Source organism: Pyrgilauda ruficollis, unplaced genomic scaffold (assembly GCF_017590135.1).
Source record: "Pyrgilauda ruficollis isolate IOZ18807 unplaced genomic scaffold, ASM1759013v1 scaffold110, whole genome shotgun sequence".
Taxonomy (NCBI): Eukaryota; Metazoa; Chordata; class Aves; order Passeriformes; family Passeridae; genus Pyrgilauda; species Pyrgilauda ruficollis.
Genome location: NW_024509211.1, coordinates 971,198 through 1,041,925, shown reverse-complemented (window position 1 = coordinate 1,041,925; position 70,728 = coordinate 971,198). Strand labels below are relative to the sequence as shown.

Genomic DNA, 70,728 nt, shown 5'->3' with positions numbered 1-70,728 from the left:
ATTCCCAAAACTGAGCTACCCAAGTCCAGGCCTGGACTGTTTGGTGGGACTGTAGGACAGGGAGGTGGTTTGAAAAAACACTGGGGCAGTGCCTTGTGATGAGACTCAGAAAATCCCAGAGACCCTGGATCTTTGAATTCCAGAACCCCAGAATGGTTTGGGTTGGAAAGGGACCTTAAAGTCCATAAAGTTCCAATCCCCTGCCATGGGCAGGGACACCTTCCACTATCCCAGGCTGCTCCAAACCCCACCCAACCTGGCCTTGGACACTTCCAGGGACCCAGGGGCAGCCACAGCTTCTCTGGGCACCCTCACAGGGAAGAGTTTCTTCCCAATGTCCCATCTAACCCTGTCTTTGTCAGTTTGAAGCCATTTCCTCTTGTCCGGTCCCTCCATCCCTTGTCCCCAGTCCCTCTCCAGCTCTCCTGGAGCCCCTTCAGGCCCTGCCAGGAGCTCTGAGCTCTCCCTGGAGCCTTCCCCAGCTCTCCCAGCCTGGCTCCAGAGCAGAGGGGCTCCAGCCTTTGGAGAGTGTTTGTGGCCTCCTCTGGACTCACTCCAGCATCTCCACATCCTTCTCAAGCTGGGGCCCTCACACCTGAACCCAGTACTGCAGGTAGGTTTCTAAATATTAATTTTTTTTTATTTTCTTGCTGATGGGAAACATGGCATATTTGCATTTTTGAGCCTGAATAGTTTTAATTCAGTTTTTTATTGTACAAGCTCAAGAGGAACATTTACTTTGTTTTCACTGATTAGTTATACAATTATTCCTTTCAGATACCACATGAACCATGAACCATAATATTGTATTCTTTGCTAATACATTTTGGCTGAGGTATTTACATGAAAACACAATGCATAGATGTAATGAATTTTTCAAATGAACACATCGGTAATATAAAGTAATCTTTTTTTTTTTTTCCTGTACACCAAAAATTCATTAAACTTTTCTCAATTAGCAAACTGACTTTTCTAAATAAGCTGCTGATTGAGCACGAGCCATGAGCTGGATTTGATAATGTTGGATGGTGCCTGTCACCAGGGAGGGAGAGATTATCTCTGCCAGCCCAGGGCAGGCATCTTCTGCTGGATCTGACACCTCTTGGAGGGAGTACCCCTTCCAGCTGCTCACCAGTGAGGAGTCAGGGCTTGCTAATGCCTAAATGAGAATAATCTTCTGTCCAGGAGGTGAAATGAAGTCCTGGGCTGAGTCCAACCTTCAGGCCTGTATCAGCATCCGTGCTGTGGCCGGGCAGCTCAGGGAGAGGAGAAAACTGGGAATGAGGGAGAACAAAACCTGGTTAATTTTTAGCTGGATGAAGGCACAGATGTGGCTGCTCATGTTCCTGCAGAGCTGCAAGTGTGGTGGAAGTGTTCACAGCCAGGTTGGACAGGGCTCAGGGCACCCTGGCCTATGGAAGGTGTCCCTGCCCATGGCAGGGGCTGGAACTGGATGAGCTTTAAGGTCCCTTCCATCCCAAACCATTTTGGGACTCTCTGATTATGTTCAATGATGACACAAACTGTTACAGCCTGGAGAAGTAAAGTCATCCTCCTTGTGAAGTCAGCACTGTACTCCTTCATTTATTTTTAATTTTATTTGTCTTCTTTTTATTTTCCATAGAATCCAGAGGCAGTAATTCCTTTTGTGGAGTCCTTTAAATATTCTCTGCAGAAACCAGGGACTGATGCTGAAATCTTGGTCTCACTGAAGTTAGTGGGGAGCCTGCTCCTGGCTTTGTTGGGGGGATTTGGCTCTGGCCGAGTCTTTTTGTGCAAAGTGGAATAAATCCATCAGGAGTGGAGTGTCTCAGCACAATGAACACCTCCCAGTGCCTTTCACATAGATCACACTGTTATATCATGTGCCTGACCTACTTTGCTTTAATAAGCTCATCTGTGTGCAGGGCAAGATAAGCAAAACCACTCTTCTGACACAAAAATCCATCCTGTCTATCAACACGTGTGTGCTGCTCTGGGCAGGGGCTGATCCTGGGCTGATTGGGGCTGGTTTTCCCTCTCATGGAAGTAAAACTTCCACTGGCATCCAGTGAGGCTTAGACTGGGAGGCCCTGGAAAAGTCGCCTAGGAAAGCTGTGGTTACTCCATCCCTGGAAGTGCCCAAGGCCAGGTTGGATGGGGTTTGGAGCAACCTGGGATGGTGGAAAGTGTCCCTGCCCATGGCAGGGGGCTGGAACTGGATGAGCTTTAAGGTTCCTTCCCACCAAAACCATTCTGAGGTTCTGTGACTTGATCCCAGGGCTGGGAAGGACAAGCAGTCAGCCTCAGGGCCTGGACATGGACAAAGAGCAAGGAGTGGGATCAGTGGTGGGATTCCAAAATTGTGTCAGGTTGTTCCACGTGTTGGGAGATGCAGGACTCAAGAGGGTTTGTGTCCATCTCCTCTGGATAAACCATGAGTGCTTCTCTTTGAACATTTTGTTTTCCCAGGGCCACCATGGGGCCTCCCAGGGTGCTGCTCCCATGGGACAATCCAGGCTCTTGCTCCTGCAGAGCATTTTCATGCTTGGGTTTCCCACCAGGCTGAGCACGCGCAGCCCCATCCCCAGCATCCCTGCCTCTGGATGGGCAGGATCAGAGAAACACAGAATATCCTGGATTGGGAGGGAACCACAAGGAGCATCAAGTCCAACTCCTGGCCCTGCACAGGCCCAAGAATCCCACCCTGTGCCTGAGAGCATTGTCCAAATCCTCCTTGAGCTCTGGCTGACTTGGTGCCTGGAGCACTTCCCTGGAGAGCCTGGATCTCAAGATCGATGTTCCCTTGGAAAATCCCAGCCTTTCCTGGGAAAGCTTCCCCCACCAGCTGTGCTGGCTATGTCAGGGTGGGTGTTATGGCTCTCACTGTCAGAGGCACCCCTGAGAACCCCTCTGAGTTCAAAGCATTTCAGCAGAGCACAATAGCTGGTGTGGCTCCCAAAACAGCTCCTGCACACGACGTGGCAAATGACAAAGCTCATTACCCGGGTCACATTCTGCGGCCTAGCTGGAAAATTCCTTTGTGAGGAAAAATCCTGCCTGCTATGGAATGGCCTAAACCTGCTTTTCCTGGGCTGGGAAGAGGTGGGAGCACAGACAGACCTGGCTGCGCAGCAGGGAGGTGAGCAGGAGCCTTGTCCTGTGAGCTTGAGCACAGAACCAGGACACATCTTGTGGTGCCCTCCCTCTTTCTTTTTTTTTTTTTTTTTTTTTTTTTTTTTTTTTTTTTTTTTTTTTTTTTTTTTTTTTTTTTTTTTTGGTTTTTTTTTTTTTTTTTTTTTTGCTTTGCTAGTGGATTTGGGTCAGTATTTTTATCTTTGATTCCCTCTTTATTTATTTATTTTTTATTTATCTTTTTTTTTTTTTTTAACAGTGAGAAGATGGGAAAATAAATAAACAAAGCTAACAGTGTGGAGGACAGAGATTTGCTTTTAATGTGCTCCCTGTTTTGGAGACACAGGGGTTTTCCAAGCATTGCTTTGATTGATTCAGCCTTGAGGATGAGAGGTGGAAAAAAAAGCATCATTTCAGCCACTGGAAAAACATGATGGGAGCTTTCTGCATGAGCTTCATCCCAGCTCTGACCCTGACCTACCTCTATTTATTTTCCCCACCTGAGGAACAGCACGATAACCCAGTGTTTTCAGGGGCTCAGGACCTGATCCTGGCTCTGTTGGGAACACTGGATAAATGCCTGTTCACAGTTCCTCCAGCCTGGAGAGCTTCATGGCTTGCCCTGACCCCAGCTTTCTAAAGGTCCAAGGCTCCTGCTATGAAAACACTGGTCTGTGACTAAAAGCAAAGAGCTTTCCTCTGGAGCAGGGGACAAAAGGAGCAGCAACTTCTAGGTAGAAAAGACATGGAGACATAAATAAGGTCTCTGTCAGCCTCTGATTGAAATAGCTGCTTGCAGGGTGTCATCCATGGAAAAACTGTTATTTTTCATGCTCCTGGCAACAGCAGCCATGACCTACAAGCTGCTTCTGGATCCAAGAGTCGTGTTTGGGAGGAAGGATCAGGTTTGTTCAAAGCCAGGTTGGACAGCTTGGAGCAGCCTGGCCCATGGAAGGTGTCTGGAACTGGATAAGCTTTAAGGTCCCTCCCAACCCAAACCATCCTGGGACTCTGTGATTATGGTCAATGATGGCACAAACTGTTACAGCCTGGAGAGGTGAAGTCACCCAAACCAGATGCCAAACCAGTTTAGGGCCCTGTGAAGCAAAACCCCAAAGGAGGAGCTTGAAAATTAAGCCCAAGTTTAAGTGCTTTGCTGAGTGGGGTTGGAATATCTCCCCTCACCTGCAGGCTGTGAGGAACCTCGTTTTCTCACCCAGCTATGGTGGAAGGCAGTATGTAAGACAGCCTGGACCATTTTTGGTGTCAATGTGCTGAAGCAGCTCGGAAGATGAATTTAACCCTTTGTGCTTTGCCAAGGAGATGAGAACGTGCCACGAGAACCCACAAATGTTGTTGTGAACCCTGGGAATTGGATACCAAGATCCCTTCAGGGTCAGCAGTGCCTTTGTTTGCCATTCCTGATGTTAACATTTGGTGCTGTGGGACATCTTGGGCTCCTGTTCTTTCTGGTTAATCACAGCCTTTGTGCAGTCTCCCCTTTGCTGGGGGGGAAAGGCTAATGCAGTCCTCACTGTGCTACAGCTGCTGGCTGGGAATTGTCAATAGGTCATAAATAAATCTACCACTGCACAGGAAAGACAATGAGATTATACATCCTCCTACTACTGCCAATTACAGTAAGAGCAACAATTATAAGGTAGCACTCCTACAGCTACCCCGGGGAGAAAATGAGAGGAAAATGTTCCATTAGCCTAATGAAGAGAGAGTGCTGGAGCTACAGTCAAATTTTCTCACTATTAGCCCTGACTGTGTGCCACTAACACACGAGGGAAGCAGGAGTCATAGGGTAACAATTAAAGTTGCTGGCAATTAACCCCTGCCACGTGCACGCCTCTAATCTGATGAGAAAATTAAAAAGAAGCATGGGTACATTTTCTCACCGTTAGTCCCCAGAATGCACAAAGTGGCATTTGCAGGTGACAATGAAGATTTGTCACCACCGAGGCCTGGGAAGTGCCACAGGTACTGTGGATTTGGTGTTAAAATGCTCTTGGGAGTGCTGGGGTGAGGCGAAGCCATGTGGGGATGGCTTAAACCCCTTTTATTTAACACAGAGGAAAGAGTTACTGCTGCATTTCCTCATTAGCCCGAGGAAAGGATGGAGTCACCGTGGGGAATTCTCTGGTGTCCAGCCCCTGCCATATCCCCAGAGCAGAAAAAAGGAGAAAGATCCACTTTGGGAGTAGAAATGGGAAATATAAGAAATATCTTGCTGGATTGATATTGGCAAAAGGAAAACCTGAGCCCTGGCTGACAACACCCACTGGCCACGCCAGGAGCTGCTTCATTTCTCCTGGGGTGATTTGGTCAGTGCAGTATTTACCAAGCTTTCCTGAAATATTGCTGTTTCCAGGGCTTTTTAAGGGAAGAGAAAGACTGATATCTTGAAAATCTACCCAGAGCAAGCATTAGGTATTCTGGTGTTTAATGGTGGCTCCTGAGGTGTGTTGCAAAGCCACAGATCAATTTTCAGATCAAAAGTTCTCGACTAAAATTCCAAACCTGCACTAGCATGGAGCCAGGCCTGCTCTTCAAATTCCTCTTTTCTGCTGTTGCCTCTGTGTCAAGTTAATATCAGCTTGAGGATCACAGTCAGGAGCCAGATTGGCATCTGGCTGGGGGATTTGGCCTGGGATGGGAATTGGCTTTATTTCCACACCCCATAAAATGTGAGAAGGGAAAAATCTGTTTTCGGACCTCACACAGACTCGTGGTGTTGGAGAATCTCAACACTGCTGGGGCTGTAACAGAATTATCCTCAAAAAGCTCCTCTGTAGGGGATGTCAGGATCTCCTTGGGATCACTTACAGATCCTTCCCTCAGGGGAACAACAACCTTGCTTTGCCAAGGGGCTCTTGGCCAGGAAGCTTTGTTCTGGAAGCCACATCCTGGAGCAGGAGCAGGAGCAGAAATTAACCCATGGTGTTGTCATGGGGTTATGGGGTCTTCTGCCCCTGTTCCATCTGTGCAGGATCCCAGGAGGGTTTGTGGCACATTCCCAGCAGAGGTTTTTAAGCTGGGAGGGTTATCCCAGCAGGATTATCCCACCTGTGCCATGGGAGGGGTTGTAAAGGCAGGATTCTCCTGGGAGCCCCTTGTTCTTGAGCTGGGCATGGTTCCCAAGCTGTCCTGGATCCCTGGAGAATCCCTGTGGAACCCTGGGCACAGGCTGGGGTCCCTTCAGTGCCACCCAGGCACTGGGAGGTGCAGCTCCAGCCTCTTCCTCTCCAGGGCTGAGGTACCCACCCTGAGATGCTCCTGCCTTGCCATTTTGGGGAGCAGCCATGGACTAAGCCCTGCTAATTCCCTTGTACAGCTTTGGATCATCCTCCCTCAAGCTGCACTGCACCACGCTTTTTCTAACTTGCTGCTCAGCAAAAGGGCAAAAAACAGCTTTTTGCCATGCCTACAAACACAAAAAGGCTTTCCATGCCTCTCCTTGCCTTTCTTTCCCTCTGTGAGCTCTCTGCCTTCTGAGGTGTCCATCACTGCCGCAGATTTACTTTATTTTTGGTAACTCGTTTCTGAGTCTTAAAGAGAACTTGGCATCCATTTATTTGTGTGACATTGGGAAGGAGAAGCAGGGTGGGAGTCTCAAAGCCAGCAGAGAGGTTTGGGAGCACAAAGGGATGGTGGCTAAATCCTAATTACCTGCTCAGAGAGGGTGTCCCTGCACAGCCCCTGGATGATTTGTTGCCAGAGTGATGCTGGGGCAGGAGGGAGCTGGGGGAGGAAGATGATGGCTCTGAGACCACGTTGATTCTCCAGAGAATCCTTTCCGTGAGTTAGAGGTGGTGGGGCTAAAAACTTCCCTGCTCTGAGTGATTTGTGTAGTAATTTCTGAGCTGACACGCACTACATGGCAAATCTGAATTCCACTTTTAGCCCTGTTAAGAGATAAGGAACAGTGATTATTATAATTACGATGTGGTTACTTTATTGGTTAAATTAACATTTCGTTGTTGGGGTTGCTGTGCAATATACAATATTATTTTACCTACTGTGCCTTCAAAGTCATCTTGTCACAGCAACAGCATGGCAGCATGGAAAAAACCTTTTAACAAGTAGGTAAATACATGCCTTTGGGGGAGGCAGAGCGATAATTATGTCAGCTTCAATACATTTGACAGTGGAAAAAAAAAAGCTAAAAATAAGTTGAGTCAAAAATGAGAGAAAATATTGAGTGCTTGAAATAAGGCCACTGGAATTAAAAAGATGCAAAATATTTAATACAGTGGCCTTGCTCTTTGGATCAGGTGTCAGTAGTCCAGCTACTCAGCGTGCTGGGCTGCTTTAGGTTTACAAGGGTGTGTAAAGGAATCCTACAGCCCCTCTTTGGGGATAAAGGGAGATTTATTGCAAATCCCACCTAGAATTGAGCAGGTGAAGAATCACAGAATGGTTTGGGCAGGGACAACTTCCACTACCCCAGGCTGCTCCAAGCCCTGTCCAGCGTGGCCTTGGACACTTCCAGGGATCCAGGGGCAGCCACAGCTTCTCTGGGCACCCTGTGCCAGGGCTCACCACCCTCACAGGAAGCAATTTTTTCTTCTGACTTAAGAAAAATTCTTTTCTTGTGACTTAAATTTCCTCTCTTTCAGTCTTAACCATTTCTCCTTGTCCTACCACTACAGTTCCTGGCTAGAGTCCCTCTCCAGTGAGCTCATTTTGTTCCATACATGGTCATGAATAAAAAAAAAACCAGGGGACACCTTTCCTCTCCATCCTTTCTTAGTGCATGATGATGCTCCAAGTTTTCCTGCAGAATCCAATGTAGCTGGGCAGGGACAGGGGTTGATTTTTGCTTGAGCAAATTGTTTAAGGCGGCGCTTTTGTGGAATTTGGTGGCAGCGTTGTGCCAGACACACAGCAAAGATGGGGGTGAGGTAATGTGGGAGGAAAATGACACAAAGGACGTTTTATGGAAGTTTTGGGCTTTCAGGAGGAAAAAAAAGAAACATCTCCTTGTAGGAAGGTGAGTCTTGCAGCAGAGGCTTTGCTGGCCAGAGTGGCCTCATTGCAACTCAAGCTGGTGCAGCTTTGGAGATCAAATGGACCTTGGTCATCATCCAAGGGCTGGCTGAGTGTGGCAGCAGCCCCCAGCATGGGCTGGAGTTGTTATGGCTCATTCTCTGCTTCCTGGGAAGAGCCAGAGTGAACATCCAGTGTTTGCTGCAGGGCTCACCTTCTGCATTGCCTTGGGATTCAATCTCCTGCTGCTTCTGGAGTGTGGGGCAGGAGAGATTTTGTGGCCCATGGAATGCTCCAGTGTGGGATCTACAGGCAAAAGATCACTCCCAAAAGATCACCCCCAAAAGATTATCCCCAAAAGATCACTCCCAAAAGATCACCCCCAAAAGATCATCTTTCCTTTCTAGAGAGAGGTGGCCAAGAGCAGCCAGCACACAAATCCTGCCCCTGGGACCAACACCCTCCTTGCTGATGGTCTCTCTGGTCCTTCCTTCCACACCAAGGGGAAGAGAAGGAAACCACAGGAAAATGGACAAATTCTGTCTGTGAACAAGCACTCCCTCAGCTCTTGTCTGTGGGCCAGCAGGCACGAGCAGCAGGAGAGAGTAAAGGGATTTGGGGCTTAGCTTTCCCAAATAATTGACAAGGACAGAGCTGGACTTGAGGTCGTTGCTTCAGAAAGCATCAACAGCAGCCCTGCTCTTGCCAAGGAGCAAAGGAGCAGGGTGCCAAAGGGGATTGTCCCCTTGTACCAGCTGTCCCAAGGTTTTTGGGGCAGAGCCCTGGAGTTGGTGCACCCCACTGGGACACCCCCAGACACAGGAGCCTCCAGGGACCAGCACTGCCCCAAGAGGAGCTTGGTCACTGTGATTGTTCTTCCAGTTCAAACCATTCACCGGGGTCCCAGCTGGGCATTTTCCCTTTTCTTTTCCCCAGCATTTTATCCCACAGGTACATTGGTGCTTTATTATTTATAAAATAAAGTCTGGGGCATAATGCAGAAGAAGGATGTCTCATGATGTGCTTATGATTTCTTGCTTGTGTTCATTCCCCCAGCAGAGATTCCACTCCCTCTCCACAGCTCTTTGGAAGTCAAAAAGTTTCAGTGAAATTGCAGCTGTGAACTTGGAATTACTTTTACAAACGAATGAATTTCCCATGAATATGGGGCTACACAACCACACACAATTAAACAATGCCCACACACAAGTTTGCATCTGCAAAAAGCACTGATTGGACACTTTGAATGAATTATTTGCTGTGTGCCCTGGTCTCCATGAAGGAAAGCAGCAGGACTTTTGCATGAAATACATGGCACGTCAGACATATACATAAAGTGACATTATTTTTGAAGAGAACTTTATTTGGAATCAGAAAAAATTCCCCATAATGTCCTTTTTTGGTTTTTTTTTGGTTTTTTTTTTCCTTAAAAGGAGTCCTTGGGGACAAAAGGAGTCCTTGGGGACAAAAATCTTTCTCCTGAGATTAATCTTCAAAATCTGACTACCCTTTCCTTAGGCTGGGAGCAGGAAATATGATTTTATTGTTTTTTCCCCCACAATAAAATGCTTGTTCCCACTACTCTCCTCTCCAAACGGTGCAGCCCATCCTGAGCGGCCGAAGATGAGACTAATCTACCTCCAACACTCCAATAAATAAAATGTAAATGTTTGTCATAAGAATGCCTCCATTGTCAGCACCATCCCAGGATTTTTCAACCTTTGACTCCCAGCAGTGACCGGCTGAGTAGCAACAGCCGAGTGCTGAAAGAATTTTTCAACAGCAATTTGCTTGTTCCAATTTGCTTTTCAGGGCTGCTGCTCAGGATTGTTGGCCAGGGCTGTAAAAGGATCTCATCCTATTAATTTGGCCCAGCTTCCCCTCTTGTTCTCGTCATATTCAGTTTCTCTGGGAGTTCCAGTGAGTAAGTTAATTGAATTGGAAGTGCCACCAGGCGCTGCCCGGCGGAGCTACGGTTTCATGTCGGAAAAGCGGCTCCCGCCGGCCGCAGAAACGGATACGGGCACCTGGTGAGGAGGTGAAGAAATGTCTGGAGATGGTTTATTCCCGAGGCAATAGCCCCCAGTTCTGCTCTCAGACTGGTCAGACAATGCAGCTCCCTTCATTCCATCATTCCTTCTCCAGCCAGACCCCTGGGTGAGCACAGGGGAGGCTGAGGAGCAGGGTGGATGTCTTGGAGCAGGGATTGGGAGAGTACAGTGAAAGCAGGGTGCCCCCGACTGTCACTGGGATATTTTATGGAAATCCTTTGCTAGGATTTTTCTCCTATTCTAGCTGAGAAGCCTCAGAAAAGAAATGTAAACAATAACTATCTGATGGCTGTGGAATGTGGTCTGGAGGTTGTTTACCAACAGGAGCATCTTTGATTGGTGCATGTAAGATGTTTCTACTTAAATTTATTATACTATATTGTTCAATACCACATTACACTCTGTTACATTACATCTAAACTGAATTTGCACAAGCACCCAGCTCAACTCCACTGCACAGAATCTTGTGATTGTCTCCTGACCGACAGTCTGGACACGTGCTTGGGCCTGACAGAGCAAGGAAACAAAACCCCATCACTTTGGGTAAACAATCTCCATATTCCACTCTGCTTTGGCACAAACACAGGAGCAGCAAATGAGACAAGAATTGTTTTGCTCATTCTTTTCTCTGCTTCTCTCACTGCTTCTCTCAGGTTCAGAGCACGTGAATCCCACAGCAGAGCAGTGGTTTTGTAGGAATGGGCTGATGTTCCCTTCATTCTGCTTGCTCTCCCTGTGGCCCCAAGCCAAATGTGTTTGTTTTAGCAATACAAAGTGTTATTTCTCCTAATTGCCCAGTCTGCAATCCCAGCTCACCCTCTGGTGTCAATAAATGCAACAAGCCTGACCATGGCACTCAGTAAAGCTCAGGGGTAAGTGTGGCCACACCTTTTCTGCCAGGAAAATGGAAGCAAAAATCTATTCATGATTGCTATTGAATTTTTTGTGAAGTTTTGGGGTGAAAGGTGCATAATATTGCACTCCGGAGTCTTTAAACTGGGAAAATTCTTCTGAAAATGGGAAGAAACCTCGGAGAAGTCCTGCCAGTGGCAAAGTGATTCTGCAGAAATTTGTGAATATAATCCCATTTCTAAGCTTTCTTCAGATTGTTGTAGCCACCAGATGTTTTCCCAGAGTGAGGCACCTCTGCTCACCTGGGCCATCCCAGGGAGCTGCCATGGCCTGGGATGAGGCTGGATCTTCTCCAGGCTCCGAGGGGCAGGAGGCTGAGAATCACCCTAAATGCTTGCAAAGGCTGTGATAAACAAAGTCATTCCCAACCTTCTCCCACCCTCAGAATGAAGCCAGACTCTGAGGAAATGCCTGCCTGGATGAGAAATACATGTCAGAATAATAAAATAAAATGGGGTGGCTGAGTTGAAGGGGCAGAGTGAAGATGTTTGCAGTGCTCACACCAGGAAGGCTGCAGCAAACCAATGGATCAGGGAATCATAGGAAGGGACATTAAAGATCCAGTTCCACCCCCTGCCATGGCAGGGACACCTCCCCTATCCCAGGTTGCTCCAAGCCCTGTCCAACCTGGCCTGGAACGCTTCAGGGATGGGGCAGCCACAGCTTCTGCGCCTTACCACCCTCACAGGGAGGAATTCCTTCCCAGTATCCCATCTAACCTTCCCTCCGCCAGTCTGAACCCACCCTCTCTTATCCCGTCACTCTGTAAAACGTAAAATGACATTTGTAAAATGTCCTTCCCCCCAAAATCAAGTGTGCCAGTGTCCCTCAGACGGCCCAGACCCCAGAGAAATAAATGAGAGTCCCGGCTCCATCCCTCGCTCCTGGTCTGGTGCCACCACAGGGGGGCAGGAACGGCCTTTGGAGAGCATCAGCCTTCCCAGGAAATCGGCAGCCGCGAGGGAAGTTCTGCCTTTATTGAAATATCCCTGCCCTTTATTGAAATTGGGAGCTTGACCTACTGCACGCTGCATTTAAAGCAGAGCTCTGAGAGGTGGTTTGGGGGGTTTCTCCTCTAGAAATACTGCTGAGGGCTGAAAAATAGAAATTATTCATGTTTCAGAGTTGTTGGAGATGCCTTCTGGTTTTGAACAAACCCTGTTTATTAAGCAATTAACCATCAGATTGCTATAAATAATTAACAAGTAGTTTTTAATGTAATTAGCATAGAATATCACCCTATATTATTTATTTGATGAAAATTTTTTATTGCTCAATTTGGGAAAAACAACCAACAAAAATGATAAAAACCATTCCATTTTGCCATATTTCCCATCTTATTTATGTACTTATATAATGTATTTATTGTATAAACATGAGCACAGACTCACACAAATATCACAAAGCAGCAACACCCCCTCCCCACATTTCTTTTTGCTCAAAACAGGAGTTGACATTTTCTGAATCTCATACAGATACAAACCAATTTTCTAAATAATTTAATGTAAATCAAAATTAACTAAAATTATTTTCCAAATAATTTGATTTAGCTAAACCAAGTCATCAATTATCTGTCACTGATGAGACACTTTAGAGACCAGCATGGGGTTTGTGGCTCTTTGCTTCGACTGCTTGCAGTCCCTCTGTATTTATTATGCAGACAACAATTTGGGCTTATTTTCAAATATAAATTTCTCTCCCTCTCTGGCTCATTGCAGAGTTCATATAGTCAATAAAGCAAATACAGAAAATATTTTAAAACCCTCCCATCTTATTTTTTCCTGACTTGTAAGTGGGCAAACTTCCCTTGGAAAGCACGTGTAACATTATATTTGCTAGAAAGACCCTAAAGCCTCACGGACTATCACGTTACTCCAGAGTCTGGCATTTCTTAAAAGGGATTTCTTTCTTAAAGCCACTACACTGTAATGGCTCTTGAGAAGCTGTTACTGTCTCGAGTGCAAATCCTTCTTAGTTTGTGTATTATTGACCTGATCAAGTGTGATGGGGGCCTTCCATGAGCCTTCGGGGGGATTTTGAGGCTGTGGAATCCCACCAGGAAATTCTCCTTGGAAGTTAAAATTTCCCTGCCCGTGGCTGCCAGGGGGTTGGAACGGGGTGACCTTTAAGGTCTCTTCCAACCCAAACCACTCCAGGATTCTGTGATTCTGGAAAATGGGAATAGATGAGGAGGGGATGCTGCTGGAATGGGGGGACCCCAGGGCAGGTTCCAGCCCCTTCGTGTGGAAGAGCTCACCCTGAAGAGCAGCTGCTTAATAATTCCAATTATTTCACACGAGGGAGTAAAAAAATGACAACAGATGAAGGACAGTTTACAGTTTGCCCGTAGAGTGGAGAAATGCCCAAATACATCCCCAATTCTGCAAGGACTTACAAGCACAGTTCTGCTTTAGGAGGTTGATTTTAACAGATTCTGTGGACAAGGAATTTGTTTAAGCAGCTGCCTGATATCTCAGGATGGGTAAAGTCCTAAAAGTGGAATAAAATAATTTCCCTCCTCTCTCTCAGCCCTATTTACATACAAACAACCCCTTAAAATCATCGAGTTCTGAGTGGAAATCCCAGCAGCCACTTTCACCACGGGGAGAATCCCACAAATGATTTTGTTCCGCCTTTCCCTGGGACAGGGAAATGCAGCTTTGTGCCCAATCCTGTAATCAGCTTCTCACGGGCTGACCCAGCTAAGCCCCAGATCAGGACCGTGCTCCCTTTGCTCGCTGCAGCACTTTTGGAGTCGATGCTGCTCCAAAATGATGTCATAATTCAGCAAAAAGGGAAAACATATCAGCAAATGGATAAGCAGAGTAAAAAATGCTTTATTTCAGATGTCAGGCAGCCATGGAGCAGTTGCCTGATTTTTTTTTTTTTATTTTAGGGGATGATTCCGTTATCTGTGGTGATGTATTTTCCTTCATGAATAGGTTTTGGCACAAAAATTTTACACCACACCTGCTGGAGGTATAAATATGTATCCAGCCATATAAACCTAAAAATGATCCCAAAGAGCCCCAGGAATGGCAGCAGGCGAGACCTGGTGTTCCTAAGACAAAGGTCAAATATAAAAAAGGATGCTAATAAACAGCCCTCCCATTAGAAAGGAATTTTTTGGGTTGTTTTTTTTTTTTTAAGAATTACATCTCAAATTCCAGGAAATCAGATTTAGGAGTTACTGAAAGTGAAATTGATCCATCCCTCAGCTAAATTTTCTTGTTCTGATGTAATTTGGGTGGTTGGCTCTAGTATCAGTTTTTAAAATATATGCATTTATAATATGTAATGTTTGTATGTTTAATGTAGACACAATGTTTTTATATTTATATATAATGTTTATAATGTTTAATTATAATATGCAATGTAATATTCATTTATGTATTTTATCTATTATATAGTAATAAATATATATACTCGCAGGAGAAATGCAAAAGTGGGGTTTTTTTGAAAAAGATAAAGAAATACTAGCTCAGAAATAGCTCAAAAATAGCTCCAAATTGGGAACTATCCTCGAAATAATTTAAAAAATAGGGATAATAATTTTAAAAATAGCTCAAAAATAGCTCCAAATTGGGAACTATCCTCTTTTCCAATAGGAAAGGTCATTTCCACATTGCCATATGCAATGTAATATTCATTTATGTATTTTATCTATTATATAGTAATAAATATATATACTCGCAGGAGAAATGCAAAAGGGTTTTATTGAAAAAAAAAAAAAGAAATAATTTAAAAAATAGGGATAATAATTTTAAAAATAGCTCAAAAATAGCTCCAAATTGGGAACTATCCTCTTTTGCAATAGGAAAGGTCTTTTCCACAGTGCCACGCGCTGATCTGAAATAAACAGGCAGCTCTGGAAGAGAGCAAACCTGGCTGAGAGCGGGGTCACAACAAAAATACCCCAAGGAGTGGGAATATCTGGGGTCGGGAGCTCGGTCAGGACCAAGCCCCACTTGGTATTCAATTGACTTTCCAACTCGGGAGACAGGACTTTCCATCTTCAAATAGCGGGAATAGATTGCATTCCTGGCCCTTCCCTTTGAACGGCTGGGGAGAATAAACGGGCAGCCCGGCCGTGTTCTGGTGATCTCCCTAATCTCGGTTGCACTTTGTCAGGACGAGGTAACTGGTAGTTAAGTGAAATACCTTAGATCAAAGGGGGATTAATCGCCAACTGAATCCTTGCTGAATAAACCTGTCATTCAAGAAAATTATTTCCACTGAACTTAGCAGAGGATTGAAGGTATTTGCATAACAGGGACCCCACCGTACTTCAGCCAGGTTAAAAGGTTCAGAATTCAGGCAGTGTTTGGCTTTTTGGCTCCTTTTCCTTTCAGCGGCCCTGTACAATGGTTTTTAATCTGATAATGCAGCTAACTATCTAAATGATGTCAGAACAGGAAAGTATTGCAAAGTTTGGCTGAGGGATGGATCAATTTCACTTTCAGTAACTCCTAAATCTGATTTGTTGGAATTTAAGATGTAATCCTTAAAAAAAAAAAAAGAAAGGAAAAAAAAAGGAAAAAAGGCCCTTTAAATGGAGGGCTGTTTATTAACATCCTTTTTTTATTTGACCTTTGTCTTAGGAACACCAGGTCTCGCCTGCTGCCATTCCTGGGGCTCTTTGGGATGATTTTGGGGCAGGTCTAGACCAAAAGTGATGCCCACGGATCCGTGTGCCCAAGGTCAGGTGGATCTGGGCAAACACACCAACAGATTTTCAAATTTTTTTCTTTTTTCCTTTTTATTTTTTTTTCCCTTTCTAAGCCCAGCTTTCTGAGGTCACGCTGAATTTGAAAGTAAGTGAGAGGGAGATAATTAAATAACAGGCCCCTATAGGCTCCCATCATTTTCTAGGATCAGCCCTTGCAGGAGATTTAAGCGCCACAGCCTCGCTCAGGGTTTGTTGTGGGGTTGTGGCAATAATTTTAAACCTCAAGAATTATCCCTGTTTTTAAGGCAGGTGCTTTTGGCAGTGACTTTTCATTGGGAATTCATTTCTCCAAGAGTGAAGAGGGGCCCTTCCAAGACTGGAAGGCTTCTTAATCTGTGCTATAAAAATTGGGAAAAGCTGTTAAAAAATATATCTATTTCTGGAGAATGCTTTGTGCCATCCCCCTCCCCAGCCTTCCTGGGGTTCATTTGCAAGAGCTTCCACCTCTCCTTCCTTTGGGGCATGTGGAATGATGTCAAGCTAGATGGAGGACATCAGGTTTCATAATCAGATTTTGACAATAAATGGAATTTAGGCACTTCTGCATCCAGCCCGAGCCCGACACCATTCATTCTTTCGGTGGGCGCAGTTCATATTCATCACAAACTCAAAGCATCTTTCAAGTTAAAAAAATCACAAAGAATGGTTATCAAAGAAAATGAATAAAATCCATATTGAGATAATTTTTTAGAAAATGATTGAAGTTTTAACCCAAGAAAGGACTCTTAGAGTTTCTTATAGCTTAGAATAAGAACATGTCAATCACGATTAAGCTTCTGGAATTGGAATCCCTTTGAAATGCAGCTGTTTCTTCTTTAATTGTGGCAGCAGACTCAAAAGAAAAGAAAGGTCCAGCCTTAAAGATGAGTAAGGAATACAAAATAGCTCAGGATTAGTTGTGGAGTTCAAAGGTCGCTAATTACACTAAGGAGTTCCCAGACACAGGGAAAACATTAAACAGGTCACCTACCAAACGGGAAACAGACTTTGACTTCAAAAAAATAAAGAAAAAGGAAAAAGAAAGGTCCTGAAGAGATAGGTTTCTAGAGAAAATCAAAAGTGACCAGCTGATCTCATTGGGGAGAAAATGGGTTGGGTTTAGTTCTCTGCTGTTACGTGTCTCTGCAAATGGCATCAGGCTTTCAAAAAATTGTCTAGAGCTCGACCAGGTTTCTTGGAGGCCTCATAAAAGCAAGAAGGAGAAAAGGGGGCAGGCTTAAAATATCTGATTTTCAGTTGCACTGTGGGTCAGGAGTCCTTAGGAAAAAAGCATCCCTGAGGGGTGAGATCTCCCTGTAGTGTTTGGCTTGATTTGTTGAGGATGTGGCATCCTGGGGGACAGGTGCATCTTTAATGGGAAGCCTTTGGAAGAGCCCTCTGCTCCCTCTGAGGACAGTGGGGTTTGCTTGGGGGAGCAATGGGCCATCCCAGTCCCTGGGAGAAGCACAGCTCCTCTCCTTTCCAGCTCCTCCCTGGCCCCCTTGACTTGGGATGTCCTCTGCTGTCCTCACATGCAGCACTGCAGTTTCCAGGGATGCTGCTTTCCTGGGAAAGCCTCTTGGGAATACTGGCTGGGTGTCCTGCCTGCTGCAGGGCTGCAGTAAGGACCCCACAGTCCTTTGGATCTGGGTGTGGGTGGAGAGAGACACTGCTTTAATGCCAGCTTGCTCACAGGAGAGAGAATCCCCATTTTTAGGGGAAAAGAGCCTTTTTTATTCTCAGGTCCTGCTCACCTGCAGGGAGAATTACCACCTTAATGAATTACCACCTTATTGAATTATCACCTTAATGAATTACCACCTCAATGAATTACCACCTTATTGAGTTACCACCTCATTCCTGCAAAAATCAGCAGACTGGTGGTGCATCTTAGGGCAACAGGGGATTTGGGGAAATAAGGAAGAGGAATTCTAGGTGGTCAATGAGTGGCACCTGTCCCCATGCTGGGGGTCCCCAGGATGTCCAGGGGAGTCACAGTCAGAGTTAAGTCTCTGTTCCCTGCACCTGAATTGTTGTATTGGGTTTGTGTGGCAAGATTTTGGTAGCAAGAGGGGAATACAGGCATGGGAATGAAATTTAGAAACAATCCCAAAGTGCCCCTGTGGGATTCCCACTGGAAGCCATATAGAGCTGCAGCAGCTTTTCCAGGGAAACTTGCACTTCCCAAACTGGGATCCACAAAATTCTCACCTAATGTCTCATTTGGGGTCGAGGGCTGCAGGGATTTCCCACCATGGTGCTCTCAGGGTGCATTCAGCTTTGTGTGGGCTTCGTTTTCCCCACTGTAAAAGTGGGGAAATAAAAGGTGTTGAAAAGGTGTTAAAAATAAAAACTTTTTGTCTGTCCCCTAAGGATGAAAGAACAGGGAGGTGATGGTGAGGGAGTCAGCAAAAGTAGTGAGGGACAAACATGGACTTACAAACTCTCTTCTGGCTTGAGTCTCAGCAGGGCTTGTACAAATAGGACAAAGTGTGGCCAATTCCTGGGACAGCATGAATAAACTGGGGACAGCCATGGAATGTTTAATGCCTCGTTGTTTCAGTGTTTACTGTAACAAATGGCCACAGCAGTTAATGCTGGCAAAAACACTGAAAAAATGCAGAGGTGGGAAGGGCTGAATTACATGAAAAAAGCGACAACTTCCAAATTATCTAAAGGAACAGGATTTACCCCAAAGTTCTTGAGGAACTGGCATAAACCACCTTGGAGCTGTCAACAAATACCTTTGGGCAGGAAAGGGCTTCCAGAAAATTGGAAAACCATCAAATTACTCAGTAGTGATCAGTGACAGATTTGACAACATGGGAGTGTGTCAGGGGGACTCATTCCCCTCTGTGGTGAGAGGAGGAGGAATTGCAGCTTCTCAGCCTCTGGGAACCTCAGTGCAAATTCCCCATTTCCCTCCACACCTTCCACAAGTGCTAAACAAAATGTGTTTGATGAGGGTTTCCCAACACCACTGGATTTGGAAACCTCAGCCATTTTGCTGTTTAGTGGGTTATACATGGATTTTGCATTATGTTAATTTCTGAGAGGTCTGTTACATCAATTCTCATTGTCAACTAATGTTCAGTCTCACCTCAAAAGCTCTGACAGTGTGTGTTTGCTTTAAATTAATTTTAATCACTGTTTCTTACATTACTCCCAAATTTTAATGAAATGAAACAAATTAAGTTCACTAATGAAGTGAGTTCCATGTTTAATCCTTAATATTCATACCCAGGGTTTTTTTTTTTTTGGGGGGGGGAGGGAATGTCAGGTTTGCAACCCATTGTTTAAGTCCTTACATTTATTGATTTCAGTTCTTTGCATCTTAGTTTTCTTCTGGCTCTCTGAAACACAATACAAAGTCTGGAGACCTCTTTGGCCACTTCTTTTGGAAAGTCTTTGTGCAAAGTTACCTTCACAAAGATCTCATATAATCTATGCCTGTGACAAAATTATAAATAGAAGCACTTCAAGCAGCAAAGACTCTGGTAGAAGAAACAGCACTCCGTACCAAAATAATTTTTTTTGTTTTTTCCCTTTAACACATTTTTAAGCAAACTGTTGTATTAAAAACTTGTTTATTTTATTAAAGAGCTAAAGGAATGCCACTGAACTTGATCACTTTTAGAGCCCACCAGAATCTCTGTTAGGTACCAGCTCTGCCCTGGGAGTCCTCAGGCTTGTGTGAGCTCCACACCAGATCTTCCTGATTTAGGGTTTGAAGGGTTTTCTCCATTCATCAAACAGGACAAGTGGTCAAAGCACATCAAGAAACAGTGAAATTATCTGGGCAACTACAGAGGGAACAGAGAAACACAGAAAGGTTTCATCATTTGTAACTCCTTGAACTCTTCCCACGTTATCTACCCAGTGTCCCCTAACTCAGTGAGTTTACTAAGCTGAGTTTACTGCTTTCCTACCTCATTAATATTTAGGAAGGATCCATGAGCATGAAGGATCCATTTGGGCCCTTCCCAAAGGCCAGGAGGAGCTCCCCCTCTGGCTTCTCCCCAGCGTGGGTGTCCCACAGGGGTTGCACAATGCTGGGTGAAGCTGTGTGCCTTTAACCTGCTGTGTTTTGCTGCCTTTCCAATGCCTGGTGCTTCCCAAAGAACTGGGTGTGCTGCACGCTCACAGCTGCACAGAGATCTCTGCCACTCTTACAAAGGCAGGCAGGGCTCCTTCCCCCACTTTTCTCACTGCTGAGCTGTCCCTGAGCAGAACACTGCAGCAATTACAGAGCAAACCCTGATAACAAATCAAAACAGGTGATGGCTGATGGGAGGTTGTGAAAAACTGCCCAGGAAAACATCACCTGCCCCCTCCTTCCCTCCCTCCAAACCTGCCCTACTGAGAGTGTGCAAAGCAGTTCATAAACCCTGTTCATAATTTCCATTCACTACATTCAGCTTCTGTAAAATCAAAGGCATTTTTAGCTTACCAAAGCCAGAGCCCTCCATTCCTGAGCACCTCTAGGCGTGAGAGAGTCATGGGCAAGAGGGAAACACAAAGGATCAGGACACTGTGATATTTTTATGAAAAATCCTTTGCCAGCATTTTATCCTGAGAAGCCTCAGAAAAGAAATGTAAACAATAAGTATCTGATGGCTGTGGAATGTGGTCTGGAGATGGTTTACCAGCAGGTGGATCTGTGATTGGTCTCATGTGAGTTGTTTTTACTTGGTGACCAATCATGGTCCAGCTGTGTCGGACTCTCTGTCTGTCACGAGTTTTTATTATTCACTCTTTTCCTTTCCTAGCCTTCTGATGAAATCTTTTCTTCTATTCTTTTAGTATAGCTTTAGTATAGCATTTTTAATATAATATCATAATATAATAAATCAGCCTTGTAAGAAATACGGAGTCAGATTCATCTCTTCCCTCGTCCTGGGACCTGCGAACACAACGACAGATCAGGATTCAGAAGAATCCCTTTTTATTAAGTGCAAAGAATCTCCTAAAATACCACTAATTTAGGCAGTGCCATTGCTTCCCAGAATTTACTGCGGGGTGTTTGAGTAAGAACAGCCATTCCTGCAGAGTGCTGCTGTGCAGAGCAGAGCTCCCACCTTTCTCATGGGTAGGTGGAAGCCAAACCCCATGGCCTGGTGTCCAGAACAGGCTCAAAACCTTTCCAGCAGAGAGAGCTCCTCTTCCCACTCACACCGTGGTGTCCAGGCACGTGGACAACTCCAGCAGGGAAGGGCTGGGTCCTGGGCAAAATCACAAACTCACTTTGCTGCTAAACAAAGCAGACACATCACCTGTGTGAAACAGGGCATAGCTCTAAGTTTGCACAGCAGTTTCAGCTCAACAGCGTCTCACAAGAAGGAATTCACCCTCTAGAACATTTAACCAACTCGTCAGATTACTCTACCAATCTAAGTATTTTTCAGATTATAGCTTAAAACTTCCCTCCTTGCACAATCCCTGATCTGAGTTACCCCACAGAGCACAGTGCAACATGAGGCAGGGCTGGAGCAGCTCTGTTAGGAATCAGCATCCTCTGCTCTGCTGCTCTCCAGCTTCTGGCGCCTCCTCACCAGCCCTTCAGAACCTGCACATTTCCTGATAACTCTCCTAAAGTCCATTTCCTGTGTTCCTGCAGATCTCAAAATTAGAGGTTTGCATCTGTAAATTGAGACTTTTTCCATCTCTTTTCCAGCTCAGTGACGGTTTCTGGAATCTCCAGCAAACTTAGCTGATTTTGCCTCCTCAGGACCAGTCCTGTGAGCTGGAAAACCCAGTTCACACCTCTGCTTCCAGAGCAAGCAGCTCACAGGCATGTGTGCAAGGGAACTCACCACTTCTGCTGGCAGAGGCAATGAAGATTCCTTCATTAAAATTGCCTCTACTTTCAGAAGTGCTGCTCATGCCATATTCCTCCTCTTGACAATCCTTGTGAATTATTGACTGGTGTGTGTTCTGTAGACATCTTGTAAAAATAACAGAACTTCTGCTTTGAACTGTTCTCTGAATCTGGAGTTTGGTAAGATTCTTGTGACTTCAGGACAGGAATGCTGAAACCTTTCCCATCGGAAACCAGTGAAGCAACTGGGAGTAACTGGGAATCTCAATGTCTGCACCTGTAACACCAGGAACATATTTTGTACCAATTAAAGTTAGAAGGGAAAGTAAAACCAGCCACAGTAAATACATTTAAAATTGTCCTCTCTAGGCTGAGCCAGAAAATGGTTGAGCCAGAACTCAACCATTTAAACCCAACTCATGTTTTTAAGACAAGTGACCTCTTGTTTTCCACCAACAGAAATTTTTAAGAACACAAAAAAAGCCAAAGTGCTGAAGAATATTTATTTTACTGTATCATGACATAAATCTCATTAACACTGTGCTTTGTTTAAATATAAAAATTATTCCCAAGTACATTAGTCAAGTAAGGGTTTGTACACCATAGGTGCTGGTGCTTTGGAATTCCAGATGTAGTAATCAGAAGAAATCAATTCCCGGGCTAAAGGGAAAAAACAGGCAAGAAAAAGAAGCATTACAGGGTGCCTCACAATCAGACATTCCTTCATCCAAGTTAAGTGACTACTAATCCATCCTTACCAGTTTACAGAAAAGGTATAATGGCCTCTTTAAACTGTAAGACTCTTACTATTATTTGAAAATCGTTTCTGATAATGAGACATTTAAAGTCTCAGCTTCAATTACCTTTACTAATGTATCAGTCATGAGCTTAAAATTCAAACAGAGGTTAAGTCAAAAGCAGGTGGATGGCTTGGATTTTGTTCAATGAATATAAATTGCACGCTCAATATAAAACATGAAAATGCTGCTTTTTCTGTGTTACAATTTAGGGCTGAGTGTGACCTGTCACAAAATTAACAGTGTAGACCATGCTTTTCAAAAGGCATTTACAGAGTTCTGCTACCATGACTGGCAGAAGTTGCAACAGAGAGACAGCTACAAATAAAAATGCTTTTGTTAGGCAGAGCTGTTCAGGTTTAATGAGTGCTTTCTGTGTGCCATTTAGGGTATTTTTGGTGCAGGCTTGGCAGTGCTCATGTGTTAACAAAAAGCAGATTTGGGTTCTGCCTCACACATTCTGTGTAGAGCCACATCCACCAAGAGGTGCTGGTGTGGTGACACTGACAGCAGCAGTGTCACCTTGTGTGCAGGAGCTGAGTTCTGTTCCTGGGTACTGCCAGCCCACCCGAAATGTCTCTGACAAAGGTGTCCTAAACAAGGGCCCAGATTAGGGAGGATCATTCCCTGTGTCCTCCAATAAAGTTCTGCCACTATGGAGAGCATAAGAACCAGCACTGGGCAGAGGGAAGAGAGCCCCAGAGAGAGACTGACTTTGTAAGAGCTCTCATTTCAAAGGGAGAAGCCTGTCCCTACTCCAGGGATGCATTAAACATCACCAAAAAAACCCCAACTCGAAAGCAGAGAACAAAAGTCCAACTTTAGTTATGTAATTTTAGTCACTGATACCCAGTTCATAGCTTCAATTCAATTTTAGCAACTCACATGCAGTAATTTTGGGCTTCCCTGGAACAAAGATCTGAACAGAATGCTGGTCTACGTAACATCCAGTGAGTGTAAAGTCTGGGATCCTAAAGTACAGCTACAAAAAGAGAGGGAAAACACAATCAGATGCACATTGTCACCCTTGCTGTGCAAATCCTGGCAATCTGTGTGTGCAAGGATACTCCAAAGTGACAGGATGTCAAATCCTCTAGGCAGGAAAACAAAACTCCATGCTGAGAAGATGAGATTTTAGATCAATGTATCTTCAACTGAAAACAATGAAGAAGTGACTACTAAGGCCTCTTTTCCCAGAGCCTGTGACTTACTTTGACATAAGCAGTGTTCCCAGTGCACACATAATCAGTCGGGTGCTCTTTGCCTGCGGTGCCAAAAGACACAGTTCCAGTCAGGGAAACCTCCAAAGATTTGGGGAACTTCTGTCCTAAAGGCAGAGACAGCATCCATTAGATGTCACACAGCTGTGCCCAGGCTGCAGAGAAGGGGCTGGGGAAGGAAGGGGGGAGGTCCTTACCAATGACCCAAACCAGGAGGCTCTTCTCCCGGGACAAATCCAGCTGGCCATAACTAACTTTGTACTCTAACTGAGCAATGGGGCCCCTAGATGGGAGAGAGGAGAAATAAAACCACTACAATTACTATCATTCAGCATTTCTTAATGCCTGTTTTGTTACAGAAAGCCAGGAAATGCTGACAGACATTATTTATGTGCATACAGACCAATCACACCTATCTGAGCAGACTGCTAATTTATGAGAAGAAATTACAGAGCAGAAGGAAATCACTGTGCTCTCAGCCCAGTAATCATAAAGGAGCTGTTGATGTTTTAGTTCACTGATAGTGTTTTACTAACACTATGATCAGCATCAGCAACTTTGTATCATTCCATCTTTGAATTTTCATGATAATTAGGTGGCAGCACGGTCCTGGCAGCTGTCAGAGAGGCTTAGATGAAAACTATCGTTTTAATTTGAAATAACTATATTTTTGATAAGCTGATCTGTGGTTAGGATTAGCAGTCTTAAGGAACAGGTAACCCTGGGTTGGAAGTGATCTCCAGCTTAATCCACCTGGGGGATTGTGGCAGTGTTTCATGAGAGAAGATGCCACAGGGAAACAGGATGAACAACTAAGAAGTGTTTGGAATGTTACGAAATATTCTGGTATAGTTCTGTATTCCACCTCATTTCACCAAGGCTGGTGCTCACTGGTAGCACTCTGATGGAGCATAATCTGTTATATTGACTCCTGACAAGCTCATTTTGGGAAGATAACAGAGAAATGGAAGAAATTTATTTAGGCTTTCTTCTTACCTGTTGAAGAAAGGTATACGAGCTTCACAGTACTCAAATGAATTCTTTATGCTTTCATGGAGCTTTAAATGAACTGTTATTTTTATCTGTGATCCCTCTTCAACGAGTTGGTAACATCCCAAAATTGGTGGAACAGGAACCTGGAAAAAACTATATTCATTCTCAAGATATATTAACACCATCATCACAAGATCAGTTACATACTGTGTTCGTTGATGAAGTACTTTAAAAAAGACCCCAAACACATATTAATTAGTGACTGTGCTAAACTCTTCAGGCTGCTTGTGATAACACAGACTTGGGGGTCATGCACTTGACATCTCAGCTTGGATATCATTTCCCTAATTCAAGCATTTAAGTGGCTGATTTAAAATAACAGCAACATTTCCAAGCAATGATATCAGCAATTCCTGAAGGTGACTCAGACAACTCAAGTCCTTAAGCGCCTTCCAAGCAGTTTATTACATAAAAACCATTTTATATAATGTTCTGCTGTCTATATTGGACTCAAACTCACTCCAGCATGCTCATGTGGGCTGATGCCCACACAGGTGTTTTCATTTCTTTTTGAATACTGGAAAAAAGCATGGGTTGGGAGTGTGCTGTTACCTGGGAAGTGTAGTAACACAGGTCGAAGGAGTCTGAAGGAGGAATGAAAGGGAATTTGTAAGGTCCATTGTACACAGAATCATGCAGGGGCTCAGCACTGGTGGACATGAGCATGGCAGGGTCCACGGAGGTCACACAGTGATGGACCACGATGTCCTGGAGCGGGGGCGCGTTCGTCGGGAGCGTCAGGCTGAGCGTGACGTTTGGTGCAGATCCCTCTATGTCACACTTGGCAAAAGAAGTCGGGACATTATTCTAAAATACCTGAATCAAGTCACAATGAGATGTTCAAAAATAAAGCACATTTTCAGCTTTAAAAATAAATAAAATCCCTACCAATTTTCAGTTGGCTTGGATCATTAATACTAACCACCAGTACTAAGACATCAGTCTCACACCCTTGCTGACAATTTAATTAGTTAGGTTGTTTTCACAACATCCACTTAATGGATTCCAGCATGTTCTGGATGGCCTCTGTGGTCTCATGCCAGCTCTATCACAGCAGAGTGTCCCTTGTCTCATCCCCAGCAGGCCACGATCACACCTGGGCTTTCTTCTTGTGTAAGGCCATCCACCCACCCTGCAAAATGACCTGGGAATTGTCCCTCTGAGAGCAGGAAGCTGCTCACCCACACAATCCCTACCAGCATGGCAGGTGGGAAATGACCCAGGCTTTGGAAGTGCAGCATTTAGGTACAGCCTCCTTTGGAGATGAGATTCCCACTGCATGCAAATAATTAAATTAGCACTTTATTAGCAGGTCTCTGTCCTTGTAAAACACTGGCAGTTATAAATACAGTGTGCCAAGATAATATTGTGTGCTTCCTAAGCACAATTCAGAACAAATAATGCATTATAGTATGAATTACAGTTACAAATTTTAATATATTTCATAATTATTATGGATGTATTTAGTCAAAAGTCCCGAATTTGCAATATTAAACAATGAGATATTTTAACATTAAACAATACCCAGGGAAGCCCATCTCTGGAAGTGTTCAAGGCCTGGTTAGACAGGATTTGGAGCAACCTGGGACAGTGGAAGGTGTCCCTGCCCATGGCAGGGGGTTGGAATGTGATAATCTTTAAGGTCCCTTCCAACCCAAACCATTCTGGGGTTCTACAATGAAAACCACTGTCACATACAAACCATCCAGAATAATTATACAACCAGGTTCTTTATCAACTGTTCTTATGTCATGAAACACCAGCATTTGTGGGATCAAAATGCTGATGTAGTAGTATAAGGAAGGACAGATTAAACTTTCATTTGGCAGGAAAAATCATTAAAATGCTCATGTAAAAACACTTATAGAAGGCACTTAGACATCTCAGCCTGGATATATTTTGTCTAATTCAGGCATTTCAGTGGTTCATTTAAAGTAAGGACAGCGTGGCCAAGCAGTCAAAGGTACCACTAACTCCTGAATGTGACTCAGACAACAAAAATCAGGAAAATTTTCAACTCAATATATCATTTTACATCAAATGAGTATTTATTTTGCACATCAAACGCTCTCACCTTGCAGTTCACAGCTCCATAAACTTGCCACGTGTCCACCACATCCCTCTGGTCATACTGCATACACTTGACCTTCTCAGTGATGCAGACATGAACCTGGGGTTTGCCCTTGTAGCTGCTGGATCTCCAGGCTGGCTGCTCCTTATCCGCAGGCATCTCCTGGATGTCCTCGAAGGAGCTGTTCAGGCTGCGGATGTTGGTGTTCAGGGGGGTGCCCAGGGGACAGGCCTGGATCAGCAGATTCCGGAGCTGCCCCACCTTGGCGCTCAGCTCAGCCTCGTTTTTCCGGCTGGGAGACACGTAGTCCATGATGCCCAGCAAGAGAGCCAGTCCCTGCGAGAGCCCGCTGACGGTGAGGAGGGGCGGCCGTGGCTCCAGGCTGCCCTCCACCAGCGGCACACAGGCGTAGATGAGGCCGCTCTTGTGGAAGGCCAGCACGGGCCACAGCTCCCCCGCGGCGCTGGACACGGAATGCACGCAGGAGTGGTTGATCCTGGTGCAGGTGTCCCGCTGCTCCACGAAAACGTGCTCGTCCACCAGCCTCAGCTCGAAGAGCAGGGCCTTGAGGAAGGCGCTGTCCGAGGGGATGGGGACGTGCGTGGAGCCGTTGAAGGTCTGGGCGCGCAGCTCGACCGTGGGGTAGCGCCTGCGGGGAGGGAAGGGAGAGCTCAGTGCCATGTGCTGGGGGAACCCAGGGCACAGGGAATATTCCTCTGCTCTGAGGGATCCTGAGTCCTGGAGAAGCACTGCTTCTCAATGCCATGTGCTGGGGGAACCCAGGGCACAGGGAATATTCCTCTGTCTGCTCTGAGGGATCCTGACTCCCAGAGAAGCACTGCTTCTCAGTGCCACGTGTGGGAATCCAGGGCACAGGGAATATTCCTCTGCTCTGAGGGATCCTGACTCCTGGAGAAGCACTGCTTCTCAGTGCCACGTGTGGGAACCCAGGGCACAGGGAATATTCCTCTGCTCTGAGGGATCCTGCGTGGAGGAGAAGCACTGCTCAGTGCCATGTGCTGGGGGAACCCAGGGCACAGGGAATATTCCTCTGCTCTGAGGGATCCTGAGTCCTGGAGAAGCACTGCTTCTCTATGCCACGTGTGGGAATCCAGGGCACAGGGAATATTCCTCTGCCTGCTCTGAGGGATCCTGACTCTAAGAGAAGACTGCCTTTAACCTTTGCCCATGGAGACGGGCTTCCAAGACTTTGGGATAGACTAGAGTCTGTCAGAGTGTGAAATAGATAACAGAGAATAGTGTAGTTTGTCACAGGGTGAGAAATTTAGGTTTTGGGGTTTTATAGTACGGAAGTAGATAGGAAGCAAGATGGAGGATTTTGGGTTTCTTCTTCTTCATCTACTTCATTTGCTGCAGTGCTGGTGGCACAAAATAATTGGGTGAGGAAAGCCACAGTGCAGAGGTTATGTGGACAGAAAAAGGATGAGTTATTGGTAGAAAGGAGGAAATAAAGTATGTTTAAAGAGTTAATTGGATGAAACAACTTTAAAAGACCTTGAAACTGTACATCTGTAGCCATTTTGTGGTGCTTTCCTGTGTGCTAAGTCTGGTGTAGATGGCATGCCAGAAATTTTTATAAGGTAACAATAAACAAGCTGAAGACCAAAAAAAGTTCCATGCATCTCTCTAGCCTGGCACAGAATTGTTACAGGAGGGTTCCCCCATCAGGGGAGACCCCTGTGGGATCCAACAAGAGGGGCAAAACCCGTAATGTGCCTTTATGCCACCCAAAATATCATCCCAAACCACAGCTTCCAGGGGCAGAACCACCCAAGCCCTCTTCTGGCTGCAAAAGCATTATGAAAATCTTGGGATTACTGATATTGGGTTTCTCTTCGTTGTTCAAACAACTCCCCAAAACCTGCTGGGCCTAAAAATAACCTTGTGTACATGGAAGCCTGCAGCAACTTGATAGAAGCAATGGTGGGATCAGAACATAAATCATTGCCAATCAAACCATTTCATGAGTAGTTAGGATTCTTTCTTGCAAGTCTAAACTTTGAGTAAATACATTCTCATGAGTAAGTACCTATTTTTTAAACTAAAATATGAATCTGTCCATCTATGCTGGCTGTCACACAAAGGTACAGAATTTTTGTATGACGCTAAGGAATGACTCCCACCAGTGCAGAACTTCAAAATATTTCTAAGAGGTGAGATCACACTGAGGACAAGTTCTCAGATATTTAAGAAAATGGATGTTCTATGTAATAAAATGCAACTACAACGGCTTTTTGCCTAGATAGAGTATACTAGTGCTACAGCTTTGCTTCTATAACAATAACACTGACACTAATAACACTACTACTACTACTAATATGCACATGCAACATATATGACTAAAAGATTTTATGACTTTTTCATAATTTCATTTTTTCAAGTATCTAAGATGTAATTATAATGTCATGGACAGAGGTTTTGTACAATTTAGAATTGCTATGTTGTACCAATAGATATATTTCATTTCAAATTTTCTGGAGAAAATATCTTGTAGCAGATGTTCTCAGATGTTTGTTTGCACTCATGCTCGCATGCCAACATGGGAGAAAAAAACTGCACAGATATATAAAGGCCCTCATTTGGTGTCCTTTTTTTACCACCTTTTTAAGGACACATTGGCAGTCTGCTTCCTAAATTGCCATGGAATTTGCAACCCCAGCAACGTGGGACTTTGTTATATCTATGACCTCCATCTGCAGCACTTCCCTCCTGCTCCTGAGCACTTCATGGATCTTATCCTGTTGCCTCTAAGTCCCACCTACATCATCTTCTCTTAACTGAGTAGCTGCAGGCAGCTACATTTCCTCAGGCTTATTTTCAGTGACTGTGCTTTTTTTTTTTCTTTGATTCCTAATCAGGCATCAAGGGCTTTTGGGGTTGGTTTTTTTTTGGTAAGGGAAAAGCAAACATAGAGCAAAGCCAGAGCTACAAAACTCGTAAACAGGATACAGATGAGAGCAAAATACCTCCCTGTGGTCTCACATTTTGCTCTGAAGAGCAAAGAAACAATATGGGTTTACAGCTCTAAAATTTATGAGGCTTTGCAGAGCCAGGGTGTTGATAAGAGGCTATGTGTAACCTTGGTGAACAGCTCTTATTTTTGGCCAACATTTCCAAAACAAGGGAAGAGGAGATATTTCAGTCTGGTTTTGTCTTAGTCAAGTCCCAGTCTCTCTGCTCCATTTGCTGAAGCTGTCCCCACACCACAGCAGCCTCCTCCTCCTCCCACTGAATTTTACCAGTTGAGTCATTAGATCACTAGTTAGCCCTTCAGATCCCAATTTTCCAGTATTCCCTTCTAAAAGTGATGCAGACTCAAAAAAAAAAAAAAAAAAGATGAAAGTTTCCAGGGATGAATGAACTTCGGTGACTCAAGAGAGAGACCATCCTTGTTGCCTGAATTAAGTTATGATCAGCTCAAAAAAAAGAAGGGGGGGCGGGGGAATGCTTTGATGTTCCTGATGTCTTCCCTGAGGTCAAAGATCAGGGCTCACGTATCTCCAGCTGAGTGCCTAAGTCCTGAAACCAACAGTTTCCATGTGATCCGGGCATTCTTTATATTGTCTGCGTGCTTTGTTGAATTTAAGGTCAGTTAGGAGGATAAACTTGGGGCTTCCACAGCCCTATTATTTCCTCTGGGAACTTGAAAGATCTAAGTCTGGAAATCACTTGAAGCATCGAGGATAGTTTGCCCTTTTCAAAGGAGTGCTACTCCTTGTCTCTGCCGCTCACTGTGTGACAAGTCACTTCAGACAGCCCTGTCACCAGCCCCCCCTGCTCCGTGGTGATTACACTCTCTGAGGTTTTGGGGACAAGACTTTCTCTTTATCTGTGTTTGTAGAGGGGAGGCCTCATCTCTAGTCCTGTAGGTAATACAAGGACCATAATACTAATCCTAAAACAATCACAGGAGTGTCCAATGGAGAGATCTGTCTGCACCTGAAGATGGAAGATAGTCTACTTACTCTTTTTTTGGTTGTTATTTTTTTTTACTCCTAGGTTCTCTCTTTGGTTTTACTGAATTCGGACTAGGACTGTAGGTCACTTGATCCAGGGTTTTGTTTTTTTTCCCCTCCACAAACTTTCCCTAGCCCCAGTTATTTTTCTTCTCATTGTCTGGATTTCTCTGAAGTCACAGAAGAAAAAAACAAAGGGCAACAAATCTTGCCAGCCCAGCAAAAGTAACCTGCCTAGCCCAAAGTCTTCCTTTATACCATGTTAGGAAGGAGAAGAGCTGGGCAAAATGTTAACAGTGACAAACAAGAAAGAGGAACAGAGCAAGGAAACTCACGTGCAAAATGCAGAAGCTGTGAAAAAGCTCCCATATTTAGTTAAAAACACATTACGTGACTCTGATTCTGAACTTTGGAAAACGGGAGTCAGAAACGCACAGCATCTAGCAGCACCGGGACGAGACGAGGCATTTCTTCAGTATCAGATGGTTTTGGTGTTTTTGCATCTGCCCCACAGGGCAGCAGTGTCCCCCCAGGACACCCACACCCCCAGAGCACCCGAACCCCTCAAGGTACGAGGATTTCCTCCAGGGCATCCAAACCCCCAGAGCACCAGATCCCCCCCAGGGAACCAGGATTTCCTCCAGAACACCCTGACCCCCAGAGCACCAGGATTTCCTTCAAGACACCCAGACCCCCGGAGCATCCGCACCCCACAGAACACCAGGATTTCCTCCAGGGCTTCCAGACCCCCAGAGCACCCGATCCCTCCAGAACATCAGGATTTCCTTCAGGACACCCAGAGCACCCCCCCAAGGTACGAGGATTTCCTCCAGGGCATTGAGACCCCCAGAGCACCCGATCCTTCCAGGGCACCAGGATTTCCTCCAGGACACCCAGACCCCCAGAGCCCCCGGGCCCCGTCAGGAACATCCGCGCCCCCTGAGGGCATCCACTCTCCGCAGGGCACCCGGTTCCCTCCACAGCACCCGGACTCCCAAGAGCATCCGCTGCCGCCAAGAACACCCGATCCCTCCAGGTCACTCGGATCCCCTCCAGATCACCGGGACTCCCCAGGGCACCCAGCCCGACGCTCAGACCTGCCCAACCCGCCGCGTCCGCGCCCTTCCCCGGTACCGTCGCTACCTGGAGAAGAGCACGGCGCCGCCAGCCGCGGGGTCGTGCCTGAGGAGCCACAGCGCCCGCAGGGCCATGCCGACGGTGGCGGTGATGCCGCCGGTGCCGATGGCGGCCGGGGAGGAGCCGCGGCCGCGCCGTGACCGCCCGGCGCAGCCCCATTTCCGGCGGGCCGAGGCGGCGCCGCGGCCGCCGCTGCTGCTGCCGGGTCGGGGGACACAATGGGCGGCAGCGGCGGGGCGGCGGCGGCGAAGGGGCGCTGAGGGGCCGCCGTCCTCCTTCCCTCCCTCCCTGCGGCCATGGCCACCACGGCCGAGCTCTTCGAGGTGGGTGCGGGCCCCGCGGGCCGGGTGCGGGCGGTGCTGGCCGGGCCGGCTCGCTGAGGGGATGCGGCGGCCTCTCCCTGGGGAAGGGCGGGCGGTGTGTGGGGCTGGGGAAGCGGCGGAGCCCCGGTGCCGCCCCGCGGGGTGCGGTGCCCGCCTTGCCCCGCTGCAGGGCCTCCCTCCTGGCCGGCTCCCGGGTGCTGGTGACAGGGCCACGCCAGGCCCGGCCCCGCGCTCCTTCTGCCGAAGGCACCGTCTCGTCTGACCCCGGCGCGGGGGTGTCAGTGGGGCTGGGATGGAATAAAGAAATGACTTTGCCCTCCCTTTACCTGCGGTGGAGGCGAGGCACGGAAGGTGAATAGCTCAGCCAAGGCCACGCAGGAGCAGGGCAGGAATAGCAGGAGTCTGTCAGATTCTTCCCGTGGCATTACAGAATGCCCTAAGTTGGAAGAGACGTGCGAGGATCATCTCCCTCCTGAAGGGAGCCTGCAAGACAAATGGAAAAGGGACTGTTTACAGGAATGTGTAGTGACAGGACAGGGCGAGTGGCTTCAAACTGAAAGAGAGCAGGTTTAGGTTAGACATGAGGAAGAATGATATCACCCTCTTGACTGTGAGGGTGGTGAGGCCCTGGCACAGAGAAGCTGTGGCTGCCCTGTCCCTGGCAGTGTCCAAGGCCAGGCTGGATGGGGCTTGGAGCACCCTGGGCTAGTGGAAGGTGTCCCTGCCATGGCAGGAGGTTGGAACGAGATGATCTTTGAGGTCTCTTCCAACCAAACTCTTCTGTGGTTCTGTGGCTTCAGCTTCTGGCCTGGACCATGAGCTCTCATGATGTGACCTGTGGCACACAGAACGTGTGTGGTGTCCCCACTTCCTCTTCACAGGGACATGGTGACATCCCCATGTGTCCTGTGTTTGCTGTCCAAGCCACTCAAGAGCTGGCTGTTCTTCTGGTGGGTTATCACTGGGACTTTGTCCAGCCTTCAGGAAAGGGTCTTCCTGTTTCTCTGGAAGATCCTATATCTGGGGGTTATGTAAATGCATTGTGTGCATTTGAATTTATGAATCATTGTGATGGCACACGAGTGTTATGACTCACGTCTTTTGGTTTGTGTGGCTTTAAAAAATAGCTGGACTGAAATACTGTGCTCCTGTAGCTGGGTGCCAGGTTTTGTACCCTCCCTACAATACTCTAGGAGCCTCTTGATTTCTCAACATGGTGACAGTGCCATTCTGTTCTTTGTGGGGTGTTGAGTGTGAGGTAATTTGAATATGGAAAGAAAACTGTGTGTTTTGGCTGCTTTGGGTCGTGCAACAACTTTTTCCATTTTGCAATAGCAATAAAGATGAAATTGCAAATTAGGTGAGACTTTTGCCTGAAGTTTGGGGCTAGAAATGATGTTTTTCCAACATGGAATCCAGTATTTCTCTCTCTCCTGCTTTCACTTCTCTTTCACTCCAAAGGCAAGAGAGTTTTTGTTCATGTCCACTAATTTAATGTTGCCTACTTGGTTAGTTTGAAATTTCTGCCTTATATAAGAACATAAAAATGTGCTTGTTATGGGAGTAGCCCTTAGCTGTTTGCTGAGGGTGGAATTTGATGGCCATGTTTTCATGAGTGTGTGTTTTAAGTAAATTTCAGTACAGATATGGGAAATTGTGTAGCACGATCTGTGCTGAAAATGTGCACAACGTGGACTGAATTCTCCCTCACATAACTTAAAGCATAATTTAACAGTGGATACTTCTAAACTGGTTTTTAATCTGGCTGTGTCCAGTGTAGTTTCATTTGTAAACACCAGATCAAACCAGGTTATGACCCACTTCAGGCATATCTCTTATTAAATCAGGAGTATTGGCTGAATGGATGGGATCAGGTTAATTCATCTGGAGCCAGAGGGAAGTTCAAAGCTGAAGAAATTGACTGTTGGGGCTCATCTGATAACAGGCAAAGGACTTGCAAATGACATTTGTAATAGCTGATTTTAAGCAATTTCTGCAGAACAGGATAGGGGACTTAAAACAGGAGCTAGGCTGTCAGCTATGAGTAACCCTGTTATCAAGATAGCATTTAAAAAAGAAAATGTGTTTGGAAGGTACAAACTGAAGTAAGAACTTTTGGATCTGCAGTGGAACCTGGAAGATCATGTGTTAGAACAGATTTCCTTAGGAGAAGAGGCTTGCAGAAAAACTTTGTAAATGTTGTTTGACAAAAATGAAAAAATATTCCAAACCATTATATGTGTGTAGGTGAATTATCTTTTAGAAAGGAGAAATGTAGAAAATGTTATCTGCACACACAGGGTGTCAGTAAACCCTTTATTCAGGGTTCTTCCATACTTGGCTTTAGTATCCCTGTAACCAGAGTGGGGCCTCAGCTGAATTACAGGATATTCAGAGGAAAAATTGTGGATTTTCATATAAAGGAGGAGTCCTGCAAAGAGCCCTGAGGTAATTGGGAAGCTGGAGGCCTCCCTTGAGGGGAATGTTACTGCACTGAATGACTCATTTCACCTATAATTAAATTACAAAAATGTTCCAAACTTTTAGATAGCAGGGTGGCACAAGGAGGGAATTTACGCTTGGCATGGAAACGTGGCATTGTGGCTTTTGATGAAAAGGATTCTTGTAAAGGCAACTTCACGTTGTGTATCAGGAAGGACTGGTTAAAGAGATGAGTGACTTGTAGGGAAATTGTTTTTATGTGGTATCAACCAGTTATTTTTGAAGTTTAGCCAAGGAGGCTGAGCACAACATGGTTACTCAGTCAGTCTGTGCATGAGGAGTTGCTGAGTGATAAAATTTCTGCCATGTCTATCAGGATTCAGCGTGTAACAAAGTATATTTTAAAACATTTTATCTTCCTGGTTAGTGGCTGGGCCTGACTGGATAGGGCACAATTTGTTTCTGAGGAAACAGACCTTGAACAGGCAATATTTGCTTTTCAACCCTTGGTTTTACTTTCAAAACTAACTCTGTAATGCTGTTTTTTCCCTCCTTATTCCTTGTGACAAAGTTTCAGGCATATTGATACAGTAACCAATGTAATACCTGTTGAGATCTGTTTGTTTTCTACTATTTCCATTTTTTTCCAACCAAGTTTTATCAAAAGCAGTGGTGCCATATTCAGTTGTTTCATCAAATGCTCCTATTAGCCAGAGCCACTCCCAGCTGTGTTTTGGGTTGTTTTACACTTTTACAACTGTTGCTGCTTATAATTCAAAAGCTTTCTATAAAATCCTGGTGCTTGTGAAAATACTTTTCTTACTGGTCTTAGAAGTGCTGATATTAGCACCTAATCACTGCTGCTGAGTAATAAATACTATTTTTATTAATGATAGAAATTGGACTGTGTTTAGAGTAATTTAGTATTAACTACGTGATGAAATGTTTGAGCTGTAAGTAATGGCCAGCTAAAATTGGGTTTATAAATGAGGCCTCTGCCTTCAGAAAATATTGTTGGGTGGAGCAATAATCTTAGCTCTTTACCCTTGAGTGGTGTTTTTATGGAAGAACCAGCAAATATTATGGAAGAAACTTGTGTAACTTTGAGTTTTAGTATCACTCATGTCTGCTTTTTCTACTTGTGGAAATCAAATTCATCCTCTGTTTTTATGTCTTTTTTCCTCATTTTTATCTGCTGTTTCTGCAGTTGCACTTGGGCTGCATCCAGTGGCATCCCATGCTGGGTTTTTTGGGCTGGGTTTTTTGATCAGTTCTGTGTGTGATGCCATGGTGTGACAGAGAGTTGAACAACTGTAAAAACCCTTATTTTGCCACATAATTTTTGTAGGCAGATGAATTCTCGGATGTGTTTTGCTGATGGCTGGCTTGGGTGGTGTAACCTCTCAAATCAGCTGCTGCAGGGCTCAGGCACTTTGGAATGACAAGCCACAAACTCAGCTGCAAATAATGACTTTAGAGCCAGCTCTTCACAGACCTGCAGCACATTCTTTGCAAGCAGTCTGATAATATCTAAACTTGATGTTCCAACTCATCATATTAAAAGCTGTGTTCTCAACAATAAATATGTAAGCCCAAGAGGTGATGGAGCAATTGCCAACACTGTACTTTTGATTATAGTAAAGCTTCTAAACACTTTCAAAATGAGGTGTGAGCACCTGCTGAAGGAGCAGCCTGCTGGGGCACATTGTGAAGGGTTTTTCTTCTGTGGCCAGGAGCCTTTTGTGGCAGATGAATACATTGAACGGCTGGCATGGAGAACACCTGGGGGAGGTTCCAGAGGTGGAGAAGCTTTTGATCCCAAAAGGTAAAAAATCAAATTGCACAATGGTCAAAGTGAATGTATCTCTAATTGTACTGTTTTATTCCACATATAATAACAGAGCTCTGTGTAATGGTGCTGTGTGTCCAAGGAGGTTTTCATGTGGCAGAATTGGTAACATTTGTGACCATGAGCCAATTATTCAGAACTAATTATTCAGTAATGAGTAGGGAAGGTCACTTTCTGATTGAGACCTTTTGAATGAAGGAGAATTGATATTGTTTGTGCTTGTCAGACAATTGCTGGATTCAAGCATAATATGAGACTTCACTGCTATGATAGTTAAGCCAATTTAATGAGATTCTTACTTTAGTTTCCTGAGCTGCCTTATTTTAAGACACAGCAGTTTGCAAATAAGAGGCACAAAAAGGTAGAACAGCAAGAGAGGCAGCTCTGGGGATAAGATCTCGTGATAAACTAATCTGACTTACTAAAATGTCACAAAATTAACCTGACAGAGTCAAAGGATGTTAATTCTGGAGCACCTGGCTCTTTGGAGGCGTCTGAAAAGAGAAAGGATACTGTGGAATTTCTAGCAAGATGCTGAACTCTTGACATTCAGCCTGAGGCCCGTATCCTATGCGGAGCTTTACGTGTGATTGAAGCCAGAAGAAGCCTGGAAATACACAACACTGTTCCCTGGAACTCTTTCTGTGTGCTTGTGCCCAGTATATACATTAGGGTAGTTCATGATTTGTACAAATTCCTACTTAGTTAAACAGATTTTCTGCATTTCTGATGGTTTGCTTGGTGAACTTCTGGGAGGCACTTCCACATTTTTCAGGACAAGCAGGTGAAACCTGCAACAATAAATATTTTTCTTGTGGCATCTTCTAGTATTGGGTAGGGAGCCAAAATTAATATTAAGAAACAAATATTAAGAATATTAAAAAAGATGCTGCTTTTGTTTTCTAGAAAGAGTATTGGAGTCTGTATTTCTTATCTGTAAACCTGACTAGCAGCTGCCTCTTCTGCTTCTTTCCTTTCTCAATATATTGAGCAGTGCTGCTGAATAAGTGCAGAGTTGACACAAGATCTGTTTAAAAAACAAACCCCAGCCTGAATGAGTTTGCTGAAATTAATAGAGATTGCCTGAATTTCTCTAGGCTTTTGTTTGGAAGAATGCTGTGTGTCACTGTTGTTTAAATTTGATTTTCAATATGCTTCTGTAAACTTAGATGTGTTCCTTCTGGTTTTCTGTGAGATCTGCTGCCGTGTGCAGATTGCTCTTGGGCTTCTGGCAAGCAGGGAGTGAAGGAGAGGAATCACCAACATCTGCCTCAGTCCAGTTTTCTTTAAGAAGTTGTGCCCTCAAGTAACTGACTGGACTAAAAGCCTCTTCTGACATTAAACCTGGACAGCAAAGTTCTGAAATGTTACAGATGTTTTCAGTTCTTAGCATGAGTTTTATGGCTGTGGAAGATCTGGGAGTAATCCATTCCTTGACCAGTGATTGGGATATTTAGAAAAGGAAGAGCTGAAAATATGACTGAAATAGGACAGAGTGAATAAAAACAGGAATGAGAAAGAGAGATGTTGAGAACAGAATGAAAAGAGCAGAGGGAATTCAAGAATGCATTCAGATGTACTGTGGTTTGGAGGAGTAAAATGTGAGTCTGAAAGAAAAGGTGAAGTCAGTCAGAACAACATTATGAAATGATGGCTGTGTCAGTTCCTTATTAATAATTACTCATTGTAATGCTGATTTCCAACTTTACAGTAACATGTAGAGTAGAGAATATTCTTCTGTTGTATCCCTTACACTGAAGGGATGTAGTGGCCTAAGCTTTCTTTTTCCATGTGAGACTTGTTTAGGGAAGATGGGGATGTAGGGATTTCTGCATCTGTGGCAGAGCCACGTTCTTGAGGGATTAATATTTTGGTGTTCCTCTCTCCTTTGACCCACCATGCACAGAGTTTTTATGTTGTCATAGAATGGTACACAACCAGGGTGATGCAGTTTAAATCAAAATTTTAGAAACAGAATTTTTCTGAAATATTTAATGTTAAATAATAATAATATATAAAATATTTAAATTTAAGATTTAAATTTATTTATTTATTTAAATCTTCAATCTGGAAACATTTCTAGACATGGTTAGATGAGCCTTGTATGCAAGTTGCTTTTTTTTTTTTTTTTTTGAGGCGTTTTAAGCTCTTCAGAAGACAATGTCTTTCAAACTAAAATCTGTTTTCCTGTATTTTATTCTAAATCAGATTATTGGAAGAATTTGTAAACCATATCCAAGAATTACAGGTAATGGATGAAAGAATTCAGAGGAAGGTGGAGAAGCTAGAACAACAGTGCCAGAAGGAAGCAAAGGAATTTGCCAAGAAAGTACAAGAGCTGCAGAAAAGCAACCAGGTAAATCCAAGGGCTAGAGTCAGTGCGAAGCTGTGCAAGTTTTCAGAGCATCCTGTGCTCCTTCAGCTTTTCTTGGTGCAGGGTGTTGCTGTTTGAGATAACAATAAAGAGGGTTTGATGACAATTTCTCCTGTCAAAGGAGGCTCATCTGCATGTTCCATTAAGGAGTGTTAGCAATGCTGAAAATGGGGAGTCTTCACAATAATTTAAAGGAGTACACTAAACTTTATTTGGGTTGTGTGTAATTAATTAATTAGCAGTTCTGAAATGCAGGACCTGCATTCACTGGGCTTCTTCCTGAAGGAAATCTTGTGTTTCCTGAAGTGCACAAAATGGAAATCATGAGTTTAGTGTCTGTGTTCTCCAGGTTGCCTTCCAACATTTCCAAGAACTGGATGAGCACATCAGCTATGTAGCAACTAAGGTCTGTCACCTTGGCGACCAGCTGGAGGGGGTAAACACGCCACGGCAACGGGCTGTGGAGGCTCAGAAGCTGATGAAATACTTTAATGAGTTTCTGGATGGAGAGCTGAAGTCTGATGTTTTTACAAACTCTGAAAAGGTAAGAGCTGTCAGCGGGATGAAAGCAGTTCAAAGCAATAAGCGGGACTGCCCTAATTACAAGCTGCTACCATGACTTACCATGGTCAGACTTCAAACCACTGAGTGACTGACTTGTTAAAGTTTCATTGTTCTGAAATGTAAATTAACAACACTGGGCTGCAGATTGCTGATAAAGCATTTGTATTCAGCGATGCTTAATGTGGCAATGTTGGCATTTTTCATTTTATGAAATTATCGGAGATTTGGGAAGCGCTGGGAGGGCAACTTTGGAGTGCAATACAATATCTGCCTGTTTCCTTTGAACCCCTTGCCTCAGATCCATCCTGTAAAGCAGAACGTTTCTGAATGCAACTTCTTTGTGCAACTTTGCTCTGTTGGGTCAGTCCACTGGCCTTGGATACCTTTTTGTCACAGCATGCCTTTGGGCTTTGTGTAGTCCTGTGGTTATGTCTCCACCCTTGGAATTTAGAGGAATCAGGCAGGAAAACTTCAAAGAAATGTTCAAGCATTTTGTTTTTCTTGTGCTTCAAGAGTATGTTCATGAAGCAAATACAATTTGAGTGGTGTGACAAACAGAAATAAACTGAAGGAAAATAATCCAGCTCTAAGCAAAAGGATACATTGGATTTCCCAATGCAGTTTAAGTAAAGTTGTTGGTTTGGGTTTGTTGGGTTTTTTTTTTTTAATGTGATGTATCCTGAAGAATCTTCCTTCCCTCCTTAAATTCTGTGCAGTGGTGTGGTTGTAGTCAGGAAAAAAATTATATGTGGAAACAGCAAACACTTGATTTGCACATTCAGCAAAAAAATACATGCTTGAAATGCAGCTCATGGAAGACCTGAGAACAGGTTAATAGTCACCCCCTCCCCACTGAGCTGGAGGTGTCTCTCAGGGAAATGAAAAGCTAATCATTTTATATAGTTGTATTCCCAAGGAGTCACTTGCATAGTGCCTTTTGATTCATGGTCTGTGGATATATGGTAATTACTAGTTGATAGCTTGCCCTGATTCAAGAGAGAGCAGAGGAAAAACCTCCCCGATTTCCAAGGGAAACAGAAAGGTTTCAGCATAAGGGAAGTTCTTCTATGGACAGCCTTTCCCAGAGCTGCATAAATTTTTTCTTTTATTTTTTCCTAAGGAGTAATAAAACATGCATTTTACAAATATTTACTGGCAGCATGGTGAATAACAAAACATAAGTTAGAGAATTGTTGTCTGCTCAAGAGGCTCAAAGAATTCAACTTTCACTTTATTTGTAAATTAAAGTTTCATGATACATCCTGTTGGAGAACCAGAAAAATTTGGTAGATAAATAGGGTGAACCTGGAAATTTGTAAACAAATGAATCTCTGTACACCCCAAAGAATAATAAGATACTCATCCAGTCTGGAGGAAGACAAATGTATAGGCCTTAACTCCTGTGCCAGTCTGCAGGAGAAGGGTGTGGGAACACAAACAAGAATTTCTGGATACAAGTTATCGTACTGAGGCTAATTTCAGCCAGGTGGAGTCTTGAACTTTTTCCCTCCTGATTTAAACAATAACTTGAAGAAGTGTTTGTAGAAGAGCCTGCCCAGACAGGAGCTGTTACATCTTAGTGCATCTTTGTACTAAAAATACTTCTAAAGTATGAGATGGTAACAAATATTCTTAAATGTAAAACCTTAGTTCTTAGTTCTTTGTCAATGTCTTCTGATCTTCAAACTGATGGGGGTTTTAGATAATGTTTTAGAGCATGTTATGATTTTTTGTGCTCTGCCAGCCCTCACAAATGTGGGCTTTTCTTTGAGACATTGAGGGGATACTGTGAAAGGAGAGGCACAAACAAGAGTATAGTACAGTTATGTTCTAATTGATACTTTTCTCAGTAGTGTCTGTTCTTAAAATCTGTTGGATTCCTTTCTTTCCCTACACTCCATTTGTTGCTTCCCACTTTCTCCCAGCCACACTGAGCAATTTCTGACTTACCTCTGTGAAGGTTTTCCTTGCTGGTTTATCCCTTTCTGTGCATTGTGTCTTCACCCTCTGAATCCTTATAATTTCCCTTGTGCTGCTAGCTAACCAGTCTAAAGATTCCTGAAGTGAGCAAATCACTCCAGCACAATTAAACTATCAAAATGATCAGCAGCCCACTTGTTTATCATGCAATAAAATCATCCTGCTTAATATGTTTACTATTATTCTCATGTCCATTTCTCTGTTTATGTTCTGTACTTAATTTCATTATGCCTTTTCACTTGTGCATGTTAAAATTGTCCCTTGCCATTATTTCTCCATGACTTTTCAGTTGTTTTTTCCCAGATACATTATAGCCCTTAAGTTGTATTTTACAAAATCAATATTTATTTTGGTTTTAATGGTTTACAGAAACCTGATTCATTTAAAAATTAAAGATGTCCGGGTTTAAGCAGAAACTGTGGAGAATTGATTAGTCATGGCTTCTCTAGTGCATAGAAAAAGTCCTGAATTCAATAAAATCTAAGTTAGTTAACAGCTATTGTGTGAAGAGGAAACAAAGAAAATGTTGTGTTTGTGGGATTTCTTGGTTGGTTTTTTTTTGTTTGTTTTGATTTTGCAGCTTTGGTGAATAACTGCTAATATATAGACAATTGTATAGATCCCAGTTGTTAGGTATTAATGTTGCTGCAAGCTAATAGAAATAACTGCTCTTTCATTGGATTTATTTGAGGAGTGTAGCAGCTTCTGCCTTAAGAGGCTATTGTAAGCTGACAGTTCAAAACATAAGCTGCTCTTAATAGTCAGAATGGATCACTTTGAGTGCCCCTATTTTTGCTGAACAACCAGCCTGGTGTGATTCCTGTGCTCTCTATTCTTACCTGTGTGTCTGCTTCTATTCTTGAAAAGTTTTAATCCAGCCTGCTCTAAGTGGTGGCAGAATAGGATTTCATTGCTTCCTTCCCTCTCACTTCAGTTCCCTGGATCACCACTAATTGGAAGAACAAGATAAACTCCAAATTCTGCATGTTCTCCATTGTGCCAGCTTATAAAGCTTTTAGTCATCAAATAATTCAGGTTGCAAAAGACGTCTGAGACTCTCGAGCCCAACCGTTCCCTCAGCACTGCCAAGGCCACTGCTAACCCATGTCCCCAAGTGCCACATCCACATGGCTTTGAAATCCCCCAGGAATGGGCACTCCACCACTGCCCGGGGCAGCTGTGCCAGTGACAACCCCTTCCATGAAGAATTTTTTTTCATGTGAATTTAAACCTCCCATGGCACAATTTGACTATTTTTCCTCTGGTCCTGTCCCTTTTCTTTGGGAGCAGAGCCAAATCCCCCTGGCTGTCCCCTCCTGTCAGGGAATTGTGGAGAGTGAAAAGGTCCCTCCTGAGCACCCCCCAGCCCCCTCAGCTGCTCCTCATCAGATGTGCTCCAGCTGTGGCAGGTTTGGCCCAGTCAGCACTGCTTAAATCCACACAAGTTCAGTTACAACCAGCTGCCTTCCCACACTTTGAAATTTGTCTTTTCCGTCATTTTATTCAGCATAACGAAGCAGTCACCACTTAGATGCACTTCCTGTGCTGACTGGTGGGGAAGAATAATTGATAAGAGGTTCTGCTGCCCAGAGCAGAGTTTTGCATGCTGTGTTACCTGTTTATTAGCTTTTGTATTCATGCAGCTATTCTTATTTTGTAGCTCTGTAATTACCTGACTTCCATCTTGATTTTTGCTTTGGACCTCAGAGTTTATAATTTCTAATACATCTTCCATTTCTCTTTCTTTGGGAGAATGCTCTGCTTTGATCCCTTTTTTTCCCTTTCTCCTCTCTCCATGCCAAGCAGGGTCATGGCTTTTTTTTGGTATGAGCTTTGTCCAGACAGTTCCACACTTCCACAGACATCCCCAGTGGGAACATGTGATGTGACTTTTCATCATATTTTGACCTATATTACTTTATGTTAAAGAAAAATACCTTAAGCATCTTAAAAGTATATCTAGGAACTTGGAGGGGCTGATCTCTTCCACGGGTATGTCAACTCTACCAGCTTTAGAGATAGGAACTTTGTGTGTGAAAATTGGACAGTGCAGGGGGAGGAAAGGAACAGCCCAAAATCAGACCTTCTTTAATGACTCTGTCATGTTTTCTTCTCACCAGATTAAAGAGGCAGCTGATATTATTCAGAAACTGCATTTGATTGCACAGGAACTGCCTTTTGACAGGTAAAAATCTATCTGAACATCTTTTTAAGAAAGTAAATCTTCGCACAGCTATGATTTTTCCGATGCTTCCCTTGTCTCCCCTTTTGGGCTGTGCTTAGGGATTCATGGAGCTTTTGAGCTGGATTGTGTGCTTATTTCTCTCTCCTCTATTCTCAAATTTGTGTTCACGCACTCATGTTGTAGGATCATCTTTACATACACATCCTAAACTGCTTAACAGACTTTTAATGGGATAATTTTGCTTTGCTGACTTAATGCTAGATTTGAATTAGATGCTTGTAGGTTTTTAGGGATATAAAGCGGGGAACTTTTCTGTCGTCTTTGTGCTGCATGTTTTCATTTTTAAGCAGAGTGCCTGCTGTTCATGATCCAGGATGCCTGTGATTTCTCATGTGATGTGGATTTGAATTTAATCATGCTATTTTTTTGTTGTTAACAGATTTTCTGAAGTAAAATCAAAGATAGCAAGTAAGTTATCTATCCAGTTCAATCCATATTGCTGTATTTGAATTGTTAAAGATGATTAAAGAAGTAAGCAATACTGTCAGTATTACAGTTTTTGCCTGAATTATGTAGCCTGATGGGTTTTTGTTGTTATCCCCTTTCCTCTCCAGGTAAGTACCACGATTTAGAGTGCCAGTTAATTCAAGAGTTTACCAGTGCTCAGCGCAGAGGAGAAATCTCCAGGATGAGAGAAGTAGCAGCAGTTTTGCTTCACTTTAAGGTAAAAACTAAGGGGCTTAATTTAAATATGTGAATAAAACCGACCCACGGTACACTAAGTGCCTGTTTTGAGTTTAATGTATTTGTGTGGGCACAGCCTTCATGTCAGATAATGTGTAACTTCAGGACTGAAGGGTTCAATCTGAAATCAAGTGCAGGGGAATAAAGGAGGCAGATGAGGGGGATTGAGGGCAGCATCAGTGGAGAACTTTCTAAGATAATCTCTTCTTGCATGGGTGTGACCTGACTTTCATGCTTGAGAAAGAATGTTGAAACTTGAGGTATAGATCCATGCAGAGTGGTGGTAAGTGGAGTTATGGTAGATACATAACAAAAATGGGTTTGGAAAAGTCTGTGCTTTGAATGAATTCTGTTTGTTTTGGTTTTTTTAATTAACTTTTTCACAAGTTGTGTATTTCTGTGATTTAGTTTTGTACTGAAAACATGAACACCCTGCTCTAACATGGAGTTATTTTGCTCCTTCCATAGGGCTATTCCCACTGTGTTGATGTGTACATAAAACAGTGTCAAGAGGTAATGCAGTTTGTTTACATCATTTTTTTATTTACATTACATGGTTGATTTAATTAGTCCTATATAGATTGTTGGAAATATATTCTGAAATGTGTTTCTCAATCCCTAGGGTGCATTCCTGAGGAATGATGTCTTTGAAGATGCAGCCATTCTGTGCCAGAGAGTGAATAAGCAAGTTGGAGAAATCTTTAGCAATCCAGAGACTGTGCTAGCCAAACTCATTCAAAATATCTTTGAAGTTAAACTTCAGGTATTTCAAATTTGAACATGTTGAAGTTCATTGAGGAACCTCTTAATAAAAAAATATTTTATCTAGGGATAGCAATTAATGAGAATTTACAGTATTGGTAATCTTTGTATAAGGGTGTAGAATCACCTCATGTAACAATTAGGACAGATAATCAAGCCCATATCAAATAAATCTCCTTGTGCTCTGAATACAGAGCAAATACTCAAATTCAATATGTAAAATTATTAGGGGATTGCTGTGTTCATTGGGTAATTCATGAGATGTCATACACGAGTTTGATTTGTTCTCTATGCCCCCTACCAAGAATATGTCAGGAAAAGAACTTCCACATTTCATATCTCTAATTTGCTCGTTCTTGGATTTGGGTGTCGTGTGTGAGGTTAGCATTGAATAAGTGAAAATCATTTATGTTGTGGGTAGTGTCTTGCAACTAATGCAATATTTATGAAAATCTAAAGTAATTGAAAATACTAAGTTTTTCATCATGCAAATACACCCACTAAAGTTCTTAAAGTCAACAGCATGACTTTCCTTGCAAAAAGCAATTTCCCTGTAGATGTTGCTCTCATAGTGTAGAGATTGAGCTTGTGTTTCAACCCCAATTTTGTGTGTCAGTTTTGAATTAGTATTTTATGATAAATAATACTTTTGTCCAAATATTCAGTGATAAGAAGGGCTCTAAGCTTGTATCTGCTTTGTGTATGTATTATGGTAAGCAAATATGTAACCATCTTTTTGCCTTGTCAACGGCAGAAATGCTCTGAGACCTCTGATGCTTTTGATTCTTAAAGTGAGGGGATTTTGTGTTAGTTGGTCAGACATAGTTTCAAAGCCATCTGTCTTTTGTCTTTGCTTCACACATTACTGTTTTGTGTTATTAAATCACTTTCTTCTACAAGTGTGTTTAACCCCCTCTGTGGATAATGGAGGAAGTGTAAATTAAAGATGTAAAACCAAAGGAGAGATGAATTTCCTTTAAGTAAGATCTACACTTTGCAGGAAATTCCATATAATCTAGGAAGTAGTGAGAGTGACCTGTGGTTGTCAGTTTATCTTCTAACAGATGTACCAAATTTTGCAGAGTTATGTGAAGGACCAGCTGGAAGAACACAGGAAATCAGATGCAGAACAGTATCTTAAAAACCTCTATGATCTATATACAAGGTATGTATATATCAATGATTAAATTATTGGATTGAAGCTATTGGAAAATAAACAGATTTGTTGTCAAGAAAAAGAAGCCAAAAATGTAAACTTCTCATAAAAGCTGTAAATTTTTTATGTCTATTAACCTTTACAATGATGGATTTCCTAAGGAAAATTTAAAATGGCCATTATTATTTTCAATGGGTATTATTGTGATCTTCAAGAGTAATTTTAAAACTGTGCAAAAGCCAGTCCTCCCCATCTCACTGGCAACTTGATTGCAGTGGTGCTGTGTGTAATTAAACATGAATTATGTGAAATTCTTTGCTTAAATGTGAAACTGCTCCAAGTCTTAATCACCATCAGGGTTCTGTTGTGCTGTGTACTTTACAAACGTGTAATGCTGTAATTCATCCACATTCAACCTTTTCCTCCCCTTCCCTTCTTTGTTTCTTTTGCATAAAGAACCACTAATCTGTCAAGCAAATTGATGGAATTTAACTTGGGTACTGATAAGCAGACTTTCTTGTCTAAGCTTATCAAGGCCATTTTCATTTCCTACTTGGAGAATTACATTGAGGTGGAAATTGGCTATTTGAAAAGTAGGAGTGCTATGATTCTGCAGCGCTATTATGATTCCAAAAACCACCAGAAGAGGTCCATTGGCACTGGAGGGTAAGTTCCTTTTGGGAAGTTTGATAATTTTGAAGTGGAAGGGAGGTGGTGAGGGGAGAAAGGCTGTGTTTGCCATGTCAGATGCACAGTGATGAACTGTCAAAGACCTACAGCTTTTTATAATTTGCTTTCACTTTATGTTCTGCTCAAAAGTGTGTTGCTCTAAGTACATGTGAAATGTACTCAGTGCATGGTATTTGTACATACTGGAAATGAAAAATACCAGTTAAACCTATGTTTCAACTTAGGATCCAGATCCACAAAAGGACTGAAGCAAAACTAAGGTACCTAAAGCATGTGGTGTATGTGTGTATCTAAAAGCATACATTTTTTTTCACCTGCCCAGGTCTTGTGGTCCCCTCCCAAGACCTAGGAAGGGGAAAAGACCATAGCAATGTCAGTGAGAAAGCTCTTAGTGAGCCCAGAAGATGCAATGGACTTAGAGAAAGGTAAAACAAGACTTCATTATCCTCAGGGTAGAAAAACTAATGAAGGAGTAGTGAGAAGTGGGATAGGAAGTATTAAAACTTGTGTGAAGCAGAGGTGCTAAGACTGCTGCACCTTTCAAAGAGCTGCTGGGTTCAGTGTGTCAGGAATGAGGAGTGATATGGAAAAAGCAGCAGTGAAGTAATTTTAAAAAAAGCAAAGATGAAAATTTAATTTTCTTGGGGAAAATTAAATTTATTGTAGTGCGTAACTGTATGGGTTGTTTTATGCATGGAAATGTGTCGAAGCATGCTTGACTAAATAAAGAACTGCTGAGATAATGGATGAGGATGAGAGGATTTGTGGGTGTGGATGAGATAGGAAGCTCTCATTAGTGTTTGGAAAGTGCAGTGTGACAGAGAGGATGGAGGCTGAATCTGTCCAGAGAGCAGAAGTGCTGCAGGATTCCAGTGAAATCACTCATCCCACAAGGGGAATGAATAACTGCTCCCATGTGTGAACGTGCCATTCCAGAACACAGTTGACCATGGAATCAGAGGTGGTAGTTTTGCATCTACTGCCAATTTTTGTTTTTAAAGCTTGCAAGACTTGTCTTAATGCTTGCACATCCTAAACTGTGTCTTGGGTCCTGTTTTTGAGTTAACAACTACAAGATGCTAAATTGTTGTTGTGTTTGACTACCAAAATTTCCACCTGGTGAAATTTTTTTGGGGTCTGTCTTTGTTCCAGTATTCAAGACCTCAAAGAGAGACTAAGGCAACGAACAAACTTACCCCTGGGGCCAAGCATTGACACACATGGGGAAACTTTCCTGTCACAAGAAGTGGTGGTTAACCTTTTGCAAGAAACCAAGCAAGCTTTTGAAAGATGTCACAGGGTAAGTTTGCTTCCTGTGACCTCCCTCAGTGTTGAGATTTGAGATGTTGTGTGTGAGATTAAGTCTTGAGCTTAAGTTTTTGGTTGAGGTGTGATAGGAAGAGGAAAGGACATTTCAAATTGTCTCTTGTGTTTTTCATGGAAATGGAGCCACAGTGGAGGCTGAGGGTTTGTTTTTCCACATGGATCTAGTTGTAATTTGTGAGTATTAATGCTGGCTGTTTTTGGAAGAAGTGGTGATCATTAAACCTACTGGCTGCATCGCTTTTCTTATTAAATTAGACCCAAAACCTGAAAAACCTTCAGTGTGGTTTTCTTTTCCTGCTTCAAAAATACACTGTTCAACAGTTGCTTTCCTGCTTCAAGTGTAATTTCTTCTTAGATTAGTGAATGATCACCAATAAAATACTGAGAGGAATAGTCTTAAACATTATTTACCTCGATAACCCTCTACAGTTTTTTAAATGCTTCAGTCTAACATGAAAAAGGTATTTTACTTCTGATTAAATTGCTGGTTTTGCTGCCTGTCAATCATATTTGCCTGGTATTTGGTGTAAATGAAAACCCTTGAAATTTAATTGCAGACTTAAATGTGATTTTTTTTTTATTAGCTAAACACACTGATTTCTTAAGAAGTTTTAATTCCTTTAACATTCTCAATGAGCTTATGGCAGAAAAACTTCAGATATTTAGATGTTTTCATATTTTGTAAACTGAGTGGAGCCAAAGACAGAGCAGGGTACAGACACAAGACTTTTACCTGCACACCCTTGGGATCACCACCTTCCTCAGGGTGAGAATCAGTGCCTGTAAGGCAAGCAGGTGGATCATTATTTTTCTCAATATCATAGTTGCTAGGAGCAGTTGTTAAATTCATGATAGAAATTGGTTTTTTCCACGTGTGCGCAACCTTTTGTTTCTGCCTTTCTGTTGGGATCAGATTTAATATAAATTATTTTAGAAGAATTGTATTTGAGTGGAAGCCCCAATGGATCTTGGCACATAAGGAGATTTCCAGAATTAGGATTTTAGAATTTAGGGGTTTGTGGTCAAAGCAACTCACTGTGCAAAAGATAAGTTAGTCCCTGGCTAACTAATTGTGGTATTTATGTCACATAGCAGATGTGTGCAGGGTTCTGCCAGCTGTGACTGCTTTAGGAAAAATAAATTGGTAATTTTGATGTAGCCATATATTGAAACATTTCACTGTTTGGAAATTTCTGTTGTTGGGTTTTTGAGTTTTTTGGGGGGAAATACAGCAGAACATTTTGAGTGTTGTGTAAATTACCTCCAGCTGCAGTAGTAATATTTCTTCCTTGAAGCTTTATAAAAGTCTTCACCTAATTCCTTAGGAACCAAAGCTGTTTTTCCTAGGTACAAAAGCCCTGTCACGTTTTTCTTTAGAAAAGGGATTTACTGACAGGTTGCTGTCTGAAATCCCATGTTGCTTACAGCTCATCAAAGTCCAGATGCTGAGTGTAAATGTGGCCATTGCTGCACTTAATAAAAGTGTTCATGCTCCATTGACTCCAGCTGAACTGTGCTAAATGTAGCCCAGGTTCAGCTGCATTATTTTTGCTGCAGTGCTAAAAGAACACAAACTGGAGCTCCAGCTAACCCAGTGTCCTGCTTCTCACTGTGGCCAGTGCCAGGAGGGTGTTAAATGAATAAAAATACAGGGTATGCATAGAGTAATCTCTTCTGAATGCATTTTCCCAGCATCCAGTGGCATGCAGGTTAGGCAGTTCCTGAGACTGCATCTGGAAAACTGTTGTGAGGACTGTTAATTAATATATTCTTTTATTATTACTCTTATAGTTATTTTTAGAAACTGTTAATGCTTTTGCTTATTGTAGCATCGTGTGGCAGCTTGAGTTTACTTGTAAATGCTGAAGGGTTTGTTGATATTATAGGCTGTTCCTGAATAATTCCCTGTATGGATACTTTTCATTTTGAGTAAAATTCCAATTATTCTGGAATACTTGTTACATTTTAAGCTTATCTCCTATGCAATATCCAATAAACTTTCAAATCTATGTAGAACTGACCTTTAGGACATTTTTTTTCTTTTTCTTTAAAGCTCTCTGATCCCTCTGACTTACCCAAGAATGCTTTCAGAATTTTTTCTATGCTGGTAGAGTTCTTATGTACTGAGCACATCGATTATGCATTAGAAACAGGCCTTGCTGGTGAGTACAGTATTTCCTGAGCATTTCATCTCCTTGGCCTTTCTGTGCAGATGATCTTTGCTGTGCCTTTATTGATTGGCCTTGTTCAGGATGTGTTGGTTAAATTAAATCTGTTTCGTGTGTTTGGGGGTTGACATTTAATGGCTTCTAAAGTGTAACTTTCATTTGGGGAATTGATGCACAGATGAAAACGTGCTTCTGTCTTTAGAAACATTTTTATCATAGAAATTGGGACATCAGCATTCCCTCCTTCTGTGTTCAGTGTCATAACAGGAGAGTATTTTTTTATTAAATCTTAATGTTTATAGGAATTCTGTGCTTGTTTGTGTATTTGTGTGCTTAGAGTGACAGTAAATAGGAAAACTGCTTGTCTAAAGAAGTTAAAATCTTGACAGTGAGAACCTGTCTGTCTTGTAAGACAGCATCAAACTCACATTCTGAAGGAGTTTTTAAATTGACTGCTCTGTTTTGCCATCAGAAATGTTACCAGTTAGATATTTCTGTGCTTATGCTTCTTACCAATATAGCTAGGAGAAGAATTCTATATATGGCACCGTGGTAAATTTTTGAAACTCTAAATCCTGTGATTTAAGCATTCATGGAAAAAATCTGCATATTTAAAAAGTCATCATGCTAATTATAAGAATTGCATATGGTTACAATTCTAATGAAACCTCCTTTGCTTCAGGCATTCCCTCTTCTGATTCAAAGAACGCAAATCTTTATTTCTTGGATGTTGTCCACCAGGCCAATACTATTTTCCATTTATTTGACAAGCAGTTCAATGACCATCTGATGCCACTGATCAGGTACCTTTGTTTTCATTAACATTTCCTCTGGTCTTTTTTTTTTTTTTGGTGAAGAAAGCAATTTTTTTTCATTTCTCATCTCTTTCAAGAGTAGTTTATGCTTGGAGTAGTTCAACTTGATGTTGTGGGAGGGGGAAGAAGAAAAGTTTAAACAAATTGGTTCCTTTGGAAACAAATGGGAGAGAGTGAGCTTCAGGAATACTGATAGGAAGGAAAGACATGTTTTTCCATGGAGATTTTGCTGCTGCATTCCAGGTGGGACTCAAGGGGGTTTATGGCTGTGCCCTTTTCCTGCTGGGGTGGGAAATCTACACTAGATCCTTTTGGAAGCAGAAAACCCAGGAGACAAATTAGTTTTTCTGTTTTAATAATTCACATATCTTCTATACTGTTGCAGTTCTTCTCCTAAATTATCTGAATGCCTTCAGAAGAAAAAGGATATCATAGAACAAATGGAAGTGAAGCTGGATATGGGCATTGATAGGCAAGTAGAGAATAAAACTTAATCTTGTAAATCACACCTTTCTGGTATATGTTAACTGGCCTTTTAAGCATGAATTATTCCTCAACTCAAAATTGATATTTTAATTTATTTTTTAAAAAACAGATAAACATCCATTGTTGTGCATAGGAAATTTAGATTTTGTGTGGTTAGAGGGTCATGTTTGCCATGGCAGATTCTGACCCAAAAATGCTTCTGGAAGGATGTTAAAGGATTTTGCTTATGTTGAAAGAGTGCAATAATTCACTGTTACCTGATTGTCTCAAACTGGTGTTTTTCTACTTTGAAAGAGGGAGAAATGATGATTGAAATAGGTTAAGCACTTGCAGGATTTCCATTAGGAGCAAGGTTTGACAAAAATAGGTTAAATGATTTGCTGGGATCTGTGCAGTGCTATGGATTAGACCGAGTCGTGGAAGTCTGGAGACCTGGAATAATTTTGATTCTGACATTGACTTGCTTTGAGGTTGTGACTCATTTAATCTTTTTTCTATTTCTCAGAATAAAAATGAGGGGATAGCTATAAAAATTGCAAATTAAAATCACAGCTGTTTTTCAGCAGAGGAAAATAATAAACTAATGAGCTTAATATTGGGAAATGGAGCTGTTGTGTGATGCCCTACTTCTGACTTGGTGTATTATTTTCTGCAAGTGCAAGGAGAAGGTGGAAATAGGGGATGTAAGGTGGCAATTGAGATTTTAGCTGCTCAAGCTGCAGGTGACCTTAGAGATTTAAACATGAAGTTGGAAGCACTTGAAGCACTGAGGCCATAAGCTCAGATGTAGATAGATACAGGTCAGTCATCAGTATTACAGTGGTTTGTATCTGTTTGTGTTAAATAATTAATTTCTTAAAGACTTAGGAGAACAAGTTCTTGTCAGAAAACAGTACATTCAAATGTTTGTGGATAAGAAATTGAAAAAAAATTGTGCTTCAGCACGTGAAAAAGAGAGATTAGTTTTGAAATAAACATTACATGTAAAATATGTTTGTGGGGCTGCTTTGTGGTGCCACTGATGCTGTTGAGAATTGATTGTCCTGCTTAAAGGAATGAGTTTAAAAAATAAAGGAAATTTTTGAAACGTTGATGGCTTCAGTTTATCAAATATCGAAAAGTCCAAGTGCAGATTCTTGAAAACCATTCACAGCAATTATCTATCTCAGTAAAAGTGATTTGTCAGCCAAACAGAATTACTTCAACTAGTTTTCTCTCAGTATGTATTTTGTGTAAACAGCCTTCTGGGAGTATTTATTCCAAATGGAAATTGAGCAAGATACTGTTTCTTTAAATTTCTGTTGTTATGTGGACTTAGAACAAAGTAAATCTGAAATACAAGCCTGAGCTCTATGCACAGGACAAAAATGAGTTTTTTCCCCTCTCTGGTTGCATGTGTTCTTCTCTACCTTACCCCAGCTTGAATCCTTCAAGGCCTGGAATGTCCCTGACAGTTGTGTTTGGGAAGGTTGGGGGGATGAGGAGGGTGAAGGAGAGGGGAGGGGAGGAGAAGAGAGCCAGAGGATGTTCCTGGCCAAGGTGGCTACTGGGAGAGGGTTGCAGCCTCTGTTGCCTGCTTTGCTGTTTGACCTTTGCTTTGGACTTGAAGGAAAGCAGAGCCTTGACCTTAGATAATGTTCTGAACAGATAAATCCTATAAAGGAGAAATAATTGATGCTGAAAAACTCCATTAGATTTCTGGGAGTGAGAGAAATACCAAGCTCTGGCAAAGGAAGAAGTTTCTTTTTCCCCCCTCACCCTTCCTTCATTTTCCAAGTGTTTTCTGAGGCTTGCTTCTGACTCATATGCAATGTGATCTAATTCTGCTAAACTCCTTGGAATGCTTCCTCTTGATTCTCTCTGAAGGATGCTGTCCAATTTCTCTGAAGAGCTGGATTTGAATGGATTACCTCACAATTCATGTGTCCCCTTTAAAAGCAGCAGGCTGCATGCTCTGCTCCAAGACACTGAACTTGGAGGAAAGAGTTTTTAGAGGTTTTTTTTTTTGGCTGATGCTCCTTCTTCTAACTGCTTTCATAAAATCTTCTCTGTAGAAAAATGTTGGATGCTGGGTTTTTTCCCCTCATTGCTTCATGCTGCTTAGTTTTGTCCAGAATCATGTCAATATATATAAACATAAAAGTCAATGAAATGAAAAAGTTCCTTTCAAAACCCAATCTGTATTTGTAACTTTAAAGGACGCTGAATTGTATGGTTGGACAGATGAAGCACATCTTGGCTGCAGAGCAAAAGAAGACAGATTTCAAACCAGAAGATGAAAACAATGTTTTGATTCAATATACAAATGTAAGTAATCAAAGTCTCAGCCCATGAGTGTTATCAGGTACAAGATGCTCCCTACCAAACTCCCATTAGACAACATGTGCATTTACTTAATTTACTTGCACCGAGCACCTCCAAACTCTGTTGTGGACTATTTTCTCAAGCTGAAAAGGAACAAGAGTAGTTTTTATCTAGTGTCAGACACAAATCAGTGGGTGCTGGAGGAAGTGGGACATTGTTTCCCCTCCCAAGAGGCCCAAATTTGGAACAAAGCTTTTAGCTGATAATTAGCTTTAAGCTATCAGTTTCAGAAAATCAATTACCAGGTATTCTCCAGTTGCTGGGTGCTTTTTCCTCTCAGAATGGCAGGAACATGGCAAAGCATCACAGGTACAGCATGAACATTTTACTGCACAGTGTTGTCTCTCCAGTGAGTGTGTCTGAATCCCAGCCTAGGGGCTGCTAGGGTGGCTTACATTAGGGAAAAAGGCAGGGAGGAGTAGGGAAAAAACTCAGTGGGAAGAAGTGAGAGCATTCTCTGAGTGCCTGCAGCCAGGTGGGAATGGGAGAAGTGCAGCAGTAGGTAATAGAGTGTGGGAATGGTGAAAATCCCAGTATGGCTGTTAATTAGGATTTATGATTGTGACTCACAAAAGGTTTTTAATCACACACCCCTTTGGTGGATCACTAAATTAAAAATCAAGATTAAAATGTTCTATTCTGAACTGATACGAGCTATAACTTATTTGAATATTTTGTTGCATCCGTCCTTCTACTTGCATTTTTGCATCTTTGTGTGGCAAATAGAAATGTGGAAAATTATTAATTGAAGAATAAACTTTTACAACACATCATTGAGATTAATCAGAGTTAGTAACTGATGTTCAACTTAGCATGTGGAAGAAAGTAGATTACCTAATTCTTACTTATTTCTTTTTATTTTTGAATCTAGGCTTGTGTGAAAGTGTGTGGGTATGTTAGGAAACAGGTGGAAAAGATCAGGAACTCCATGGATGGCAAGAATGTGGACACGGTTTTGATGGAGCTCGGGGTTCGTTTCCATCGCCTCATCTATGAACACCTACAGCAATATTCCTACAGCTGCATGGGGGGAATGCTGGCCATTTGTGACGTGGCTGAGTACAGGAAGTGTGCCAAAGACTTCAAGGTGAGCCTGTCCAGCAGGAGGAGTGATGGTGTAAATCCTCTCTCTCCTCATCTTTTGAAGATATTGTTGGAATCCTTAAAACCAGAGGGTTTTGGGAAAGCTGCAAAAGGCAGGCCTCAGAGACAGCAGAACTGTGATTGGAGCTAAGCAGTAGCCATAAGATTGTTCAGCAGAAAAATTATGTAAGAAGTAGAAAAGTAAGGACAAATGGAACAATGGTCTGTGTATTAACACTTGCCTAGAATAACTCCCTAAGCTGTAGAAAAGTATATCTAGCGAGATATTAGGAAGTTCTAAGCTTAATAATGGAGCTCTGTGCATTGTGTTTTAAGGCTTACAAACACATATTGTATTCAAAATAAGCAAGCATTAAGTGAAGGTACGTGTGCTTATCGTGGTTGGATGGAACTACTGTCAATATGCTTTTGCTTTGTGTGATTGGGCAAAAAAGTTTTAAAGTTGTAACACGAAGTTCTTGGTCTGCTGCCTGAGATGTGAGCTGATGGCATCTTCCCATTGTCAAAACCATGTAATGAGAGTGATGCTGGAAAACAAACAGCTCAAGGCACGTTCCTAGCGGTCCCATCCTGTTTGTGATTTGTACACAGCCCTGGTGGCAGATGTAGATGGATGTTCTGGTATAAGACTCCAAGCAACTCTAATTATTTCTGTTTTTTTCCTTTGTTTCCTCTTGCCCACAGATTGCGCTGGTCCTACAGCTCTTTGATACTCTGCATGCACTTTGCAACCTTCTGGTTGTAGCCCCAGATAATTTGAAGCAGGTTTGCTCAGGAGAGCAGCTTGCTAACCTGGACAAGAACATCCTTCACTCCTTTGTCCAGCTGCGTGTCGACTACAGGTCTGCTCGTCTGGCTCGCCACTTCAGCTGAGAGCATGGCAGGAAACCTTGCACCTTTGGGCAGCCTCAGTTGTTAGAAAGCACAGGGAATTATTTCTTACCAACCATGGGTGTAACTTTTGTGGGACAGTGACTGTTCAGGATAAAGCAGCAGCCATATTTAAACCTGGTCATGTAGAAGGCGAGCAGGTAAAAATCTGGATGTTTCATGTTAGCTCAAGTTCTCCCAGTGAAGAATTTCACAAATCTACTTGCTACTGATTTATTTTCTTTTTTAATTGGAAACATGTTGGTGTAGGAGAGCAAATGGTGCATTGAAAGTATTTTAGTCTTCAATATTGAGTTATCAGATACCATTTGTTAGACTTGAACTACAGAGCATAGCATAGGTAATGGATTACATAGAATAGACCAGTGTAAAAACATTCTTCATCAATTTTAATGACTTAGACTTCAGCACAGCTAATCATAATCAAATTATCTTTGATTGGTGTTTCTAAGTCATTTCTTTCATTTAGAACGTTATCCTGCTCAATGTAATTTCTTGCTCTAATTAATTAGCTTGGAATTTCTTTGAGATGTAGGAGTAAAACACTATCCCAGAAAGACATAATTTATTCATTGTGTGGCATTCTAAACAGAACTAAAGTGGTGAAAAGTTTTGGATTTTTTTTTTAAATTTTATTTTTGGTTCTTTGGCTTTGTTTTGTTTTTTTTACCTAATAGTCAAGGGCCCACTGGAATGTACTGGCATTGTATGATCTGACATTATTGTTTCTGTTTGATACCAGCACACTGAATTTTATATATGCTCCTGAAGTAAATGCAGTTGCCTTGCCTAAGGCATCCTTATTACAAGGGAAGGTGCCCATTGTTGGGTTACTATAAAAGAACTTTTTCTCCTGTCTTATTTTGTATGTAAATAAATTCAAATTCTAACAAAGTGAAAGGATAAAATGTAGCCCGGTTTTTGCTATGTGGCAGGAATGGCTCCAGCAAAAACCTAGAGTGGCAAATTGTGCTGAAGAGAATTGATCCTCAGTGCCTGAGCAATATAAAATGTTGAAGTGTGTGAAAGCTGCTCTTCCACTGATCAAAACTGATATTGGACAGAGGTTACTCTGTGTCTGTTGTGCTCCAGGGTTTCTTCAGGAGTTCCTGACACAGACCCACAGTGTGCACACAGTGAACTGAAGCAGCAGTGGTGTTTGAAACCTTTGGGGTGGCTTTTCCACAAGCAGCTGGGAATTGTTGTAAATAGACCTTTTTTTTCAGAGTGGGCTCTTGTGGAAACCAGGTTGGAACTGCAGTGGAGCAAATGCTTTCTAACACCTTCCTTCTACTGTGGGCTCAGCACATCATGGAAACTTCTTTATCTCCCATTTCCAGAGCAGCATTTCTATCCATTCACTTTATGGGTTGGTCAGAGAATTGTATTTTCCTCTTCTGTTAAAGAATTCCCAGGTGGGGTCCATATTGACAAGACTTGTTGGAACTTCTCTTGCTTAGCTGGGGTTCTCCTGCTTTATTTTGGATTTAGGGGAGCATTCTGTCAGTAAACAAGGGAATGGTTGCCAGCCTGGCTCACAACATCCAGGGAGTCTGGCTGCTCTGCTGGGCTGCTCTGCTCTGTTCCTTGGCCATGGCAAAGCCACAGAGGGGTTTGCACTCTGGAGGAGGCACCTGCTTGTACTGCTGCCATTTTTGTTCCAAAAGCTCTGATGTGAATTCAGATGATACCTCTCTGTTACCTCTGTAACTGAAAGCCAACAATTTTAAGGCTGTGGTTTTATGAACCAATACAAAATCTTTCTACAAAATAAAAAAGTGTCAATTTGCTAACACTTCAGAACAGTGAACATCATCTTGAGTTGCAGATCACAGAAGTGCTTCAGAATTTGTTGTATGACTGTTTGAATTTTTTTTAAGGTTGTATGAAATGTATTTACCATATTCCTTGCTTTATTAGCTGTGTTTTCCATGCATATGCTCAGTGCAATATTCCCATTATGCCTGTTAACAGGAGGCAGCAAAAAGTAGGTGAACACTTAGATATGTAAACTCTTCCTCAATAAAAAGAATTCCTTCCAGATACTTTTTTCATTTCATTTCCATGTTCCTTGAAGATATTTATACTCAATTGTATAAGCCCTTCTATTTAAAAGAAAAAAAAAAAGAATAAAAGTAATTTTACTGACCAAATTTATCACTGGTGTGAGCTTTCTCCTTCCTTTAAAAAACCTCCCCATGCACACACTGGAAGTTTCTATTTCTGGAGAAGGCTGCATTGTCAGTAAGTTTATTTTATAATACAAGTTGGATTGGGGTGGGGTGGGGGAACTGTAATTTTCACACATTTTTAAGTTTAGAGTTCTTACAGCATATAATTTAGAAAAATATTTCCAGTGGCTTATGAATGCAATAAAATAGTATCTAAAATACAAATATGCCTTTTAATGTTCATCTAATGAGTTAAAGTATTGCCTGTCTAATGTTCCCTCCTACAACATAGGCATTTATTTATCAGGCTGGCAGCCAAACCTGGGAGGGGGAGAGAGTGTGTGTGTGTGTGTGTAATTATGTTGGAAGTAATTGGTGAAAATGGCTTTGCAGCAAACTGTTGTAGGCTGGAAAAGAAGCTGTGTGTTTTTTTCAAGTCCTGTAATTTATCAAGGTCACTTGCTATTTTGTTCTGTTTGTGTGTGCACAGAGGGCAGGAAGGAATTCTGTAACAATCCTTCACAAATAATGCAAAAAAATGGGGAAACAGCAGTGCTGGGAAATATAAGATAGAGAAATAGAGGGTAAGAAGTGAAGAAGATACAAACTAAAAAAGGATATGGAGAAGGAGCAGCTTTAAATGAAGAAGCACATAAAGGAGGAGGTTAAAATAGGAATGATGGAAACCTGACACACACATCAACCTGGGAGAAAAAGCAGGATTGGCATTGAATTTCCACAGCTGTGTCCCACCCTGAAATGAAATCAGCCTCCAGAGGAGCGGGGCTGGCTGAAATACTTGGCTGTGGAGCTGTTCATTCATTTGGAGAGATGGATTCAACAGGAGGAGAATCCAAAGGCGGTGTGTGTCTGCTGTGAGGCACAGGTGCTGATGTGCGAGTCTGAAGGAGTGGAAATGCATCAGCAAGGTGCAGCCTCTGTGGAGGGAAAGAGAATTTGCCTTTGTTTGTGTCCAGAACCAGAGAGCTGAGCTTGGGATTCTCTTTGAGGACCAGAGTGAGCTGGAGGAAGGTGAGTGACTGCTGGGTTTGAGGGTGGCAAGAGTAGACAGAGGGAAATTCAGGCTACCCTGGCAATGGTGAGAGGACTCAGGTTGGGTTTGGCGTTTGGTTTTATTTTCCTGTTCACAAAGTCATTTTAATTCATTGGTGTTGTGATGGAGTGTTGCCTGCATTGACTGCTCTGTTTCTGTGGGAGATTTTGTGTCTTGCAAAGTGCCTTGGTGAGGGTGAGGCCCCTTGGGTCCCTTCCTGGGCTGGGTACACCTTGTCCTGTCCTTCCAACCACAAAGTTCCAGGTTTCTCAGTCCAGTATGTGCATGGCATTAAACATTCTCATTTCTGGATGTCATGACAAACTGCAGAGCAGGAGGTGGCTCTTTGGATTAGGTTTTCATAGCAGTAACTATCTTAATTCAGATTAGCACTTGAGTTGAGCTACTCATAGTTTGAGGCTATAATTTTTTTTCTGTACAAAAGAAGGTCTCTAAACAATTGCTTGTCTAACTTTAAATGCAGGTAGCAGCCCTTACCTTTGCCCTTCTTGTCCCAGGAGCAGCAGGGAGGACAAGCCAGCCACCAGCTCTCTTCTAGAGGACAACAGAAAGGTAGGGGCACCTTTCTAGTCCTCATTTTCTGCTGGATATTGGCTTCTGGGCATTATTTCCTCCCCACCACCTCCTCTGTGGTAGCTGTAAATGGAGACAGATTTCTATTTTGCTTCTGCATCGAGGCTGGCATGTTGTAGGCTTTTATTTTTTTTTTCTTTCCTGATGTTTCTACACCTGTTTTAAGGAGGGGAGGGAGGCAGATCTCCTGCCCAGTAACATTCAGTGCTTTGCTTGCATTTTTTTCTCCTCCATTCTTATTTCTTTTGGTGGTAGGAGATTTCTCTACCACATCTTCTGCTTATCTTGCAGTGGGGAAGCAGCTGTGTTTGCCTGTCGCCTTTTCTCTTGTGTGGGGCACAGCCCTGTGTCAATACAGCCCTCAGTGTGTGTGGAAACCTTGGTTTCTATTTTATTCTCTTAGCTTTATGTCCCTGTGCCCTGTTTTCCTTTCAGATCTCAGGACTGCACTATCCCTTTCCCTCTGTTCCACTTTGCCAGAGAGGGAAAAATCTTTAACTTTGCAGTGTGGCTTCTTGGAGACCTTTACACATTATCTGGTTCTTCTTCATCCATGTGGAGCCTGGTGAGAGAAGTGTAGCTCCCTTCCCCTTCATCCCTCTACCTTCCCCAAATTCTGTCATCTCTGCAGGTCTCTGTTTCCATCTCTTTTCCCCTGACCTGTGCATTATATTGAAAGTTCATGTAAGTGGCCATGGAGGGAAAACTCAGCATTAATCTTTAGTTAATGTGCAGGAAAGTAACATGAAATGCAAAGCTGAGCCATTTCCAAAGAGTATCAGCTTAAATCAAAATTACTTGTTTTCATACTTGATTGAAGTTTTCTTAGTAATTTATTTATTTGCAACTTCAGTTCATCCTGATACGGGATGAAACTAAATCTGAGGCTTGCTTGTAGCAGTCCCAAATCCTGCTCATCTGCACTGCTGTTTTTCCTCTGTGGAGTGAGGAGACCTTGGAACTGAGGCTGTGGCAATTCCCACCCTTGCCATGCCTTACCTGGCCTCATCCCTGCTGGGAGGGGCCAGCCTCTGTATTCTCTGCCTGCCCTGACCAGCCATCCCTTCAGTGAAAAACTTTTTCCTAATATTCAGTCTCCCTGTGGGTCAGAGTTGTTCCACTGCACTGATTTAATTTTAGATCATGTGTGAGCATCTGGAGAGAGCCACAGCTGTCAGTGCTGCCTTGTTCTGCTGATCTCCCAGTGTGCAGCATTCTTTGAAAGTTGAAATTTTAAAACTTTTCTTCTTGAAGTGTTTAACCTTCTCTCTCTCACTGAACCCCAAAATCATCTGCAAGGCTGCTGAGTCCAGAGTGTGAAGGGAGAAGTGCTGGCTCAGGATCCCAGTGGTGCTGCTGAAAGCCCCTCACGCTGTGTTTTGTTGTTCTCAGACCTGGATTTAGCAAGGACAGAGGAGAGAACAGACTGAGAGGTGTTGGCCCTTCCCATTTGTCCCCTTTGTGTGCACAGTGGGGCTCTGTAAGTTTTGGGGCTGTTTCTCCTCCCCAAGGAGGCTTCCCTTGAAATGATTCACCTGAACCCCAGCTGATCTGTCCTCAGGGCTGCCCTGGTCCTTCCCAGCCCCATCCCAAGGGTTTATCCTGGCACAAAGGAGCCCTGGCAGTTCTTGGATGTGCAGCTGCTTTTCCATGGTGGCCATCACTCTGTTGGGGACAGGAACTGTTCTTCTGTCAGGGGTTCAGCCTCATCAAGGGCCTCTCTCTGCTTCTGAAGAGACTCTGGAGAGAAGATGTGTCCAGAACCAATTCCAAGCTCCAGGTGTTAGGATAAACAGTTCAGGTTCACCTGGGTTCCACATGGCCATTGTGAGCCCTCCACTGATACTTAACTGATGTTTGAGCATTGTGGAGAAACCAGTGAACACAAGCTTGCATTTGAAACATTTTTGTAACATCCACTTTACTGTAAACAATTCATTAAAATGACTTGCTAAGTCTTAGGCAAGTGGATTTTTGAAGGTTGCTCATTTTACTTATCCACCCAAAGTCAATTTGAGTATGAATATATAACATTTTACTCATAATAGCAAACAACTTCAGAGAAGAGACATTTATTCTGGAGGCAGAGATTCAAACTAGACAGCAATGATGCATTACAAATATATAATTATTTGCACTAATATTTGAGCAGGTGGAATGGATTAGTACATGGTCAACATTGCACTGCTGATAACATGTATTTTTCTATATTAATATGTACTGTGCAACATGTATTAAAATTGTCAATAATTCATTTTAACAGAGATAGCAATATTTATATTGCTGTGTTCTACAGACAGCAGAGTGAATTGTTAAAATGTGTAAAGCTGGGCTAGATTTAACTTAACTTTGTTTCCCAGCATGTGTGATTTTAATTTCTCATTAAGGAAAAAAACCCAAAAAAACAAAATACCTTTCAACCTAGAAAGATTCTTGCTCTTCCATGGAATTTCTTTTCCAAATCCTTTCTTTCTTCCTCCAGCCTGTCAGGGAAAAGCTTGAAATAAGATCCCCAAGATCCAGCTCAGCCCCTTGTAATAGGTGGATTCCTTCAGTGGATTTTTCTGAATTGTGTGAAGCTCAGGTGTTTTGGATTTTTTTCTGTTTTTAAGACCTATTTTGTCTTCTGCTATACTGCTTGTTGTATTCCCTTCTTAATGCATTTTTGGAAGCCTCTGAGGGTAAAGTTAGTGTGTTTAAGCAGTGAATGCATCTCTTTTTATAGTGAAGGATCAAGAGGAGATGTTCTGGGATAAGCAGGAAATTCTGCACGGTGATGAGCCACTAAGATTTAGAGGAATATCTTAAACTGTCAGAGGGAAGGGTTAGGTTCAATATTAGGAAGAAATTCACCCCTGTGAGGGGGGTGAGACACTGGCACTGGTGCCCAGCAAAGCTGTGGCTGCCTCTGGATCCCTGGAAGTGTTCTAGGCCAGGTTGGATGGGGCTTGGAGCAACCTGGGACAGTGGAAGGTGTCCCTGCCCATGGCAGAGGGTGAAATGAGATTATATTTAAAGTCCCTTTCAACTAAAATAATTCTGTAGTCTTGGATCATGTTGTCTGCCAGTGTTTCTTGATGATTGTTTTGTTCTGACATGCAGATCTGGGGTTGTATTTGGGGGAAAAAAAATAGATTTTGCTGCTTTTTTTCCTCCTGGGGAAATCTGTCTGCAGGGAGGCAACTAAATTGCAAGAAGCAGCAGTTCAAAGCAGCTAGAATCCCTGCATCCATCTGAAGACTTTAAAAGAATGTTCCTGACCAGCCAGACACAAGTTCAACTGGGCTAGTGAATCTCTCAATTTTTGTATCCTTTTTTTTTGGATGTGTGGGGGTGTTTTTTGTATATATGCTGATATATATCAATCTCAGAAGTGGCTGTTGGCATGGATTGCTCCTTCCTCTTGTCTAGGCAACTCCTTTATTCTGAAATAGCATCTTACATTTGAAAAGCTTCTTTAAATGTGGAAAGACATCTTTCTTCAGTGTCAGAGCATCTGCCATAAATGTCTGTGTGAACTGAGCCCCCAGTTGAGACCAAAGAGAAGAAAAGTCTTGCTTAGCTGTTGAGAGTCAACTTGCTGCTTTTTTATTTACTTTTTTCTTCCTGCAACAGTGAAAGCCTTTAATAGTAATTTTGAGGCAGAGCTTGAAGTCCAGTCTTCTGAAGGAGACCAGAAATAGCTGGCTTGTGTTTGCTCAATATATAGGGCATAGTGCCAAATTCACTGTTGGTGTGAGCAGTTGTAATTTTGCCAGCTTCAATGGAAATATGAATTTTTAAAAGTCCATAAGCACGTTAGACACATACCTTTGTCTTCCTACAATTAGTTTTGTTGCCTGCATAGCATGAGGCTTTCTGTAGCACATAATCCAATGCCTAAATATAGTAATTCCAATGCACTTGAGATCAATTAGATTTGTACTTTTAAACTCAGTTTTGTCTATAAAGATAATGTTATGTTGCTGAAGGGATTTGGTATTTAAGGAGTCTGAACAAGTCTAAGTGGCTCTTGGGCATTATAATTTTTATTTAGCTGCTTTTAGCCCAATCACTAATCAAATTAAAACCTACCATGACTGGTGTATAACTCTGAGGAGACAGTAGAGTGTCTTTAGCTAATAGCACTTAATTTTTTGGATGACAGGGGTGCTAAGGTTGTGCTTTTGTTAGCAAGAAAAGACTCCTCTTTTCTGCAAATTGAAAAATAAGTTAAAGTGGCTTTGGGGAAACAAAAACACATAGGTTCAAGGTTGTAGTAGTCCCTGCAATGATGGGCAAAGATTTCTTTGAAGCCTTTACACTGTGAAGGCGCTTTGCTTTAAAGGAAATGGCTTTATTTGGTCTTTACAAACAGCAGTCCTGTAAAAATAATGCTGCTGGTTGTGTGAAGGGAGAAGGGGGAGGGCAAGAAAGAACTGTCAGCTTCCCTCTAGGACATTTTTCCAGAAGGGACCTTCAGATCAGGCCACTGGAGAGACAATTCCTTGTGCAGCAGTGCTGTGATCCAAAGCTGGGTTTGTTTCCATCGAGAAAGCCAGAGCCATTCTTTGTACAGCGTGTAATTCTCTCCATGTTGGTGCTTTCCATTCAGACCCACCATGTGAGGTGAGAAACAGGAAGGTGGGCAGTTTTCTGCTTTGTTTCATGGAAAAATGGCACATTTAGCAACGTGAGGGGCCAAGCTGAAAAAGAGAAGGGGGGAAATAATGATTCAATGGTAGCGCTGAGTGTTCAGTCACGTGGCGAGGGCAGAAATCAACAGCAATGTCAGCTAAAGAAGAGAGCTCATCCTGGGGTTTTATTTCCAGGACTCACTAAGGTCCTAATCAGGCTCAGGAAATATCTGCTCTTAGAAATTCCTAAGAGTCTGTCAACTTGATTTTTAAAAAAAATTGGCACGAATGTCAATTGTGCTGTCACACACACTCTTACACTTGTCTCCAGCTTTGAGTTGGAGTGTACTTGCTTTTAATTGTCAGTGCCAGAAAATTGCTTCATGCCAAAAAAGACAAGAAATAGCTTCCCTGTACAAAATAGACCCAGAAAGAACTAGATGTGCTGAGAAAGCTATGGGAGAGTGACAACATTTTAAAAGTTTTTGGTTTAATTCAGTGGGTAGTTATTTTTTGGATCTTGAACTATGTGGATTCCAAGGGGAAATGGAACAGAGCCAGTTCTGTGATGGAACAAGATTGCAGAAGACAACACAGCTACTCTGCAGTGCCACACAAGGCAGAACTGGAGCCAAGAGAAGCAAAAGTGGAGCAGTTCCCCAGGCGTGGTAACATTGTGGGGGACATCCCCAAATTCCCATTCTGTGAGTTTAAATGGGCACTGTGCTCATTGTGCAGGCTCTCTGTATCATGGACTGAGAGAGAAGGGATCTGTTTCAAAGTCTGATCCATCCTGGCATGGAACTAAATTAGGACAGATGATTTGCTTCCTAGAAGAGTCTCAGTTGCTTCATCATTCCAAAGGGATGCAAGCCACTCATTTAAACCAGCTAAAATGAGGTGCCTAATGAGTAAGTGAGTAAAATGAGTGCCTAAGATAACCTCACCTACTTGCAGAGGCCAAGAAAGCCATGGCTACTTGTTAATTTGACCCCTGAAAACTATCTGTAATGAATTCAGCTCATGTGGCTCACTGGATTTCACCTTCCCTGTTAGCAGGAAGAACCTCGAGATGACTTTGCTTCCCTGCTAAGTCTGGTGGTAGCCTGGAGAGCAGAGAATTTGATAGCAGGCAAATGCTTCCTTTCTGTGTGCAGGAGCTGTCTTTAGGAAAACTGCAGAGCCCCTCTGGCTGCTGTGGCACTGCTCAGGGGTTTATCTCCCATGGCAGGGCTGTGTGAAGGAGCACGTTAGGGGGATGCAGGCATGAAAACTGCTTCCTGAATTGCTTTGATCTTGGTCTCTTTGGTGATCACAAAGCCAAGGGATGAGCCTCTTCTGGAGGAGCTATTCTGTTGTGACTGATGAAGAAAACAAGCAAATGGAGGAGTAAGAGAAAAGAGGTTAAACTGGACAAAAGGCTTGGACTGAAATCTGAAAAATGCTTCCTTTACTTCTCCTTGCTTTACTCTAAACAAGCCTTTGATTTCTTTAATCTGACACTGGCTAACTTCAAACAAAATGAGTTTTCTTCTAGCTTGGTTCCCTTCTGCTTGGCATCTCTCTCCCTGCACACCTGCTGGTCCTTGGCAGAGCAGATCAGGGCCCTGTCCCTGTGCCCCCCCATCCCAGCCCTGCCTGCCTGGGAGGCAGCTGCTGTCTGACCGTTCGCTCTGATGCTCCCTCAGCTGTGCTGCAGCTCAGACCATCTACAGATGCCATCCATCTGTTCCATCCCTGGCTTCTGGGAGCAATGGTCTTCCTCCTGTTCTCCTTGCAAGTCTCTATCCTGATTCTTTTTCCCTGGAGAATTTCCCTTCGTAGGTGGAGTTCTGCAATGCTGGGTCTGAGTGGTTTCTCAGGATTTTTGGTATTTCAGAGCTGCTCAGGCAGAGTGTTGGGGTGCACCTCATGCCTGCCTGCTTTCCTGCAGGGCTCTGCTTATGACCTGCCCTCCTATGTCCTCACTGCTTTCGCCCTTTTGTTTTCCAGGATCCATTTCTAGCTAAGGCTTATCAGGCCATAACAGAAATAATGTCTGTTGCCCTTCCCAGTGTAGCTGAAGAATTAAGAGATTTTTTTTTTTCCCCTGTGCACCATGGAAGGTTATTTCCAGCCATCCTATTTGCCCTTCTCTGTGTTGTGAACTGTGAACCACAAAACATCTTTTTTTGCCCCATCAAAGGATCACTTGGGTTTCCTGATCTGTTTAATTTTTTTTTAAACCAGTTCCCTGAGTTGGAGAGTCTCTAAAGCTGAAGGCCAGCACAAATATCAAGGAGAAATTATTTATCTACTTCTGAAGAAAATCCTGGGTTGGCTGGACATCCTCCTGGATGCCCATCTCTTCCAGGGTGCTTCCATCTGACCTGCCATTCTCTTTCAACTCTGCCTTGGGTCTACCTTACCTGGAGGCACTTCTGATCCTCAGCACTCCCTCCCCTTCTTCATCCCTCCTCCCAAGCCACCACACACTCCTCAGCCAAGGCATTTTTGGCAGGATAGGCAGGAACTGTTCCAAGAATAGGGTCTTCACCAGTCAAACAGTTGCTTGTCATCTTGTCCCCTCCTGATTTGCAGGTGGCTTTGAGTTTCCCCATCTGGCAACACAGGAGGCAACAGCTAGCAGAGCCTGGATGATTGAACTCAATGTAACAGCAGAATTTAGAATGACAGCATGAGAGATCACCTTTTTGCACTGTGGTACCCTGAAGGCAGGCTTCCCATCCTGCAGAATCCTGGAAATTGTGGTTGACATCAGCCTTGATGGAATGAAATAGGTGTCACAACCAGCTCAAGGTTGCCTTGTTGTGTTCAGTGTTTGATTAGTTGGGTTTTGGCATCACTGCCTGATCCTGTACCTGTTGAGGGTGTGATGTAGACTCACTGTGTCAGTTTAGAATCTGGGAGTTTAATCTTTGCTCATGTGGATTTTTCTTTAGTGTAGCCTTTGCAGGTGGAAAATTCACCTATGGCTGTACTGAGCTGCTTGTGTTCCCAGATGTAGGATGGACATGGGATAAATCAGATTGAAAGGCACCTCAGGAAGTCACCTGGTCCTCTCACCCCCACTTTTAAAGCAGGATCAGCAGTAAATTCAGGTCATTAAGAAAACTACATTCAACAGCCCAAAAATAGGTGCAGAACCTGATCTACTGGCTGTGTGCATTTAAACCTTGTTTTGTCAGGGAGAGTGTTAATTACTTTTATTGTGTTTAACACTGGAGTAAACCAAGCCTGGTTTCCTGAGGAATGATGCCCAACATCATTCCTCTGCTCAGTGATCTGAGAGGTCTTTGCCACCCTAAATGACTGATGCTGAACTCACAGAATCCCTGGGTTGGAAGAGACCTTCAGGATCAACGAGTCCAACCCAGCCCCAACAGCTCAACTCAACCCTGGCCCCCAGTGCCACATCCAGGCTTTGTTAAACACACCCAGGGATGGTGACTCTCCCATTCCAGAACTTTATCACCCTTTCTGTAAAAAACTTTTTCCTGATATCCAGCCTGTATTTCCCTTGGTGCAGCTGGAGGCTGTGTGCTCTGGTTGTGTCAGTGCTGCCTGGAGACAGAGCCCAGCCCCAGCTGAGCACAGGCACCTCTCAGGAGCTGTGCAGAGTGAGGAGGGCACCCCTGAGTCTCCTTTTCTCCAGGCTGAGCACCCCCAGCTCCCTCAGGGGTTCCTCACAGGGTTTGTGCTCCAAGCCTCTCACCAACCCAGTTGCCCTCTTCTGGATGCTCTCCTTTAAATCCCTCTCCTTTAAATCCCTCTGGACACCCTCTGTGCAGTCCCACAGGTGGATGAGTGGCTGTGTGTGCTGTGGATCCTTGTGAGACACACAGCATCTGGCACATCTCCTGTATATTAACATATGTTCTAACTGGACACCAGTTCACACATTTCAGCTGGTCAACAGATGGGATAAACAACAAACTGCTGCTGAGCTGCAGCCTGCTTTTGGTGATGCACTGATTTGGATTTCTGATCTTTGCACTGAACTTTCTGCACAAAATTTATTGGAGAATTTTTTTTTTTAATCTATGCCTTGGCACTTTTGTTTAAAATGGAACTAATGTGCCAACCTGAGAAATTAATAGAAACCTAGAATGGTTTGGGTTGGAAGGGACCTTGAAGACCATCTCATTCCATCCCCCTGCCATGGGCAGGGACACCTTCCACCATCCCAGGCTGCTCCAAACCCCATCCAACCTGGCCTGGAACTCTTCCAGAGTTGGGGCAGCCACAGCCTCCCTGAGCAACCTGTGCCAGGGCCTCACCACCCTCCTGGTAAATTAGAGAGAAGAATCACCATGGCAAGACCTTGAGCTCACCTGCTGTTTTCAGTTTAGGAAAAAGCTTTAGGTTTAGTCCTTAATTTAGGGAATTGTGAAGTCCCTTTCTGCCTGCCATCACTGACACCTCACCTGGTTTAAAGCTCAGCTGGACAACTTTGCTTCTAAGAGAGTCAGACACTGAGATACTTGGGGTTCTCTTGGCCAGATGAAACAGAGACACTGAGCTCCCCATGGAAAGTAATCCAGGGTTATTCCTGTGCAGAAATCCAAAGGCATAAATTTGAAGTCACTGGTCCCAAAGCTTGATGGATTAATCTTTATTACAGTGTCCTGCAGCAGCACAGAGCTCAGGGTAGATTTGCTGTGCAGATTTTTGCCTGAAATTCTTCATGGGAGCCCTCTGCTCTCTGTGTACCCTCCCAAATGATATTTATGTTCTTCTTGAACAAAACACAAAGAATACTCCCTAAAAGTCAAAGGAACCATGACAAAGGGTTCCTTTGTTGAACAGTGGAAGATGGTTTTGGGGACCACATCGTGCAGAAAGGGAGGTGTTGTGGAGCTGCAGAGGGACTTTGCTCTCTGGAAAGAATCCTGTAGAAACAGGGCAATGCTGGAGTGTCTCTTTCCTCCTTTTCCATGCCCAGGTGGGATTCAGTGCTGTGCTTCTCTCCTGCTTTCTGTCCACAAGGTGAGTGAGGCTTTCTTGGTCTGTGTTTCTGACATTCAGCTTGTACAGGAATAGAAAAATAGCTTTAAATCACATTTAGAGTAAAGAGTTCTCATTCCATGATGGAGACAAGTAATTCTTTAACTTCCTAAGCAAGGATGGAAAATGGTAAATACTTCCCCAAGCAGTTTAGCACTGAAAGTCTTGATTCTCCAAGGATAGCTTTTACCCCTACATACCTCTGTGAAATTTGGGTGGTTTTTTTTTTTTTTGCAATGTGGCTGTCATTTGAGGTCAGTGCTCCAAGGAGGAAAGGTGCCTCACTCACAACGCAAGCAGAGAAACAGTTAAGCATCTTAAGCTGTGTAAGCAAAAAAAAAAAAAGAGGGGAAAAAAGTTGCCAACATATTTTTGACAAAAGACAGGAAAATGACAGGCTGTTTGGGGTATGCAAAAAATTTTTCCTTTCATACATATTGACAGCCAGAGGGGGGTTATTATTGAGAATATGGGTAAAGTTACTGCCAGTTTCTGCTGGTACTCATGTTTAAAAAGAAACTATGGAAACCACGAGTAGGAATATTAATTAAGTTCAAATTTGGAATGCCTTTGCCAGGAGTGGCTGCATGAATTCAATGAAGCAGTCTGTTGGGTTGCAATTCACTAGGTTGTTTGCAATTTAATAGAATGCTGAACTTTTCATAAATTAACATGTTGTTTCAATAATCTGATTAAAAGGTTATATGTTGATAAGATTAGCCTTAGCTGAGTTTTTTCCCTTATTGCTTAAAGAACCAGTGTATATTTTCTTTAATCAGTTTGCAGCCATAAACTGCACCTTAGGGGTAAGATCTTTGACTCCTTTAGGTTTTGGAAGTGAAGTTGGAGTCAGTGCAGCTGTGAATTTCCATCCATGAGGATGTTGCCCTTATCCCCAGGTTCTGTGACCATCTCAGTTATAAAGGTGTTCCAAAAATACTGATTTTGAAAAAGGCTTCTATTAGCTGTGCAAGATGACTTAATCCTGTTTTGATGCAACAGGATGGGATGTGTGTTGTCTCTGGTAGCAGCCAAAGGAATGGGAACACAGAATGCTGACTGGGAATGCCTTCAAACAGAGCAAACAAGTCCTTGTTTGTGCAAGCAGGTTCCCCTCTCTGCCCCATTCCTTGTGTGCTTTCTCTTCTTCATCCATGTCCAGCTCTCCAACAGAACCTGCATGTCCAGGTACATCAGTTGGCACCACACT

At 43.0% G+C, this 70,728-nt stretch overlaps 2 protein-coding genes across 3 annotated transcripts; one reads left to right on the top strand and one right to left on the bottom strand.

The window, feature by feature from the left end:
• Positions 1-22,087: 22,087 nt before the first annotated feature.
• On the bottom strand, positions 22,088-31,979 carry AP5M1 (adaptor related protein complex 5 subunit mu 1). Its single transcript, XM_041477079.1, has 8 exons — positions 31,860-31,979; positions 26,743-27,388; positions 25,221-25,448; positions 24,612-24,751; positions 23,813-23,898; positions 23,607-23,722; positions 23,281-23,377; positions 22,088-22,258 (listed from the first exon to the last, which is right to left on the bottom strand). Exons 1-8 carry the CDS (start codon positions 31,925-31,927, stop codon positions 22,176-22,178), a joined length of 1,464 nt encoding a protein of 487 aa, XP_041333013.1. The 5' UTR covers positions 31,928-31,979; the 3' UTR covers positions 22,088-22,175.
• Positions 31,980-32,030: 51 nt separating this feature from the next.
• On the top strand, positions 32,031-58,225 carry EXOC5 (exocyst complex component 5). Of its 2 annotated transcripts, XM_041476832.1 has the most exons (19): positions 32,031-32,176; positions 36,352-36,443; positions 38,676-38,823; positions 39,191-39,385; positions 43,506-43,570; positions 44,010-44,038; positions 44,185-44,294; positions 44,783-44,827; positions 44,937-45,077; positions 46,159-46,241; positions 46,689-46,898; positions 47,147-47,182; positions 48,075-48,222; positions 50,302-50,410; positions 51,099-51,219; positions 51,617-51,703; positions 53,916-54,024; positions 54,953-55,168; positions 55,870-58,225. In XM_041476832.1, the coding sequence occupies exons 1-19, from the start codon at positions 32,150-32,152 to the stop codon at positions 56,056-56,058; spliced, it is 2,160 nt and encodes a 719-aa protein (XP_041332766.1). In that variant the 5' UTR covers positions 32,031-32,149; the 3' UTR covers positions 56,059-58,225. The 2 variants fall into 2 exon arrangements, with proteins under 2 accessions (XP_041332766.1, XP_041332773.1); XM_041476839.1 differs by lacking the exon at positions 47,147-47,182.
• The last annotated feature ends 12,503 nt before the right edge of the window (positions 58,226-70,728 follow it).

Bases quoted from the DNA above. Each gene is read 5' to 3' on its own strand.
- EXOC5 (XM_041476832.1), top strand. From the start codon at position 32,150: ATGGCCACCACGGCCGAGCTCTTCGAG. The intron at 46,899-47,146 runs GTAAGTTCCTTT...GTTTCAACTTAG, and splicing joins AGGTCCATTGGCACTGGAGG to GATCCAGATCCACAAAAGGA. The intron at 48,223-50,301 runs GTAAGTTTGCTT...TTTTCTTTAAAG, and splicing joins CTTTTGAAAGATGTCACAGG to CTCTCTGATCCCTCTGACTT.
- AP5M1 (XM_041477079.1), bottom strand. From the start codon at position 31,927: ATGGCCCTGCGGGCGCTGTGGCTCCTCAGGCACGACCCCGCGGCTGGC. The intron at 24,752-25,220 runs GTAACAGCACAC...AGTTTTTTCCAG, and splicing joins TGTGTTACTACACTTCCCAG to GTTCCTGTTCCACCAATTTT. The intron at 22,259-23,280 runs GTGAGTTGCTAA...TTTTCCCTTTAG, and splicing joins GAAGCCCAAAATTACTGCAT to CCCGGGAATTGATTTCTTCT.